Source organism: Triticum urartu, chromosome 3, assembly GCF_003073215.2.
Source record: "Triticum urartu cultivar G1812 chromosome 3, Tu2.1, whole genome shotgun sequence".
Taxonomy (NCBI): Eukaryota; Viridiplantae; Streptophyta; class Magnoliopsida; order Poales; family Poaceae; genus Triticum; species Triticum urartu.
This window is the reverse complement of record NC_053024.1, coordinates 249311074-249383162: the sequence shown is the minus strand read 5'-3', so window position 1 is coordinate 249383162 and position 72089 is coordinate 249311074.

Genomic DNA, 72089 nt, shown 5'->3' with positions numbered 1-72089 from the left:
ATTGTTACACCCACAGCCCCTACTGTTACATATACTGGACCAATTACTAGAGCTCGCGCACGCCAATTAAATTACCAGGTACTTTCGTTTCTTGGTAATGATTCTAATGTTCATGAGATTATGATGCTGCCTAAATTGGATACATTTGTTTTGCTTACAAATGAAGGTCCTAGCTTGGAGAAGGATGAACATTGGAGCAAGAACACGAATGGAGTTGATGGTATGCGCAAGGGGATCAAGAACGGAGTTACAAGTGATGATTTCAGGACTTTGAAGCCGCCATAAGGAGTGCATGAAGCCTTGGACGAAATATACAAGATGCCACTTCATAATATTCGTCCATAGGCTATTCTAGGTGCTGCGTCACCTTATTAATGGGCCAGGCCCATGTAATTTCGAAATACTTAAGTATAGGCTATTTTTAGAGTCCGTATGTGTGGGGAAACAAGAGTTAGGGTTGGTTTCGGACCCCACCCTCAAGGGCCACGAAATTCCCCTCTCTTCCTCCATATATACAGCCCTTAGGGCGTCGTTTAGACTTGGGTTTTGTTTAGATTAAAAGTTCGCCATAGCTGCAACTTCGCGTACTTCGTTTGTGTCCAACGACCAGACCAAGACGTCACAGAACCCCACCTTGATCAATAAAGCTTTCATCTTATATTCGCAATATCCAGATTGCAATCTCAGCTTCTTGCTTGTTCTTCGTTTGCTCGCAGGAAACAGGCCCTCGTGGTCAGGTTGATCGTGCTCCGGCGTGGTCAATAACCCCTCGGAAGTTGGTTTAGCGATTGCTAAGGCGCGACGTCTCGCACGTTCGTAGTCGGATCATCAAGGTCGACTCCCACAGAAAACGATAGCCACCATCTCATCGAAACATCGGGACACCTTTGCCTCTATCACGGGATGATGAAGATGGCCACCGCAGAAGGATTGCCCCCTCCGACAGGGTGCCGAAACAGGTCTAGATTGGTATTCGGTGGCTACGGAGGCTTCTGGTGGCGGAACTCCAGATCTATTGTGCTCCTCGAAGTTTTTAGGGTATATTGGTATATATGGGAGGAAGAAGTACGCTAGTGGACCTCCAGGCTGTCCACGAGGCAGGGGGCGCGCCCAGGGGGGTGGGCGCACCCCCCACCCTCATGGGCAGCCCGGGACTCTCCTGGTCCAACTCCGATACTCCGTGGGCTTCTTCTGGTCCAAAAATAAGTTCCATGAAGTTTCAGGTCAATAGGACTCCGTTTGATTTTCCTTTTCTGCGATACTCTAAAACAAGGAAAAAACAGAAACTGGCACTGGCACTGGGCTCTAGGTTAATAGGTTAGTCCCAAAAACATATAAAATAGCATATAAATGCATATAAAACATCCAAGGTTGATAATATAATAGCATGGAACAATCAAAAATTATAGATACGTTGGAGACGTATCAGGCCGCGGCCAACTCTCAATTGCTTCAATCTTGGCTTTATCAACTTCAATTCCCTATGGAGTAACAACATAGCCAAGAAAAGATACTCCGTCGGTGGAAAAGGTGCACTTTCCAAGGTTACCAAACAAACGTGCATCACGTAGAGCAATAAAAATAGAACGTAAATTTTCCAAATGTTCCTCAAAGATTTATTATAAATCAGTATATCATCAAAATAGACTACCACAAATCGTCCAATGAAAGCACATAAAACTTCGTTCATTAACCTCATGAAAGTACCAGGTGCATTAGTTAACCCAAAAGGCATGACTAACCACTCATATAATCCAAATTTAGTTTTAAATGTTGTTTTCCATTCATCTCCCAATTTCATACGACTTTGATGGTATCCACTACGCAAATCAACTTTGGAGAATATTGTAGAGCCACTCAATTCATCAAGCATGTCATCTAGCCTAGGAATAGGATGATGATAACGAATAGTAATATTATTAATGCCTCTATAATCAACACACATACGCGACGTACCATCCTTTTTTGACAGTAAAATGATAGGAACAACACAAGGACTAAGGGATTCGCGTATATAACCTTTGTCGAGCAGCTCCTGTACTTGACTCATAATCTCCTTCGTCTCCTCTGTATTGGTACGGTATGGCGCACGGTTGGGTAATGATGCACCGGGAATTAAGTCAATTTGATGCTCAATCCCTCGAATAGGTGGTAATCCCGATGGCTCGTCTTGTGGAAAGACGTCAGCGAACTCCCGCAAAATGTTAGTGACAACAGGAGGCAAAGAAGAAGGCACGTCCTCGAATGAAAATAACACCTCTTTGCACACAAAAGCATAGCAAACAGATTTGCTGAAATCTAGCTCATCAATATCAGATTTTGTGGCAAGTAAACATGCACATTTCAATTTAATTTCAGAGGCACACAAAAGCATAGCAAACAGGTTTCATTTGTTGCTCAAATTATTTGGCCACAATCTGATTTTCACTCTTATTTTTCTCCTGTTTTGCTTTATTAGCTCTTTTAATATCATCTTTCAAAATGGATTCAAGAGTCATAGGAAGCAAAGTAATATGGCTATCCTTATGAACAAGAGTATACTGATTATTTCTACCATGATGTACATAATTTTTATCAAATTGCCATGCTCTACCAAGTAATAAGGAACATGCTTGCATGGGTACCACATCACAATCAACATAATCAACATATGTAGAGATACTAAAATGCACAGAAACAGTATGCGTTACCTAAAGAGTCTAGAAAAAAATATGAGTCATTTAGGAATTATATATCGGAGAGTTTAGGAATTCTTTTTACTCCCCAGTCCCTTCATCGCTCTGGTAAGGCATCCTGATGTAGAGTTTTGACTCTTCTCTTCTCAAATTTCACTAATTTTTTTAGGATCACGCGGGTATCTTGGAATCGTTCCGATTGATTTGTGACGAGAACATTGTTCTTGGTGCCTCCTGTCATTTAGGGGTTGTGGCAGTGTCCCGGGGAGTTGAGGTCCGAGGTGTTGTCGTCACAATTTTATCGTTGCAGTTCTGGAATACCTGAGTTTAGTTCGCCAACATCGAAAATCTATTTTATGCAGTTCTTTGTGAGATAACCTCGACACCACCCAGTACTGGGGCGGGAGTTCGGGAGTATTGCCATAACTTGTATAACGGATGCTTTTTGAAGGTTGAGGTAGACGATTTCCGAAGTTTTTCTCGGTTATGTGTTGAAGGATGGATACAGCTGGATGTAGGATTTGCTAGATTTGGGTGAGATATTATGCTTCCCCTGTATCCCCAACACCTGATTGCATAACCGGAAAGGTTCGGGAGTTTCATAGGTGGGAATTCTTGTAGCTCTAGCTTTTCTTCCACGGATATTTGGTTTGAGATTGGGATTTCTTACTGAGTATTCGTTCTTGCTCCGTACTTTGTTGATTTATTCCTCTACCTAAATTCTAAGTGGCTTCTCAATTTATGGATATGTGACCATTTCTATTGGAATGCATTCGTTCATTTTATTCAGATGTGAAGACTATATGTTGCAATTCTACCCGTTGGAATCAGCTTCAATATTTGTCAATCAATGTGCTAATGGATGTCAACCTCTTCAGGATGGCTCCTCCAACGCGCACGACTCCGAATCCTGATCCGCCACCGCCTCCTCCTCCTCCGGAGGCATGGCAAGCTGTGATGGCCGCTACCAATGCAAACACGCAGTTGATCATGCAAATTCTTCAAGAGCGCAACAAAGCGAACCAAGGCAACCAAGGCAACAATCAGAATCACTTTGCTACACTCAACCAGTTCCTTGCTAACCAGCCAAAGACCTTCAGAAATTGTGTTGAGGCAACTGATGCTGACGATTGGCTTGTGGACTTATGCAAGCATTTCGAGTGCAGTAACGTCAGGCCTGAGGACTTTGTCAAGTTCGCTTCCTTCCAACTCAAAGACCAAGCTGCAGAATGGTTTCAGCAGTACAAGGATTCCAGAGGAGGCCGTGTGATTACGTGGGATGAATTCCGTCAAGACTTCAAAGCTCATCATATTCCTCAGAGCATGGTTGAAAGCAAGCGTGAGGAATTCCGCAACCTGAAGCAAGGATCTTTGTCTGTCTATGACTACAACAAGTTGTTTCAGAAGCTCGCCCGCTTTGATAAGCAGGACGTCCCTGACGAGAAGAGCATGATATACCAGTTCAGGGGTGGTCTCAGAGAAGAAATCCAGCTAGCTCTTGTTCTCTTTGAGCCCTTGAGGTACGATGAGTTCTACAACTTGGCATTGAAGCAAGAGGCTGCTCAACTGAAGTGTGATGCCTCCAAGAAGCGAGTCAGAGATGCTACTCCTTCTTCCTCTACTCAAGTGGCTAAGAAGCAGAAGTATTGGCTTCCTCCTCCTCCGTTCCGTCAGTCGTATCAACAGAAGAGCAAAGGTGGCAGTGGATCTTCCCACCCACCCAACCCTGGCTTTCAGAACAAGACTTCGTCTCAAGCTCCAAGATCGAGTGCTCCGTATCACCGTCCGCTTTCAGAGGTCACGTGCAACAAGTGCCAACAGAAGGGTCACTATGCCAACAAATGCTTCAACCAGAGGCGCCTCCCTCCTCCTCCTCCTCCTGTGAGATCGGCAAGTACAGCTGTGGTCAAGCATAACCCCAAGTACGCCAAGGTCAACATGGTGAATGCAGCTCAGGCAGAGGACTCGTCAGATGTCATCATGGGTAACCTTCCTGTTAACGATGTTCCTGCAAAAGTACTTTTTGACACTGGTGCATCGCATTGTTTCATTTCCAAACCTTTTGCATCGAAGTATGAGTGCGATTATCAGTATCTGCAAAATTCTTTGCAAATCGTGTCACCAGGCAAGCAAATGACAGCTAATTTCTGCGTCCCGGATATTTCTATCACGTTGGGCGACTACAAATTTCTAGCTTCTCCTATTGTTCTGGGTGACTCGGATATTGATCTTATTCTCGGAATGGATTGGCTTTCTAAGCACAAGGCGCATCTTGATTGTGCTGCCAGGCAGATTCAATTGACTCATTCGTCTGAGGATGTAATTGTCTTTGCCGCTCGTGATGATACCATTCGTCTGTTTTCTCTCAATGAGAAGGGTGAACTGGATGCCATCTCTCAAATTCCAGTCATTTGCGAATATCAAGACGTCTTTCCAGAAGAGCTTCCAGGAATGCCTCCGCACTAGCCAGTTGAATTCTTCATCGATCTTGAGCCTGGCACGGAACCGGTTTGCAAACGTCCTTACAAGCTCGGACCTAAAGAGTTGAAGGAGCTGAAGAAGCAACTCGATATTCAAGAACGAATGGGCCTCATCTGACCTAGTTCTTCTCCGTGGGGTTGTGGAGTTCTTTTTGTGAAGAAGAAAGATGGAACGGACCGACTTTGTGTTGACCACCGTCCATTGAACAAGAAGAGTATCAAGAACAAGTACCCACTTCCCAACATCAATGAGCTGTTCGAACAACTCAAAGTGCCCAAGTATTCTCCAAGCTTGATCTCCGTATGGGCTATCACCAGATTCGAATCCATGAGCAAGATATTCCCAAGAAGACTTTTAGAACAAGCTATGGTTCATATGAATACACTGTCATGTCTTTTGGCCTCGTCAACGCTCCTCCGACTTTCTCTCGCATGATGAACTTCATCTTCAACGCCTACACAAATGACTTCGTTTTGGTCTATCTCGACGACATTCTGGTCTTTTCGAAGAACAAGGAAGATCATGCCAAGCACTTGCATTTGGTGCTCGATAAGCTCAGGGAACATCAGTTCTACGCCAAGTTCTCAAAGTGCGAGTTTTGGCTCGATGAGGTTCTTTATCTTGGGCATATCATCTTTGCCAAGGGCATTGCGGTGAATCCTGAGAAGGTGTCTGCAATTGTGAATTGGGAACCACCTCAGAACGTGAAGCAACTCCGTAGCTTCCTCGGTCTCGCAAGCTATTGTCGAAGGTTCATGGAGAACTTTTCTAGGATTGTGAAGCCTCTTTCAAACCTTCTCCAGAAGCACGTCAAGTACGTTTGGTCTCCGGAATGTGACATCTCTTTCAACACATTGAAAGAGAAATTGGTCACTGCTCCAGTTCTGACTCCTCCTGATGAATCCAAACCGTTCGAGGTCTTCTGCGATGCCTCTCTTCAAGGTCTTGGTGCAGTGTTGATGCAAGAGAAGAAAGTTGTGGCTTATACCTCTCGCCAGTTGAAGCCCAACGAGAAGAACTACCCCACTCATGACCTCGAGTTGGCGGCAGTTGTGCATGCTCTTTTGACTTGGAGACATCTCTTATTGGGAAGAAAAGTGGACATCTTCACTGACCACAAGAGTCTCAAGTACATCTTCACTCAGCCTAATCTCAACCTCAGGCAGACTCGTTGGGTCGAAATAATTCAAGAGTATAATCCGAGTATCGAGTATACTCCAGGCAAGGCCAATGTGATTGCTGACGCTTTGAGCAGGAAGGCTTATTGCAACAGTCTGATTCTCAAGCCTTACCAACCCAAGCTTTGTGAAGCTTTCCGCAAACTCAATCTGCAAGTTGTTCCTCAAGGTTTCCTCGCCAACCTTCAAGTCTCTCCTACCTTGGAAGACCAGATTTGCGAGGCTCAACTTCTTGATGCTATGGTGAAGAAGGTGAAGATTGGGATTGTCAAGAGCCAACCCAAGTACAAGTGCTACCGCCTTGATGACAAGGATACTCTCTTCTTCGAGGATCGTAGTGTTGTGCCCAAAGGTGACCTTCGTAAAGTTATCATGAACGAGGCTCAGAATTCACTCCTCTCCATCCACCCTGGGAGTACGAAGATGTATCAGGACCTCAAGCAGGCTTATTGGTGGACTCGAATGAAGCAAGAGATTGCCCAGTTCGTGAATGAGTGTGATGTCTGTAGGAGAGTGAAGGCAGAACACCAAAGGCCAGCTGGTCTCCTCCAACCTCTTGCCATTCCAGAATGGAAGTTTGACCACATTGAGATGGACTTCGTGACTGGGTTTCCAAAGTCCAAGCGTGGCAATGATGCTATATTCGTTGTCAACGACAAACTCACTAAAGTGGCTCACTTTTTGCCTATCAAAGAGTCTATCACTACAGCTCAATTGGTGGAGCTGTATATCTCTCGGATTGTCTCTCTGCACGGTATTCCACAGGTGATCTCTTCAGTCCGTGGTAGCATCTTTACCTCCAAGTTTTGGGATTCTTTTCAGAAGGCCATGGGCACCAACATCCGCTTCAGCACAGCTTTCCATCCTCAAACTAGCGGTCAAGTTGAGCGTGTCAATCAGATTCTTGAAGATATGCTCAGGGCTTGTGTGATCTCGTTCGGCATGAAGTGGGAAGATTGTCTTCCATACGCTGAATTCTCCTACAACAACAGTTTTCAAGCAAGTTCGGGCAAGGCCCCATTCGAAATTCTGTATGGCAGGAAGTGTCGTACCCCTCTCAACTGGTCTGAAACCGGTGAGCGTCAACTTCTGGGAAATGACTTAATCACAGAGGCAGAGGAGATGTGCAAAGTCATTCGCGATAACCTCAAAGCAGCGCAATCGCACCAGAAGAGCTACTATGATAGTAAGCACCGTGATTTGGCTTTCGAGATCGGAGACCATGTTTACCTCCGCGTCTCTCCAATGAAAGGTACTCGTCGCTTCGGTATCAAAGGGAAGCTTGCCCCTAGATACGTGGGACCTTTCAAGATCGTCAGCAAGAGAGGCGGTCTCGCCTATCAACTCGAGCTTCCTTCAAACATTGCAAATGTGCATGACGTGTTCCATGTCTCTCAGCTTCGCAAGTGCTTCAAGACTCCTGACCGCACCATCAACTTCGAAGACATTGATCTCCAAGAAGATCTCTCTTATCATGAGCACCCCATTGCTATTCTTGAAGAGACTGAACGGAAGACTCGCAATAAGCCAATCAAATTCCTCAAACTCAAGTGGTCACACCATTCCGACCGTGAAGCCACCTGGGAACGCGAGGATCACCTCCGTTCTGAGTACCCGGCGTTCTTCCAGTCCTAGATCTCGGGACGAGATCGTTTCGTAGTGGTGGAGTGTTGTAACACCCCGGTTGTAATTTACTTAATATGTACTCCAACTCTTGCCGTTTCCGGTGCTAAGTTATTTTATTTCCTCGGGTTCGGGTTTTTTATCTCCGTGTGTTGTTGTCATTGTCATGCATCTCATATCATGTCATCATGTGCATTGCATTTGCATACGTGTTTGTCTCATGCATCCGAGCATTTTCCCCGTTGTCCGTTTTGCATTCCGGCGCTCCTATCTCCTCCGGTGGTCATTTCTACCTTTCTTTCGTGTGTGGGGGTTAAACATTTCCGGATTGGACCGAGACTTGCCAAGCGGCCTTGGTTTACTACCGTTAGACCGCCTGTCAAGTTTCGTACCATTTGGACTTCGTTTGATACTCCAACGGTTAACCGAAGGACCGAGAAGGCCTCGTGTGTGTTCCAGCCCAACACCTTTCCAATTTGGCCCAAAACCCACCAAAACCCTCTCCATCATCTAGAGCATTCTATCATGATCGCGTGGCCGAAAACCGCACCTCATTTGGACTCTCCTAGCTCCTCCTATGCCTATAAATAGTCCCCCTCCGAAATTCACGTCTCCTTCTTCCCCCGAAACCCTAGATCCACTCCTCCGCGCGGCCAGACACGTCCGCCACTCCACGCGGTCCAACCAGAGCTTGCCACGTGGACCGTGTGCCCCACTTCGCCGCCCAGCGCCACCGGCCCGCCCAGCCCCAAGGCGGGCCCTCTCCTCCCGCGATCCGGGCCGGCTCCTCCTGCCGTTCCTCTCCCCGCGCGCCGAGGAGCGCCGCCGCCCGAAGCTTCTTCCGCCGCCACCCGACGCGCCCCTGCGCCGGATCTCCTCGTCGGCTGCCGCCCCACGTCGCCGGGCGCCGCGGCGTGCCTCGCCCTCACCTCACCGCCCCAAGGCCCCGGCCCCGGCCTCCTCCCCAACTCCGGCGACCTTCAACTCCGGCGCCGACCTCCCCGGCGATCCTCGTCGACCGTGCGCTACAGTAACTCCGGCGAGATCCCGATCTGGATCTGAGATCCGTAATCTCGGGGTTGACTCTCCCGGAACCCTAATTATTTTGCAATGTTCATCATGCTATATCTCCGCATCCGTAGATCCGTTTCGGGTGTGTAGCATATCAAAATGTTCGTCTCAGAGAGTACATCATTTCATCTCATTGCATCATTTTCATTTGAGCTCATCTTGATGCCCTAAATGCTATTGGAAGAGTGCTATTTGAGTTAATTGTCAGATCTGCTGCACCAAATAGCTATTTGTGTTTTTTTGCCATGACTATTGTGTGCATGATATGCTCATGAGCTCTACATGTGTTTTGTTATATGCTTTGCCATCTTTCCAGATGTGCTATCCATGTATTTTTTTGATATGTGTGGTGACTAGCACAAGCTTGCAAAGTGGTGCATTCGTTAATGCTGATTTCAGGGACTTAGCAATTCCACTAAGTCCTTGATCTGTTTTTATCAATATGCCATATGTTCATGTTGTTTCCTAGTTATCCGTGCCTCTTTTGAGGATGATCAGTAAGGATGATTTGTTAATCTTGTGGTGCTCTATCCATCCATGCCTTTGTTTGCATTTATGGAGCACCGTAGCTTGAGGCAATCGAGCTCTACTTTTGCTATTTCATGAATCTGGGCAGATTGTCTACTTGTTAGCGATTTTGCCGAGGATGTTGTTGTTGATCCGTGCATGCTATGTTGTTGTTCTTGCCATGTCTAGCTTATACAATGTGTATTCTTGATGGGTGTATGCTTAGATTGTCATGCCTTGCTCTGTAGTGAGTGCATCGAGCTCGTGAACATGCCTACTCGCTAAGATATTTGCATGCTCCAGTTTTTTCTCTAAGTCTGAGATCTGATTATGTTTTTGCCATGTTCGCATGCTTGCAATTGTATTTTCTGATCCCTTTTGGCTCAAGGTCACTAAGGGACTTTTGTTAAGCTCCTTGAGTAGCTCCATGCCATGCTTTACTTTGCCATGTTAAGTTCCTGTAGCATATAGTTTTCATGCTCCAAAGTGTGCTACTTGATCTGAAATTCCAGGCTTGTGTTAATTTCACTAAGTCTGAAATCTGTTTACCAATTGCACTTTTGCCATGCTTGTTAGAACCTGTTAGTGGATGAATTGGCCGTAGCTCAGTGTTCATCTTTTGTTAAGAATTATGAGTGGATCCCTGCCATGTATTTTTTTGTCATGTTTGAGTGCCGTAGCATAATTATCTTGATGCATTTAGATGGCTACTTGCTGTTTATCGCAGACCGGTGCCATATTTGTTTTGCTTGCCATTTCCAAACCGTGCATCCGATTCCGGCGTTCTTTATATCGATTTCAACCGAAATCACCTCACCTTTCCAGTGCAACACTTGGATTTCCATGTTGAGGCCAGGTTCATTCATTCCTTGTCAAATCTTGCATATGCATCACATATCGCATCCCACATAGCATACCATGTTTGCATCATGTTGTTTGAGCTTTGCACGTGGTTGATTGTGTTCCTTGTGCTTGTTTGTCTTGTTTGGGTAGAGCCGGGAGACAGGTTCTCTAACGAGGAGCCCGTTGAGTTTTCTTTCGAGGATCCAGTCAACTCTGACAACTTTGCAGGCAAGATGATCATACCCTCGAAATCACTTCTATCTTTGCTTTGCTAGATGCTCGCTCTATTGCTATGCCTATGCTACCATGCCTACCACTTGCTTATCATGCCTCCCAAATTACCATGTCAAACCTCTAACCCACCATGTCCTAGCAAACCGTTGATTGGCTATGTTACCGCTTTGCTCAGCCCCTCTTATAGCGTTGCTAGTTGCAGGTGAAGATTGGAGACCGTTCCTTGTTGGAACATTATTTTCTTGTTGGGATATCATTATATTACCTTGTTATCTTAATGCATCTATATACTTGGTAAAGGGTGGAAGGCTTGGCCTTTTGCCTAGTGTTTTGTTCCACTCTTGCCACCCTAGTTTTCCGTCATATCGGTGTTATGTTCCCGGATTTTGCGTTCCTTACGCGGTTGGGTAATAATGGGAACCCCTTGACAGTACGCCTTGAATAAAACTCCTCTAGCAATGCCCAACCTTGGTTTTACCATTTTCCACCTAGCCTCTTTTTCCCTTGGGTTTCCGGAGCCCAAGGGTCATCTTATTTAAACCCCCCCGGGCCAGTGCTCCTCTGAGTGTTGGTCCAAACTAGAGTCCTGTGCAGCGCCCCCTCGGGGAAACTCGAGGTTTGGTTTTAGTTGTATGGAGAGCTCATCTGAGTGTGCCCTGAGAAAGAGATATGTGCAGCTCCTATCGGGATTTGTCGGCACATTCGGACGGTGTTGCTGGATTTGTTTTAACTTGTCGAAGTGTCTTGTAGAACCGGGACGCCGAGTCTGATCGGAATGTCTCGGGCGAAGGTATATCCTTCGTTGACCGTGAGAGCTTGTCATGGGCTAAGTTGGGACTCCCCTGCAGGGATTTGAACTTTCGAAAGCCGTGCCTGCGGTTATGGGCAGATGGGAATTTGTTAATGTCCGGTTGTAGATAACTTGAACCTTAACTTAATTAAAATGAATCAACTGTGTGTGTTACCGTGATGGTCTCTTCTCGGCGGAGTCCGGGAAGTGAACACGGTGATGGAGTAATGTTTGCCGTAGGTTGATTCTCTAGTTCTTCGTTCGCACTTTGCCTTCTCTTCTCGCTCTCTTTTGCGAACAGGTTAGCCACCATATATGCTAGTCGCTTGCTGCAGCTCCACATATTACCTTGCCTTGCCTATAAGCTTAAATAGTCTTGGTCGCGAGGGTGCGAGATTGCTGAGTCCCCATGGCTCACAGATTACTTCCAAACCAGATGTAGGGCCTGATGACTCCGTTCCAGATGATGCTCTTGAGCTCAAGTGGGAGTTCGACGAAGACTCACGCCATTACTATGTGTCTTTCCCTGATGATCAGTAGTGGTGCCCAGTTGGGGCGATCGGGACCGTGTCGCATGTTGGGTTGATCTTTTATTTTGGTACCATAGTCGGACCATGAGTGATTGGTTGATGTAATGCTATTTATGTACTTTGTGTGACGTGGCGAGTGTAAGCCAACTATGTACCTTTCCCTTTATTATCTATATTACATGGGATGTTGTGAAGATTACCTTACTTGCGACATTGCTTTCAATGCGGTTATGCCTCTAAGTCGTGCTTGGACACGTAGGAGATATAGCCGCATCGAGGGCATTACAGTCCTTAAATGAAAATAACGCCTCTTTGCACTCAAAAGCATAGCAAACAGATTTGCTGAAATCTAGATCATCAATATCAGATTTTGTGGCAAGTAAACATGCACTTTTCAATTTAATTTTAGAGGCAACACTAGATGGTTTATTATTAGGTTTCATTTGTTGCTCAAATTATTTTGCCACAATCTGATTTTCACTCTTATTTTTCTCCTATTTTGCTTTATTAGCTCTATTAATATCATCTTTCAAAATGGATTCAGGAGTCATAGGAAGCAAAGTAATATGGCTATCCTTATGAACAAGAGTATACTGATTATTTCTACCATGGTGTACAGAATTTTTATTAAATTGCCATGGTCTACCAAGTAATAAGGAACATGCTTGCATGGGTACCACATCACAATCAACATAATCGGCATATGTAGAGATACTAAAATGCACACGAACAGTACTTGTTACCTTAACCTTGCCGCTGTTGTTGAACCATTGGATGTAGTAAGGATGTGGATGCGGTCTTGTGGTGAGAGAGAGCTTCTCCACCATCTCCATGCTAGCCAATTTGTTGCAGCTCCCTCCATCTATGATGACACGAATAGAACGTTCCTTCACAACTCCCTTTGTATGGAACAAATTATGCCTCTGATTTTGCTTAGTTTGTGTAACCTGCACACTCAAAACACGTTGAGCAACTAAACATTCATACCGGTCAGCATCTTCAGCTGCCATGTATTGCGTCTCATGATTAGAATCATCTCCACCGTGTTCTTCATGTGTAATAAGAGCCAAAGTCGCCTCATCATAGTCACTAGCGGACTCATACCCACCATCCTTGGTAGCAATCATCACACGCTAAGATTTGCATTCTCTCGCAAAATGTCCCCTCCCCTTACAACGATGACAAATAATATCACTTTGTGTGCCCTGTTGATGCAATGGAAGAAGAAAAGCTCTATGCAGGCCCGACAGGTGTGCTCTTGGCAGATACTGGTGGTTGTGCCTGCTTTCTTGTATCATGGCTGGAGGTGGCACCTGATGGAGGTGCTGGTGCAGTGGAAGTAGAGGATGCACGTGGTGTCCATGATGAAGTTTGACTTGCAGAAAAATTAGTTCGTGCCAATGCCTGTCGATCCTGCACTTCACGTTCAGCTTTACAAGCAAGATGGAATAAACGAGGGATATTAGTATACTCCTTATACTCTAGAATGGTCTGAATCTCTCTATTTAATCCACCCATAAAACGTGCAAGCATAGCTTCATTCTCCTCAACAATACCACATCTAATCATGCCAGTTTGTAATTCCTGATAATATTCTTCTACATAATTTTTTCCTTGTCTTAAACACTGTAATTTTTGAAGTAATTCATGTTGATAATATGGTGGAACCCAACGAGTACGCATAGCAGTTTTCAAAGCACTTGATAGAGGCGAAGGTGTCCCGATGTTTCTATGAGATGGTGGCTATCGTTTTCAGTGGGAGTCGACCTTGACGATCCGACTATGAACGTGTGAGACGTCGCGCCTTAGCAATCGCTAAACCAACTTCCGAGGGGTTATTGACCACGCCGGAGCACGATCAACCTGACCACGAGGGTCTATTTCCTGCGAGCAAACGAAGAACAAAAAGAAACTGAGATTGCAATCTGGATATTGCGAATATAAGATGAAAGCTTTATTGATCAAGGTGGGGTTCTATGACGTCTTGGTCTGGTTGTTGAACACAAACGAAGTACGCGAAGTTGCAGCTATGACGAACTTTTGATCTAAACAAAACCCAAAGTCTAAATGACACCCTAAGGGCTGTATATATGGAGGAAGAGGGGGGATTTCGTGCCCCTTGGAGGAGGGGTCCGAAACCAACCCTAACTCTTGTTTCCCCACACATACGGACTCTAAAAACAACCTATACTTAAGTATTTCAAAAATACATGGGCCTGGCCCAATAATAAGGTGACGCAACACCTAGAATAGCCTCTGGACGAAATTTATGAAGTGACATCTTGTATATTTCGTCCAAGGCTTCATGCACTCCTTATGGTGGCTTCAAAGTCCTGAAATAATCACTTGTAACTCTATTCTTGATCCCTTGCGCATGCCATCATCTCCATGCTTGAACTTGTTCGAAGGTTCATGTTTCTTGTCCAAGCTAGGCCCTTCATTTGTAAGCAAAACAAATGTATCCAATTTAGGCAGCATCATATTCTCATGAACATTAGAATCATTACCAAGAAACGGAAGTACCTGATAATTCAATTGGCGTGCGCGAGCTCTAGTAATTGGTCCAGTATGTATAGTAGAAGGGGCTGTGGGTGTAACAATGGTATTGATACCAAGAAACGAAAGTACCTTCTCTTTGTTCGGAGCACAGAATTCTGGTTTGTAGGTCAGCGATGTTTTTCAAGTCAAGGTTGTACAGTGCGAGCTTTTCTTTGTCCCCTTGGATGGCTGCCCCACAGAAGTATATGTCCTCCCGAGACATGAAATCGGGGAGCTCACCTGGTATGGAGGGCGCATGTATGATGTGATACACCAAAACTTCATCTTTGAGGCACAGCTGAAGGACGGAGGTGCGTTGGATCTTCCCAGTGGCACGCTCCGTGTACTCTGCATCAAGACCGACTACCTTCATCTCCACCTTTTGGAGGGAGTTGGATACATTGTTGATCCACTCCCTAACAACCCTTGGCTGGTCGGTGACAGTGGCAACCATGCTCAACGAGCCTTCGACGAGGACATGTTTGTCGCTAAAAACCTGCATAGGGATCTCTTTTGCCATCTGGAACCATTGGACCGGAGGGCTATGGTTTGGAGAATTGGGATTAAGATGGCTAGTTTAACTAAAGAAGATGATTATTTAAAGGGGCTTCGGAATTAATCAAGGAGGATGTGAATCCAGTGGGGTTTGAATGCAAATGAAGGAGAGGTGAAGAAGCCGAGGAAAATCGGTTCCCGATGGAGAAGTAAATGGGAGAAGTGGCATGCAGGCAGTTGATTAGATGGCTAGGTAGACCAACCTGCAAAACGAAAAGGCTATGCGGGTAGCGTACTAAGGAGTGGTCAGTGTTCGTGTACGTGCCCATCCTTCTATTGCTACATGTGCCACTGGTTAGTTGAGGTCACTCTTTCGAATCACTATGGCAAAACATTTTATGATTTCTTTATATTTCTGCACCCCTCCTGATAGGTGGGATCTATGCAAAACCCACTTGGGTGGACGAACAAATATACAAACATATCCATCTGTCGTAGCTAGTCCGGATTTTTATTTGCGCGTGCCTGCGACACACAACCTTTTCTGGTCAAGGAATATATGCGGTTATCCTAAAAAAGAAAAATCCCTTCTTCGCGCTTCCACATGCATGATAATTTGGTTCTGCTCGCAATATGGATGCTACCTGGAGGATGAAGTGAATCTAGAGGAATGCTTAGCATGGGAGACTTATTTCCGCTATACTACAGTACTACTCCATATGTTACTACTACTAGTAGTATAACTTTGGTACACTTGATGGTCAAAATATTATTCATCCGGTCCTCACAGTGAAGTGACAAGACCTTGCGCCGGAGGTGAAACTAGTCCAGGTGGAGTGTTGGGTTACCAAAGTCAGCCTCACCTTGTGCACTGTGCAGTCACTATCACTGCCATTGTATAGCATGCCTCGCCTCGCCTCGCCTCCCTCTCCCCTAGCACCACTACATCTCCATCTTCGTCTTGCCGGAGATCCTGAGGTCACTCTTCATCATCTCACTGTGCCCCCGCGTACCCTCACCTTGCTCGCCTCCCCCAGTACCACTATTCCCTCGCTAGCCGCTCCAGCACCGAGAGCCTTCTCCCCCATAAATCAAGCCCCCCAAAACCCCACCTTCCAAACTCCACCATGGCCGAACGCGAACAACGCAACATCCATATGAGCCGCGACTGGAGAAATCTCCCCTGTGACATCCTCGACCTCTTTTGTTCGTGTATGGATATGTTGAGCACTGTGCGGCTGGCTGCATGCTCGAGGGACATGCACGCGGCCATCATCGAAGCTCATCATGATACGGAGGCGTACATGATGCCCCTCGACTTCAATCCGACCTCCAATAGCTGAAACTTCTTTGCATGTATGTAGTGGGTCATCGTACATCATTTCCCTCGACTTCGATCCGATCACCATCACCCGAAACTTCTTGGCAGGTATGTACTGGGTCGGCATGAACTCCCACTGGATGGATACCATCAGAGAAGACGGGAAAAAGTTGGTGCTCATGAACTTCCAGACCTCCCATGAGATTATCCTTCCTCCGTTGGAATATGTAGGGTACCTTCGTGGTCCAAGTCAGCTAGATTACCACGTCAGTTGGACGGACCTTGTTCTGCAGAAGATTGTAATCTCCGAAGTGCCCACATGACATGCAAATTACACAGACTTCAAGCTAATTTCCTTGTTCGACCGCGAACTCGCCTATCTTTTCACCGGTGCCTTCTTTAGTTGGAGACGAATCAACTCGCAGTGGATCGTCAAAGCTGATACACACTTCTGTGATGCTATTGAACACAATGGCATCATCTACACGATCGACAAAGCAGATGGCACCATGTAGTGCTGGGACGGCCCGTGTAAGTTGTTTTCCTTTGATTTTAATGATAATGCCATGACACTATTTGAACTTTTTGTGATGATTAGCATATCTCTATTTGAGCAGAATTTGAGTAGAACTATGGCAATGTATTAGAGACGCCGTAAATCAGCTATATTTGGAATGAGTTAATTTATGCAATTGTGACCATGTCATTACATCCAATTTGTACCCTTGAATAATCAAACGGTTAGGAAGATATGGATATTCTCCTTACTTTATTGTAATCTATATACTACTAAATATGAGTGTGTATCAATAGCCATGTTAGTTTCCTCATTTTCATGATGTAGAAACATGCATCACACTATTGGTTTCATCTAACCATACATTAGGGAAGTAAATGTGCATATGGAGAACTCTGTATTTGGAAGTAGTGAAATCATGTAATGCTTACCATGTGTACATACCTATATTCGTTTTTCAGCAATCAATGGCTAGAATATATCCTCACAAATTTTTTCCCATAGAACATGAGTATATAACAATGCATGGTCTGTTAGTTTCCTTGAAGAATTTGTTTGTGAGGACATAACATGATTACATAACATGCATGACATGGTAGTTTCCAGTGAAGAATCGATTGCGAGATAACATGAGTATAACCATGCATGGCACTTCTATATTTTCGAACCCAGTATACATTTCCCTGTATTTTCCTCTCAGTTCCAACGGGGACAGACCAATGCTATTTCTTGCACTATCCTACTCAATGCCTGTACATTAACAATGCCTGTACTTTTTGATATGATGCAATGTCCCTATAGTAACTACCCTTTGTAATCACACCACCTTTGCCAAAAACAGGGAAGCACAACTGGTTTCTTGCTCGATTAGATGGCGGCAAAAGACTGATGATCATTCACACACATGAGTCGGAAAAGCTATATTGCAAAAACCCCACGGTGTACAAGCACCGTGAAATACGTGAGTATCCGGACATTGGCTGTTACGTCTATGAGTAGGATACTAGCTTGTTGGGGCCTTCAGGATTTTTGAGTTGAAGGCTGGTAAACATCCTTGGTTCACTGATAGAGGCAAATGTGTCCTGTCTTTCCATGAGATGGTGGCTATCGTTTTTGATGGAGTAGACTTTGACGATCTGACTACGAACGTGCGAGGACGTCGCGCCTTAGCAATTGCTAAACCAACTCCGAGAGGTTATTGACCACGCCGAAGCACGATCAACCTGACCACGCCGAAGCACGATCAACCTGACCACGAAGGTCTATTTCCTGGAAGCAAATGAAGAACATGTAGCGATCCGACCTTAGGCGGTCAAATCTCTGTGTATAAGTGTCATCCCTAGATCGGTAATGCTGACACACACAATACATGAAGGATTTATAACAGAGTGGCAATCACACACTTATTACATCGAATGTCTCAAAGAGAACTTATTACAAGAATATGGCTTAAGGCCATCTAAATACGATAACAATGGAAGACTTGGAAGATAAAGTGGGTCCATCAACTCCAACGGCATAACTGAGTGCACGACAATGACCTAGCACACCTTACTCTTCGTATGAAAAGTCTGCAACATGATACGTTGCAGCCCGAAATGGGTCAGCACATGGAATATGTTGGCAATGTAACACAGTAGAGTATTGAACAGAATAAATGCTATCACTACATGCATATATGGCTGGTCGAGGCTCTGGAGTTATAATGTTTTGCGAAAAGCCAATTTTTCCCTACAACAAAGGAATATATTTTATTTAACTATCATGGTAGTTGAAAACATTGAGAATGGTAAATCCCCATCTCAATCCCAATTAAGCAAGTAATTATCAACCCAAAAAATTAATTTAGAGTGATGAGATCAACATCATAATCCAAGAACAAGATACTCAAGATTGTCCATAACCGGGGACACGACTAACCATGATTAGTTTGTACACTCTGTAGAGGTTTGCACACTTTTCCCCACAAGACTCGATCTCCTCCGTTAGATTTCTCGCACTACATGGTGTTTAAGAAACAGATGACCGAGACACAGTCTTTCAGAAGCACTAACTCTTTACTCTGGGTGGACAGTTACACCAACTTTACCCTACATCTGCTAGCCCACCATTGAAATAGGTCATGCAACATACTCAACTATGCTAGAGCCCATAATAGCTTGTGGCTGCACACATAAGTTTCTAGCATGAATAATCTTATGATCCCTTTGAGCCTGGGTGGCGAACCAAAAAGGACAGCACCGGTATATCCCCAGGTGCCCGCAACCAATCCACCCAGATGATAGAGGCAAAGGTGTCCCGATGTTTCGATGAGATGGTGGCTATCGTTTTCTGTGGGAGTCGACCTTGACGATCCGACTACGAACGTGCGAGACGTCGCGCCTTAGCAATCGCTAAACCAACTTCCGAGGGGTTATTGACCACGCCGGAGCACGATCAACCTGACCACGAGGGCCTGTTTCCTGCGAGCAAACGAAGAACAAGCAAGAAGCTGAGATTGCAATCTGGATATTGCGAATATAAGATGAAAGCTTTATTGATCAAGGTGGGGTTCTGTGACGTCTTGGTCTGGTCGTTGGACACAAACGAAGTACGCGAAGTTGCAGCTATGGCGAACTTTTAATCTAAACAAAAACCCAAGTCTAAACGACGCCCTAAGGGCTGTATATATGGAGGAAGAGAGGGGAATTTCGTGGCCCTTAAGGGTGGGGTCCGAAACCAACCCTAACTCTTGTTTCCCCACACATACGGACTCTAAAAATAGCCTATACTTAAGTATTTCGAAATTACATGGGCCTGGCCCATTAATAAGGTGACGCAGCACCTAGAATAGCCTATGGACGAATATTATGAAGTGGCATCTTGTATATTTCGTCCATGGCTTCATGCATTCCTTATGGCGGCTTCAAAGTCCTGAAATCATCACTTGTAACTCCGTTCTTGATCCCCTTGCGCATGCCATCAACTTCATGCGTGTTCTTCCTCCAATGCTCATCCTTCTCCAAGCTAGGCCCTTCATTTGAAAGCAAAACAAATGTATCCAATTTAGGCAGCATCATAATCTCATGAACATTAGAATCATTACCAAGAAACGAAAGTACCTGGTAATTTAATTGGCGTGCGCGAGCTCTAGTAATTGGTCCAGTATATGTAACAGTAGGGGCTGTGGGTGTAACAATGGTATTCATGTCCTCATCATCCTCCCCTTCTTGAAATGAAGTCGTCCTCGACGGAAGCTCATCTTCCTCACCCAAATAAGGCTTCAAATCTGCAATATTAAAAGTGGGACTAACCCCAAAATCTGCAGGTAGCTCAAGTTTATATGCATTATCATTTATTTTCTCTAAAACCTTAAAAGGACCATCAGCACGTGGCATTAGCTTTGATTTGCGCAGATTAGGAAATCTATCTTTACGCAAATGTAACCAAACAAGATCTCCAGGTGCAAACACAACATGTTTTCTGCCCTTATCTCTAGCAAGTTTATATTTAGCATTCATACGCTCAATGTTTTCCTTAGTTAACTCATGCATTTTTAAAATCAATTCAGAACGTTCTTTAGCATCAAAATTAACCTTCTCCGAAGATGGAAGAGGCAACAAATCAATAGGTGCACGAGGTAGGAAACCATACACAATTTCAAAAGGGCACATCTTAGTAGTAGAATGCAATGAACGATTATAAGCAAATTCAATATGAGGCAAGCATTCTTCCCACATTTTCTTGTTATTCTTCAAAACAGCCCTAAGCATAGTAGACAATGTTCTATTGACTACTTCAGTTTGTCCATCAGTTTGGGGGTGACAAGTAGTACTAAAAAGCAGCTTAGTCCCCAACTTAGCCCATAAACATTTCCAAAAGTGGCTAAGAAATTTAGTATCACGATCTGAAACAATAGTATTTGGCACACCATGTAAGCGAATAATTTCACGAAAGAACAAATCAGCAACATTAACATCATCATCGCTTTTATGACATGGTATAAAGTGTGCCATTTCCGAGAACCTATCCACGACAAAAAATATGCTATCCCTCCCCTTCTTTGTTCGAGGTAAACCTAAAACAAAGTCCATAGATATATCCTCCCAAGGAACACTAGGTACAGGCAAAGGCATATATAAACCATGAGGATTGAGTCATGACTTAGCTCTTTGACATGTAGTGCAGCGAGCAACAAAACGCTCAACATCCCGTCTCATCTTTGGCCAAAAGAAATGTGTAGCAAGTATATCCTCCGTCTTCTTGACGCCAAAGTGTCCCATTAATCCTCCTCCATGCGCCTCCTGCAACAACAAAAGACAAACGGAGCTAGCTGGAATGCATAGCTTATTAGCACGAAACACAAGTCCATCGTTAAGAACGAACTTGTTCCAAGTTCTCCCTTCCTTACAATTCTGCAATACATCTTTAAATTCAGCATCATGAACATATTGATCTTTGATGGTCTCCAAACCAAATATTTTAAAGTCAAGTTGTGAAAGCATAGTATAACGACGAGACAAGGCATCAGCAATAACATTTTCTTTACCCTTCTTGTGTTTAATGACATAAGGGAAAGTCTCAATGAATTCAACCCATTTAGCATGTCTACGGTTCAGTTTTGCTTGACTTTTAATGTGTTTCAAAGATTCATGATCAGAATGTATAACAAATTCCTTGGGCCATAAATAATGTTGCCATGTTTCTAAGGTCCGAACAAGAGCATATAATTCTTTATCATAAGTAGAATAGTTCAGACTAGGCCCACTCAATTTTTCAGAAAAGTATGCAACAGGTTTTCCATCTTGTAATAAAACACCTCCTAATCCAATTCCACTAGCATCACATTCAAGCTCAAAAGTCTTATTGAAATTAGGAAGTTGGAGTAAAGGAGCATGTGTCAACTTATCTTTCAATACCGTGAAGGCTTCTTCCTGTGCGGTACCCCAAACAAAAGGCACATCCTTCTTTGTAAGCTCGTTGAGAGGTGCAGCAATGGTGCTGAAATCTCTCACAAAACGCCTATAGAAACCAGCGAGGCCAAGGAAACTCCTCACTTGTGTGACCGTTTTGGGCTGCGGCCAGCTCTCAATAGCTTCAATCTTGTCTTTATCAACTTCAATTCCCTGTGGAGTAACAACATAGCCAAGAAAAGATACTCGGTCGGTGCAAAAGGTGCACTTTCCAAGGTTTCCAAACAAACGTGCATCACATAAAGCAATAAAAACAGCACGTAAATGTTCCAAATGTTCCTCCAAAGATTTGCTATAAATCAATATGTCATCAAAGTAAACTACCACAAATCGTCCAATGAAAGCACGTAAAACTTCGTTCATTAACCTCATGAAAGTACTAGGTGCATTAGTTAACCCAAAAGGCATGACTAACCACTCATATAATCCAAACTTAGTTTTAAATGCTGTTTTCCATTCATCTCCCAATTTCATACGAATTTGATGGTATCCACTACGCAAATCAACTTTGGAGAATATTGTAGAGCCACTCAATTCATCAAGCATATCATCTAACCTAGGAATAGGATGACGATAATGAATAGTAATATTATTAATGCCTCTACAATCAACGCACATACGCGACGTACCATCCTTTTTCGGCACTAAAATGATAGGAACATCACAAGGACTAAGGGATTCGCGTATATAACCTTTGTCGAGCAGTTCTTGTACTTGACGCATAATCTCCTTCGTCTCCTCTGGATTGGTACGGTATGGTGCACGGTTGGGTAGCGAAGCACCGGGAATTAAGTCAATTTGATGCTCAATCCCTCGAATAGGTGGTAATCCCGGTGGCACGTCTTGTGGAAAGACGTCAGCGAACTCCTGCAAAATGTCAGTGACAGCAGGGGGCAAAGAGGAAGGCACGTCCTCGAATGAAAATAATGCCTCTTTGCACACAAAAGCATAGCAAACAGATTTGCTAAAATCTAGCTCATCAATATCAGATTTGGTGGCAAGTAAACATGCACTTTTCAATTTAATTTCAAGAACAACAGTAGATGGTTTATTATTAGGCTTCAGTTGGTGCTCAAATTCTTTTGCCACAATCTGATTTTCACTCTTATTTGTCTCCTGTTTTGCTTTATTAGCTCTATTAATATCATCCTTCAAAAAGGAATCAGGAGTCATAGGAAGCAAAGTAATATTTTTATCGTTATGAACAAGAGTATACTGATTGTTTCTACCATGGTGTACAGAATTTTTATCAAATTGCCATGGTCTACCAAGTAATAAGGAACATGCTTGCATAGGTACCACATCACAATCAACATAATCAGCATATGTAGAGATACTAAAATGCACACGAACAGTACGTGTTACCTTAATCTTGCCGTTGTTGTTGAACCATTGGATGTAGTAAGGATGTGGATGTGGTCTTGTGGTGAGAGATAGCTTCTCCACCATCTCCATGCTAGCCAAGTTATTGCAGCTCCCTCCATCTATGATCACGCGGACAGAACGTTCCTTCACAACTCCCTTTGTATGGAACAAATTATGCCTCTGATTTTGCTCAACTTGTGTAACCTGCACACTCAAAACACGTTGAGCAACTAAACATTCATACATGTCAGCATCTTCAGGAGCCATGTATTGCGTCTCATGATCAGAATCGTCTCCACCGTGTTCGTCACGTGTAATAAGAGCCAAAGTCTCCTCATCATAGTCACTAGCGGACTCATACCCACCATCCTCAGTAACAATCATCACACGCTTAGATGGGCATTCTCTCGCATAATGACCTCCACCCTTGCAACGTCGACAAATAATATCATGTGTTTGCCCTGTTGATGCCATGGATGAAGAAGAGCTCTTTGCAGGCCCAGAAGGTGTGCTCTTGGCAGATAGTGGTGATTGTGCCTGCTTTATTGTATCACGGTTGGAGGTGGCAGCCGACGGAGGCGCCGGTGTAGCAGAACGTGTGGAAGTAGATGATGCACGTGGTGTCCATGATGAAGGTCGACCTGCAGAAAAGTTAGTCCGCGCCAATGCCTGTCGATCCTGCACTTCACGTTCAGCTTTACAAGCAAGATGGAATAAACGAGTGATATTAGTATACTCCTTATACTCTAGAATCGTTTGAATCTCTCTATTTAATCCACCCATAAAACGTGCAAGCATAGCTTCATTCTCCTCAACAATACCACATCTAATCATGCCAGTTTGTAATTCCTGATAATATTCTTCTACAGAATTTTTCCCCTGTCTTAAGCGCTGCAATTTTTGAAGTAATTCACGTTGATAATATGGTGGAACCCAACGAGTACGCATAGCAGTTTTCAAAGCAGCCCAAGTAGCCGGAATAGGATATAATCTACAATGCTCAGACCACCAAAAACGTGCAAAACTAGTAAAAGCACAAACAGCAGCAGGAACACGTCTCTCCTCGGGATATTGTAAACGTGTAAATCGTTGTTCAGTTTCTAACTCCCAAGTAAGATATATATCAGGAACATATCTACCCTCAAATGGTGGAATATTCAATTTTAGTTTAGGGAGATGGTCATGATCTCGTACCTGAGGGTGAGCCCTACCATTGCCATTATTTGCATGTGGACGACCTGGTGGTTGCTGTGCTGTTGGTGGCACGTAGTTCTGATTTTGATCAACCTCATCCTCATAATCTCCCACATAAGCATCCTCCTCCACATCAGCAGTAGGAGCCACAGAAGTATCAACAGCAGCACCAGCAGTTTGGCCCGACTGAAGAGGGACACGGCTCGCTCGGCGGAGGGCTGTTTCCCGACGTGGAGGTAGTCGGTGTTGTTGCTGTTGTTGCAAAGGTGCGGCAGGAGCAACCGGTGGTGGTGGTGGAAAACGCGACAGCAATTCAGCAAACTTGTTATCGAGCTTTGTTTCAAACGTCTTCTCCATGACATCTATCTTCTCCATGGCCTCTTCAAATCTGTTTATCACATCTTGCACCTGTCCATTCATCATTTGCTGAAACGTATCATGAAGCTCCTTGTTCGTCAAGTTCTCCCAGTCAGTCTCGTCGGCTTGTGATCCTGGCATGGTTAGCAGCAATAGAAACACACAAGAATATGATCCTACAGACTACTAACAAGTGGTGGTGGTGGCGGGTGTCACAAATCCGTCAAGCAAATCTCAAATTCTTACCAGTTCTTACCCAGCAGCAGGCAGTGATCGGCAACCGTTGTAGTCAAAAACTCTCAAAAGCTTGGATAGAGCGATTGCCAGGGAGAGTCAAACGCACGATGTAGATGTATGTGGAGCTGGGAAGGCTTATAGTATGGTAGCAAAAAGGGTCAGCAATAATCAATTCAGAGATGCAAAGTTGAATAAACGCTCAACGACTGTACTGTGCTGGTCCTAGGCTAGACCGTGCTAGAGACGCGATCCTAGAACACTAACAAAATCACGGCGCCGCACGTAAATAAGGGAAAAGCACACTCTGGAACTTTTTTTTTCGCTCCTTTTTTCTTTGCGCTCCTTTTTTTTGCGCTCTTTTTTTTTTCGAAAAATCACTATAATGGCGAGTGTCTCAAAACTCTTCCCTCGTCAAACTGATAGGATGGGCACGAAATTTTTTTTTCACTTTTTTTTCGGAAATCAGGGCAGCGACGACGAAAAAGTGCGACAAAAAATCACTATGATGGCACGTGGCTCAAAAGACTCAGAAAAGCCTAAAAATAGGATAGGGAAAAAAAAATTTTGCCCGTGAAATTTTTGGCCTAAAAACTGCCCGGGGGTCTCCAGACTCTTTTTTTCGAGACCTACGCAGGCAAGGAAACACGAATCGGAATTTAGATTGATCTCAAGAACAAACCTAATATGAGAAGAACTCGGATTGGTGGTGGATATATGGTTGTGGTATATGGCAGCGGTGGTTGTAGATGGTAGCGGTGGTGGTATATGGATAGAGATTGATGGTGGTATATGGATACGGATTGGTGGTGGTATATGGATATGGATTCAGAGCGGTGGTGGATAAGCAAAAGTGGTAGATTGGCGATGATGATGGTGCGGCGTCGGCGTGACAACTTGTGACCAGAACTCGAAACTCTAAAAGACTAGACTCTAAGACCAGCAACTTGACACGACGATGCAACCGCAAATTCAACAAAGCAAAAACCCTAAAAAGATTATGCAAAGGCTCAGATTGGTTCGGATATGATGAACTAACCCTAATTTTTTTTGGCTTTTTCGTGGATTGTAGGTATGAAGAATAGACTCGATCTAATCTACGAAAAACTGTAAAATCTCACCGAGCAACCTGGAAATCTGATACCACTTGATAGAGGCTAAGGTGTCCCGATGTTTCGATGAGATGGTGGCTATCGTTTTCTGTGGGAGTTGACCTTGACGATCCGACTACGAACGTGCGAGACGTCGCGCCTTAGCAATCGCTAAACCAACTTCCGAGGGTTATTGACCACGCCGGAGCACGATCAACCTGACCACGAGGGTCTGTTTCCTGCGAGCAAACGAAGAACAAGCAAGAAACTGAGATTGCAATCTGGATATTGCGAATATAAGATGAAAGCTTTATTGATCAAGGTGGGGTTCTGTGATGTCTTGGTCTGGTCGTTGGACACAAACGAAGTACGCGAAGTTGCAGCTATGGCGAACTTTTAATCTAAACAAAACCCAAAGTCTAAACGATGCCCTAAGGGCTGTATATATGGAGGAAGAGGGGGGAATTTCGTGGCCCTTGAGGGTGGGGTCCGAAACCAACCCTAACTCTTGTTTCCCCACACATACGGACTCTAAAAATAGCCTATACTTAAGTATTTCGAAATTACATGGGCCTGGCCCATTAATAAGGTGACGCAGCACCTAGAATAGCCTATGGACGAATATTATGAAGTGGCATCTTGTATATTTCGTCCAAGGCTTCATGCACTCCTTATGGCGGCTTCAAAGTCCTGAAATCATCACTTGTAACTCCGTTCTTGATCCCCTTGCGCATGCCATCAACTCCATGTGTGTTCTTGCTCCAATGTTCATCCTTCTCCAAGCTAGGCCCTTCATTTGTAAGCAAAACAAATGTATCCAATTTAGGCAGCATCATAATCTCATGAACATTAGAATCATTACCAAGAAACGAAAGTACCTGGTAATTTAATTGGCGTGCGCGAGCTCTAGTAATTGGTCCAGTATATGTAACAATAGGGGCTGTGGGTGTAACAATGGTATTGATGTCCTCATCAGGTGCAAAGGAAACAATTAGTGGTCTGTAACGGTGGATGACACAGAAGCCAACAAAAAGAAGCATCTACCTTATCTAACTGGGAAAGAAAGCAAGACAGTAGCATTTCTCAAACGGTGGCATTGATTAATATTAACATAGAGATTATATTAACAATAAAATTCATTAAACATGTAATTTGCTTTTAACTATGGCATTGCATCAATTTTCCAGCGGCATTATTAGAGGGTGTTTGTTTACAGGGACATTTTGGTGTAGGGACTAAAAAAACTCCGTGTCAGTCCCATCTAAACCAAACAGGAGGGACTTTTAGGGACTAAAAGTGGGCATTTGGGACTAAAGAAAGAAGACCCCGAGGGAGTCTTTTTGGGACTTTTTCCAACAGTTGCCCCTGCCACGCATCGCACCTTGTCTCTATTAGTTCATTACTAGGGGTAACATGGTCTTTTAGCATGTCATTTAATAACCTCTAGTCCATGTTTAGTCCCTGGAACCAAGCAGGTAGGGACTAGGAAGTTTTTAAACAAACAGGGCCTTAGATTAACAACAACTAATGAGTTGCACGGGACAGTGGACGCACCAGCACCATGTGCATCTACCAATGTACAACAAAGAACAAACAACCAAGGAGCATATTTGTGTTGGTCCCAGTTTTGTTATCTTTAGACACCTTTCCCTATGTGAGCGCAGCAAATCTAGTCCTGCTCAAACTCTACAGCCTTGTCCCTTCCTTTCCTTTTTGAACTAGTACTTTCGCCCCTTCCTTTCCTCTTTGAACCACGTCCTAGATTTATGCGATACAACTTTCCCCCATTCCTTTCCTCTTTGAACCACGTCCTAGATTCATGCTATACAACTTTCCCCCTTCATTTCCTCTTTGAACCACGTCCTAGATTCATGCTATATACAACTTTTCCCACTACTTTCCCCCACTCCTTTCCTCTTTGAACCACGTCCTAGATTCATGGTATACATGCAGCTAGAGAAATGCATGTGGAGTAAGTAAATTATACCTTAAGGTTCTTGGGGCGTGGTTCGGTGGGCGATGGGACGGCGGCGAAGAAGAAGGGGTCGGAGGACCTCCCGCACCGCCGTTGGGTGGAAAGTGAACAGCTGCGCCGGTAGTCCCTCGCCAACGGCGACCTCATTAAGCCTCCTTCCCTTCCCGACGGACGGATCCTGCTGGCTCTTTGAGGAGCAGTGAGGGGAGAGAGAGGCCAACGAAGTCTTGTTTAGATATGGAGAGGGCGAGAGAGTGTGAAGAGAGCAACTACAAGCGCTGAGGCTCTAGCGTGTACATATATACTGGAGAGAGAGTGTGAAGCGTGCAAACCCTAGAAAACATTTTGACCAGTCAAAGAATCCTCCTGGCACAAATTATGCTCAAGTGTAATTGTCGAACCCGAGACCTCAAGTTTGATGAGCGAACAGGCTAACCAGATACACAACCCTCTCGTTATGTTCAACGGGAGGGAAATAACCTTTTATACATTCCTGCATTCGTGTGACAAGCATGCCGTGTTTTTTTGTGTGTGTGGGAGTCATTGGGATTTCAATCATAATCATGTCATGTGGCTTTGGTGGTAAGACTATCCACAGTGGTGCAGAAATAATGCAGCCTTAGTCACCTTACCTCTCTCCACGTAGTACGTTGGGTCCCACCAATCAGAGGGTGAAACAAACAAATTAATAAGAAAAATTAAAAGCGTCAGCGGTGTTTCTTACCTCACACATCTCGCTACTGCTCGGGAACACTGTCCAATTGATCCCTCTGTTCGCTCACGTACTACTTTAAGTGAATCCTTATTATAACATGCACACAAATTTTGGGCACTTGTATTCGACTTAAGTCAGTGTACCACCGTATCTTGTATACTTACTACTCCCTCCATCTAGGTGTAATAAGTCACGTTAGAAGGTGCAACGGGACCAAGGTGCGTGCGTGCGTGTGTTTGTGTGTTTGTGTGTGTGTGTGTTTAACATCATGTGTGTGTTAGAGAGAGCGACAGATTGACCTAATCCTACAGAGAGATGTTGTGTAGTGTACGATTTTAGCCGCGAGAGTTGGTGCATCCTCTCGTTTCCGGGCGTGTCCGGTAGGGACATGCGGACAGCTGCCACGCCCGCTCCTGACCAGCCTGGCCCACCCAAAGCCCCTCCATCGCCCGCGTGCACTTCCCGCCCGAAACGGATAGCGCCACTCCAAAGAATCGGTGCCGCATTCATGCCCGGGCAGAGCGGACGCGACCTCTCACTGGCGCAAGAGTGATGGTTGCTTCGTCCGTCCAACTTACTGCTGGGTCTATGTGATTTGACGGCTCATTGGTCTTTATTACAGAGGTGGTAGGACTGCTGGATGTCCCACGCTTTCGGCGAAAGGAGGTACTACTACTAGATTACAATTTTCTCCATTCTTACAGCGGAGGCGTGCAAGAGCAGTGAAAACACGCATGCTCAGTGATTACATGGCTCACCTCACACTATCACCATGCGGCACCTAACTCTTTACATAGTACTCCCTCCGTTCCTAAATATTACTAGATGAGTCCCCGCGCGTTGCCGCGGAGCAACAGTATATCTCTTTGCGCAAAATTATCGATTTCATAGAACTAAAAAAATACTCTATAACCGCATGACAAATGTGGTAGCCGAACTAAATAAACTCCCATCACCATTTAGATCATCCCACGTAAGGAAAAAAGGTTAGCCAACTCCTACTGCATAATGAGATTATATTTTTCTTTTTGACATGTTAATGGGACTTAAAAGCTCACTTACATCCATGCTATCGGTGCATGCTTGCATGCAGACATGTTGATGTGATTTAAAACCCACTCACATGCATGTGCCACGGTATTTCTGCATGCTTGCATGTGGCTTAGTGCGGAGCCTCTTAATGTCTATATCAGACGGCTATTATGGGCTGATTTACTTCATCTAACGGCTACATCAATTTTGATGATGTGGCTCAAGGAGAGGATAGATAATTTCTAGTAGTGGGGGCTAGCTATTACTAGCAGATAAGTCTTTGTAGAGATTCCACTACATACGGAACAAAATGAATGAATCTACACTTAAAATGCATCTATATACATCCGCATGTGGTTCATGGTGAAATCTCTACAAAGATTTATATTTAGGAACGGGGGAGATGACGTACTAAGCAAGCTTCTCCTCGTTCTGCGAGTTGACGGGACACATCAAAAGTACTCCAGTGTATAGAGCCTTGCCTCTAAGGTAGGCCCACATGGTCTGCCTCTTTTTTTTTAACATAACACGTCAAGTCACAATTTGTTTGTTCACCCGTGGTAGACGATCCTCCCTCCACCAAGTGGACAACCAGTACACGTGCCAAATTACCATGTGGGCTGCCTTTTTCATACATAAATGAGCTCCACCGTGTACCCGCGCGGGTGTGGTTGGGAAAGAGACGGGAGTACATGCGCCGTGCATGCACCTCTTCTCTTCGTGCATGTCCCCCACCTACGTGGGTGTGTGTGAGAGATACAAACCATGTTCATGATTGTTTTTTGTTTTGGGGTGGGGGGTGGGGTGGGGGTTGATTTCGTGAATTATTTGTGGGAATATGTGTCGATGACATCTCAAACAAAATTTTGCATGCAATGTGTGTGAAATGGAGGCCTATCCATATCATCCATAAAGGGTCGGGCAATTCACGAGAAGAGAGGGAGGGGTCATAGCTATTGATAGAGTCGAAGAGAGAATCAAGTGGGTGGGTGCGAGATCGATGAAGAGAGCCATCGAAATTGTGTGTGTGTGCAAGTCAAAGATATAGGGCGACTGGCCTACCGGAACGTTAGAGGGCACATGTCAAGTTTGTGTGTGGTAGGGAGACATGACTAGAGCGCTCGAGGTATCGGTGTGTGTGGGGGGGAGGGGGTGGGGGGAGGGGTAGGCAGAGTCCTAACTATAGAGGTAGAACGACTCGTATATGTGTTGAGAAGGAGAATCCCAGCTATGTCTTGAGGGAGATCGGTCGACATCCATACATAAATGAAGGACGGGAAATATGATGGGACAGAGAGAGAGAGAGAGGAGAGAGAGAGAAGGAGGGAGAGGGAGGGAGAGGGGTAGAGTGCTGGATGGGTGATGGAGTTGCTTCTCGAAGATGGTGGGAGAGGCCTACTAGACAAACTGAGGGTGGAACTGCAATGTTATCAATAAGAGTGGGGATGTGTTTCTGTGTGTGCCCGTGCGTGATAGATCTGTCGGGACGCATCCATGGATGATGAAGGGGAACCATGTGTTTGGTAAGCAAACCTAACTAGATCGGTAGATCAATTGTTGTTTGTCGGAGGAAGGGAGAGACACAACTAATGAGGTAGATCGATTGACGTGTGGGTAAAAACGAGTTATAAGGACCTAGCTAACTATATGTATAGCGAGAGATCGGTCGGTGCACGTCCATTTGTTAGAGGCAAATAAGGCCCAGCGAGACGGATAGACAGAGAGAATGGAGCTAGGAGGTGGTGCGAGAGGCCCAACTACTAGCTAGATAGGGGGAGGAGTGTGCGGTTGTGAGATCGATGAAAAGAGGGGCGAGAGTTTACACGTGTGTCTGACCGTATGAGAGACACGAGGCAAGGACACATAAAGGAGGAGATTGAAGGTGTGTGTGTATGTTGTAGACAGGCATCGCTGGAGAGGTTTATTGATCGGTGTGTGTCGGAAAGGAGTTGTGGAGACTCTGGGAGAACGACCGAAAGAAAAAAATGAATGTGCCCGGTGGATAGAATGCCGAGGGAGGGGGAGGGCGAGGAGGGCGTGTGTAAGAGACTAACAAAGATCATAATTAGAGGATTAGAGGATATGTAAGCATGCACGAGAGAAAGTTAGAGGATTTTGTGGGTGTAAGAGACTAACAAAGATCATAATTTGATATGAAAGAGGATTCATATATTTGAATAGGAGATCATAGTGTTTTAAACATTGCATGCATGAATATAGCGGTGATACACGTGCTGTGCACATGTTATACCATAATGTGATAATGCATGGCGTTTGCAACTCACAGCTAAATGTCGAACAATGTAAACCATACTATACATCAAACAATCTCACATTTTATTTGAATTTGTGATAATGTGTGGCGTTTGCAGCTTACAACTAAATATCAAACAATCTGAACAATACTATATATCGAACATCCTCACATTTTATTTGAATTTGTGGTAATGTGTGGTGTTTGCAACTCACATCTAAATACTTGTAGGTGTAGGGGGCGGGGCACCATACATAATGTGATAAACACATTATACATATGAGACATGGTTTAGATTATGAAGATCTAGCTAGAGCTAGAAATGTAATGTGATTTGAAATCAAAATAAAGTGGATTCGAAAAATCTAGTTCGAGTTCATATAGTACACATAGTTCGTATGTAACTCGAGACTAATCATGTGGTGTGCTGTGAAGATACTACACAAACGATGGTTTAACTTGACAATAATGATGATTGTAGATCTTATTAAAACAGAGAAACGAATTCAAATGCTTTGACTTCACAACAATCATTACTGTAGATCTTAGTCAAATATAGAAACGAATTCAAATTTAGTTCATATTGAAGCGGTAGTCTATACGTTTGGAATGCACTAAAACGTTCATTTGAGTAGTAGGTTGCATGCATTATACACGTAGCGAAATATTTTAATTGAACATAACATGAATTCAAAGTTTTGAATGACATTTGTAGTGCGCATTGATTTGGTACAGTACACGTTAGGCTTGTCCGGAAATTTCAACCCGCGCCTTGTTAGCCCGAAATATTTAAGATATATCTTTGTCTCGTTGTGCTCTGACAACTCCCTCCATCTCAACCCGCGCCTTGCTATTCCGAAATTACAACGCGTGCGAAAACTCCCACCTCCTGTGAAATCCCGACACGCGAAATGCCCGTGGTACCCCTGAACCGAAAGAACCGCCTCAAATCGGTGGGGGTACTTTTGTAACTTACCCCACATTTCAGACAAGCGCGTCTCTAAGCCATGGTTCCCCACTGCCATCCCATCCGCCCACCCATTCGTACACCGAGGCCGTGAAAACCCGCGACGAAACCCCACACCCTGCTCCATCCGCCACCCAACCGGAGCCTCTTCCTCGAGGACGTCGTCCACAGCAACACCTCGACGTCCCCCATCCACCATACCGGATGAGGATCCATCGTCGATCTCATCGTCCTGCCGGTTCAGCCACCCCGTCCTCCACCTCCAAGGAGCTGCCCTGACATTCCCCTCGTTTTTCGCGCCACCTCCATTCCCACACCGCCGTCTTCACCTGCACCACCGGAAGAGCGTCATCATCACCGTTTCCTTGGATGAAGCTGCGGCCTAATCGGCGCCACCAAAGAGGTTGTACACTAATCGCCGCATTTTCTTCTTGATTCGATCTCACGGTGCTGCCGGTGCTCGGTCCCGAGCCGACACGGCGCGGCTCCATCGACGACGGCGTCACCGGCCACTTCCTCCACGACGTCGCTCCCTCAGCGGCGACGTCCACATCAGTAGGAGCTGCTGCTGCTTTAGCTCTTGCTCGCACAGATGCTCTACTCTTGCTCTCGGTCCCCTACCTGGTCTGCTCTTGCTATTACTCTTGCTCGCGCTGCTGCTCTCGCTCTTGATCTTGCTTGCGATGCTGCTCCGATTTAGCTACACTTCAGTCGACTGAATCGACTTTTGGGTCAGTCAATTTTCGGGGGGGGGGGCTCGCCGGGGTGAAGGAAGAACCAGCCGCACTGGGGAGGGGGCTCGCCAGAGAGGTACCCCACTATCTATCTTAGGGTTCAGGATGTGGGCGGTGGTCGCCGGCGGTGGCGGGGTGTTGGCGTGGGGATCGCTGGAGAAAAAGCTCGGCATGGGGGGGGGGGCTAGAGGGACGGCCGGGGCGGCGGCGGACCGGCGGGGGGGAGGGTTTTCGGGGCGGGCGGGGCGGCGCATCGCCGGCCGCAGGCGGCGGGGGGGCAGCTGTTTGGCCGGTGGTGGCTGGCGGCTCAGGGGGGTGGAGGTTGAACATGAACCGCAGGCCCTTGATTTCGTATCCAACGGCTGCAAAATCGACTGACCAAAGATGAAAAAGTCAGCCGACCGACGTGTAGCCTCACCTTGCTAGTGCGTTCAGTTTCGACAGCAAAATTCAGTTTCGACAGCAAAATTCAGTTTTGACAGTTAAGTTAAGTTTCGACAGTTAAGTTCAGTTTCGACAGTTAAGTTCAGTTTCGATAGTTAAGTTTAGTTTCGACAGTTAAGTTCAGAGATGAGCGGCTGATGTATTTTACACCTAGCACTTTGTGGTTATGTATTTTACGTCATGTATTGGAGATGTTATTAGAATTCCACTCAGGTTAACGTTGTTCGTTGTCTCTCTTGTCCTGCTTCAGCCTCGGCGTCGTACAACTCACCGGAGCTGCTCCAACGATGAAACCCTCCATCACAGCGGAGCAGTACCTCGGGCTCCATCTCCAGACGCCTAAGATCTTCTTCCCCTCCCCCGACAGCAAAGTCAGCCGGAGCATCCTCACCGGCTAACCCAATCATGTTGAGATCGACATGGCTTCACCAAAGAGGTTGTACACTTGTTGCATCTCTTTTTTACGCTACATGTTATATATATTGTCCGCTGAGCACACAAATTTGTTTCTTTAGTGTCTCTTGAAAGAAAAAACATAGGAATTTTAATTTTCACTTGTCCTCCTTTTCAAATTCCTATTCATGAAGCACAAAACTAAGAGATAGTAGCATAATAGCATTATAACCGTACATTTTCTTGTGGTTTGACTTAATCTCACCATGCTTCTTTGCATCTTGTGATCTTCCAATTGTTGTAAATCAAACACCCAGATTGGAAGAAATCCTGTGTTTTTAAATTCTCTGTTTTGCATGTGCATTCCTATCCTATTCCTGTCTATTTCCTATCCCTACATTGTTGGAATCCTCCAATTCAAACGAGCCCTTACAGAATTACTTATCTTACAGATAGTTGTCAAAGAAAACCTTGCGTGGTTTGTCCCGCTCCTGCTGCGCCGTCGTCCACCCCAGCTCAGCTGCTCCAACGACAGAAGGGTCCAGCACAGTAGGGATCCGGCCTCCAGACTGTCTTTCGCCGCCTCAGATCTTCTTCCCCGTCGCTGGCAGCCATGAAAACTGCATTACCATCATCAACCGAGCAGATGACCTCGAGGACTACACGGTTCCGCAAGAGAGGTCGCACTCTTTCGTGTCTGCTTACGTTATGCATCGCTTAATATTACATGCTACTTTATTGTCCTATTCACCAATTAGACTCTGAGTCAGCTCCAAACTAATGGTTAAATTTGAGGTTTTAAATGGTTGTGGGGTACATATCGGGGCCGCTATCAATAGTATCTATCTACTATCTGGTTAATCTCCGGTGTCTACTATGAGTTTCATGTTGGGTGGGAAACAAACAGTAAAGAAGCCATTATCTGTATTTTTAACTGAAGCCATTATCTGCCTGCTATTATTGGTTTTGGGCGTATCCACAGGTTGCTACCATCACTCTGGATTTCTGCATGCACTCCTTACATAATCTCACTATGTTTTATTCCTATGCATGATAGTTTTTGTAAACAATGGAACTGAACATGTAGAGCAAAAGAGACGAGCCTTGCGTGGCAATAAAATTTCATGCAGACGTCGCTCCATGGTAGGTGCAAAGGCAGCCCCCTCCACGCATTTTGGATTGTAATCGAGAGGAAGATATCTGTTCTGAGGGGGATTCAGAAGGAGAAGACAACTCCTATTTACCCCCTGAGGTGTTCTCTCTAACTTGGCATGCTGATTTTGGTTATATCATGCATATGGTGTCTTGCATTGCTTACTTATACATCAAATATGTCATCTGCTTAGTTTAGACATCCTTTGTGCGAATGCCATCTGTTTAGTTTATTCATCGTTTATGTGAATTATGCAACGCCATCTTGTTTAGCTAGGCATCATATATGTGAATTTTGCAATGCCATCCTGCTTAGCCAGTCATCTTATATGTAAATTATATCAGGCCGTCCTTTTTTCGTTACATATTACATTTGTCAACAATGCTAGTACATTCAACTGCTCTTCGTGTGCATCAGCCATTTGACACGGTGATGGCAAATTCTGGAGTGAAAACAAGGTCTTTAGAGCAGACTATGCTATCTGACGAAGCGCATATCTCGCTAGTTACGGATAGCTCCTCAGAGGAGGATTTAGTGACAGATGACCAGTCCGATTCCCCCCCCCCCAAAGGTGTATGCTCTAACTTGGCAGGGTTATGTTGCTCATATCGTGTGTATGGTGTCTCGCATTGCTATGTCATTTGATTAGTTTAGACATGCTTTGTGTGAATGCCACCTGTTCAGTGTCTAATTACCATCTATGTGAATTATGCATTGCCATCTTTTTGCAATACATTATATATGTGAATTATACAATGCTATCTTGTTGCAAAGGCATTATATATGTGAATTATGCAATGCCATGCTGTTTAGCCAATCATCATGTATGTGAATTATATCATGCTATCATTTTTTTTTGTATTACGTGTTCCATTTGTCGACAACATTTGTATATTCAACATTTGTATATTCAACTACTCTTCTTGTGCATCAGCCTCCCAACAAGCGCTATCGTTTAACGCCCCTAGCTAGGCATGACGATTTCAATGATGCTCACATAAAAGATAACAATTGAAAGATAAAGAGAGCATCATGAAGAATATGACTAGAACATTTAAGTCTAACCCTCTTCCTATGCATAGGGATTTTGTGAGCAAACAACTTATGGGAACAATAATCAACTAGCATAGGAGGGCAAAACAAGCATAACCTCAAAACTATAAGCACATAGAGGGGAAACTTGATATTATTGCAATTCCTACAAGTATATATATTCCTCCCTCATAATAATTTTCAGTAGCATCATGAATGAATTCAACAATATAACCATCACATAAAGCATTATTTTCATGATCTACAAGCATAGAAATTTTATTACTCTCCACATAAGCAAAATTCTTCTCATTCAGAATAGTAGTGGGAGCAAACTCAACAAAATAACTATCATGTGAGGCATAATCCAATTGAAAGTTAAAATCATGATGACAAGTTTCATGGATATCATTAATCTTTCTAGCATACAAGTCATCACAATAATCATCATAAATAGGGGGCATGCTCTCATCATAATAAATTTGCTCATCAAAGCTTGGGGGACAAAAAATATCATCTTCATCAAACATAGCTTCCCCAAGCTTGCGGCTTTGCATATCATTAGCATCATGGATATCCAAGGAGTTCATACTAACAACACTGCAATCATGCTCATCATTCAAAGATTTAGTGCCAAACATTTTATAGACTTCTTATTCTAGCACTTGAGCACAATTTTCCTTTCCATCATACTCACGAAAGATATTAAAAAGATGAAGCGTATGAGGCAAACTCAATTCCATATTTTTTTGTAGTTTTCTTTTATAAACTAAACTAGTGCTAAAACAAGAAACAAAAAGATTCGATTACAAGATCTAAAGATATACCTTAAAGCACTAACCTCCCCGGCAACGGCGCCAGAAAAGAGCTTGATGTCTACTACACAACCTTCTTTTTGTAGACGTTGTTGGGCCTCTAAGTGCAGAGGTTTGTAGGACAGTAGCAAAGTTCCCTCAAGTGGATGACCTAAGGATTATCAATCCGTAGGAGGCGTAGGATGAAGATGGTCTCTCTCAAGCAACCCTGCAACCAAATAACAAAGAGTCTCTTGTGTCCCCAACACACCCAATACAATGGTAAATTGTATAGGTGCACTAGCTCGACGAAGAGATGGTGATACAAGTGGTATATGGATGGTACATAAAGGTTTTTGTAATCTGAAAAATATAAAAACAATGAGGTAACTAATGATAAAAGTGAGCACAAATGGTATTGCAATTTGTTGAAACAAGGCCTAGGGTTCATACTTTCACTAGTGCAAGTCCTCCCAACAATAATGACATAATTGGATCATATAACTATCCCTCAACATGCAACAAAGAGTCACTCCAAAGTCACTAATAGCGGAGAACAAACGAAGAGATTATGGTACGGTATGAAACCACCTCAAAGTTATCCTTTCTAATCGATCGATTCAAGAGTCCGTAGTAAAATAACATGAAGCTATTCTTTCCGTTCAATCTATCATAGAGTTCGTACTAGAATAACGCCTTAAGACACAAATCAACCAAAACCCTAATGTCACCTAGATACTCCAATGTCACCTCAAGTATCCGTGGGTATGATTATACAATATGCATCACACAATCTCAGATTCATCTATTCAACCAACACAAAGTACTTCAAAGAGTGCCCCAAAGATTCTACCGGAGAGTCAAGACAAAAACGTGTGCCAACCCCTATGCATAGGTTCATGGGCGGAACCCGCAAGTTGATCACCAAAACATACATCAAGTGGATCACGTGATATCCCATTGTCACCACAGATAAGCACATGCAAGACATACATCAAGTGTTCTCAAATCCTTAAAGAATCAATCCGATAAGATAACTTCAAAGGGAAAACTCAATCCATTACAAGAGAGTAGAGGGGGAGAAACATCATAGGATCCAAATATAATAGCAAAGCTCGCGATACATCAAGATCATAACACCTCAAGAACACGAGAGAGAGAGAGATCAAACACAGAGGCTACTAGTACATACCCTCAGCCCTGAGGGAGAACTACTCCCTCCTCGTCATGGAGAGCTCCGGGATGATGAACGTGGCCACCGGAGAGGGATTGCCCCCTCCGGCAGGGTGCTGAAACGGGTCTAGATTGGTTTTCGGTGGCTGCGGAGGCTTCTGGTGGCGGAACTCCCGATCTATGTTGCGTTCTGGAAGTTTTAGGTCACGTGGGTATATATGGGTGCAGGAGGTACGTCAGGGGAGCCACGAGGGTCCCACGAGACAGGGGGGCGCCCTAGGGGGGGGCACCCTCGTGAGCACCTCGTTCCTTCCTTGACGTGGGGTCCAAGTCCATCAGGTGTGTTTCCTTCCAAAAATAACTTCTCCAGTTGATTTCGTTCCGTTTCGACTCCGTCTGATATTCCTTTTCTTCAAAACACTGAAATAGTCATAAAACAACAAATCTGGGCTGGGCCCCTGGTTAATAGGTTAGTCCCAAAAACAATATAAAAGTGGAAAATAAAGCCCAATATTGCCCAAAACAATAGATAATATAGCATGGAACAATAAAAAATTATAGATACGTTGGAGACGTATCACCTGCCTGCCTACATGGCACCTCACGCATCCCTGGCCGAGGCGCATGTCGAAGCGAGGAGGAGCGGCGACGGACGGGACGGCCTCGCCCCCGTCCCCGATAAAGCAAGAGGACACCTAAGCGATGCATTAAATGCACCTTGTCCTGTAATACGAGGGATAACCTCGTGCCACTGTAGACCTTTCCACCTCCTGTGTGCCACTGTGGCAACCCCTTTTTCCTATAAAAGGAGGCCCGAGGCGACGAGGAGAGGGATTCGGCTCTTTCGAACCACACGCTGACCACAGCTAGTTCGAGAGCTCAAGAACTCTCAGAAATACACCCACCAAAGCAGGACTAGGGTTTTACGCATCCTCGCGGCCCGAACCTGGGTAAACGATCCTTGTGCTGTCTACTAGCCCTGCTCTCCTCGCAACCCTGCGCCCCGGCAACCGTAGTAGGGATTCTTGTGATCCCATAGGTGTCGTTCCACACCGACATCCTTGGCGCGCCAGGTAGGGGGCGCAATTGTGAGAATCTGGTCTGGTAGTTAGCCTAGCGGTTCTTCATCGCTTTCGGTTTCTGAGAAGAAGGCTGGAGGAACGACGCCGTCTCGGCGACAGAAAAGCTAAGTCATTCAGAGCCTTGGATTATTTCCTCTTATGCTTAAGGTTATCGTCCTTGGAGATGTGGCCTATGTATGGAAACCTGCACGCAAGCCCCCCCCCCCACGATTTGCAACGCCTTTGTTCTGTTTCGAGTCCGCTCAACAGCTCAAAGCTACCGCATCGAGAGTGGCGGGGTAGCCTTCCGCACCTGGCAACGCTCCTGACTCTGACTCGAGTCAAACTCGACAGTTCGGGCGGCCGCGCTATGGGTGGTAAGGTGGTTTGCCCGGCAGCAAGCACACCCGGCAGGCCAATGGGGATCCGTCCCCACGACGCCGCCCTGGGTTTACGCGTCGGCAAACCTACCTAGATACGTAGGGTGGACATACAAGGAAAAATCAAATAGGAAAATAACATGCATGATACTAAAAAGTCCTGCAGAGTTATGTTACATCAAATTGTTGCTGCGGTTCTAACTAGATATAGCAATTGTCTTGGTTGTGAACCTGCAACGGCGATTAAAAAACGGGATGCCTAATCCCGGCGCTGGCCCTCCACCCTCAGAATTCCGCCGACTCAGCTGATGATGGGCTTGATGTGCTCCCTGACCGGTGCAAGGTCGGTTCCCTCCGGCAAGCTCTCCAGCGCGATGTCGAAGTCGAGGTCAGGGTACCAGTGCGCCACCTTGGTGAGAACCTTGGTCATGGCACCCTGGCAAAACCTCCGGGACTCGTCGGCTAGTGAGGCCGCCCGGTTGGTGTGGAGCCGCTCTAGAGCGCCGACGACCTTCTCGAAGAACATGGTCAGGCTGCAATTGGCGCTCACGCCCCACTCCGGGACATACCTCACGTTCGGCATCCCCATGAGGGCCAGCTGCACGTCAGCCTGGTTGGCGACGGTGGCAAGGCGATCGAGCCAACAGTTCTCGCCCTCCACGTGGTCCGCGATGTTGAGGCCCTTGTTCTTCCGCAACAGCTTCTCGGCCTCCAGCTTCTTGGCGAGGGTCCCCTCTCGGGTTGTGGCCTCCGACAGCACCTTCTCGAGACCCTCCAGCTTCAGCTTGAGGTCTTTGCTGGAGTTGTTGGCCTCGGAGAGCTCCCCAGCCTTGCGGATGACCGCGCCCTGTGCCTCTGTCAGGGCACTGTTGAGCGTGTCATGCTCCTGGGACAGCTTCAGGGCCTGCTCCTTCAGCCTATCGCGCTCTGCATGTAAGTGCATCTAGTGCCACCCCTAGTTGGTTTTGGAGTATTGATGACAAACCTAGTTGAGGGACTAATGTGTTTGTGAGAATTGCAGGATAACACAGGTAGAAGTCCCTCATTGATTCGGTTTTACTACCACAGATGACCCCTAAAAATGTACAAAGACATTGAAGTCAATGCTGGTATATGAAGATATTCACATTGAAGACTATGACAAGAGAAGACACCACGTGAAGCCTATGGAACTCGAAGACTTAGATCTTTCGTAGTTCTTTTTCATTTGTGTTGAGTCATAGGAACCACCGTACTGTTAAGTGGGGTCCAAGAGAACCAGTCAGAACGACTGAAGTGATGCCTAATTCAAAACCTATGTCTTCAAGTGAAGACTATGAGAGCAAATCTTGTCCAGAGTCAGACAAGTCAGCTTTGCTTGTAGCCCAAGTAAAGTTGTCGTGTGAGTTTGAAATCTGACCGTTGGAACACGTGTCAGTTCCTTAGTGACCCAGGGTCATTTCGGACAAATCAGGTCGGGTTGCCCAGTGGCTATAAATAGTCCACCCCCTACAACCATAAACGGTTGGCTGCTCAGATTTCAATGCACGGCTTTTGTCGTTTGAGAGCAACCCACCTCGAAGCCTTTGAGAGAAAATTCCTAGCAAGGAGAAAAGCCCTAACCACCCAGAGCCAGAGAGAATTGGGCATCACTTAAGTCTTCTTGTCTGAGTGATCTGAAGACTTATTACACTTGAGGATTGTGCATCCTCCAGCCGGTTAGGCGTCGCGTTCTGAGCATCCAAGAGACATTGTGGATTGCCGGCGAATGAAGTCTGTGAAGGTTAGGGAGTTTACCTTGAAGACTTACCAGAGTGATTGGGCGAGGTCTGTGTGACCTTAGCTCAAGGAGAATACGGTGAGGACTGGGTGTCCTGAGCTGCGTGTTCAGGACTGGGTGTCCGGGACTGTGTGTCCTTTGGTTTAAATACCTAGCCGCTCCAACCAGACGTATAGTTGTCACAGCAACTGGAACTGGTCCAACAAATCATTGTCTTCAACGAGTCACTGGTTTCATCTTCACTTCCTTTTACTTACTGTTACTCATTGTGAAGTCATTGCATGCTTGCTATATCTTCTGTCTTCACAACGTGACTGTATGATCTGTTTGGCTTCATAACTTCTTCCTACCTGATCCTTATTACACTACAGCTATTTGTCATTGTGCTTTCACTCTATTGAATACTTGACCATGGCTTGCCTAGTGTAATCTAACTTCCGCTGCATAGTGATAGGCATATCTCTACTGTTTGTCTTCATAACTTCCACGTTTTGAAGACTTTTATAAAAAATCGCCTATTCACCCCCCCTCTAGTCGATATAACGCACTTTCAATTGGTATCAGAGCAAGGTGCTCCGTTGTTCTGTGTGATTCGGTTTAACCACCTGGAGTTTTAGCTATGTCGACTGCAAGGATAATCAAAGTCTCCGCTGCGTGCCCCGTCTTCGATGGAACTGAATATCCCTATTGGAAGAATAAGATGCGCATGCATCTTGAAGCCATTGATGTCGACCTATGGTATGTCGTCGAGAACGACGTTCCCAATGCTGGAGAAGGTGTCACTGCTGCTGATGTCAAGAAGTTCACTCAACTGGACTCTACTGCCAAGAATATCATCTGTGGTCATCTGACCAAAGGACAGTATGGCCGTGTGAGTGCCTTGAAGACATCCAAGCTCGTCTGGGACTGGCTCTCCAAGGTCAATGAAGGCATCTCAACCCAGAGAGATCAAAGAATCAGTGTTCTTCGCAACCTCTTCAACCGCTTCAAGCGAAATGACAATGAGAATGTCCAGCACACATTTGACCGGCTCACTGACATCACAAATGAGCTTCAAGCCCTCGGCGCCACTGAGATCACCAAACATGAAATCGTCAAGACGCTGCTGAGATCACTTGATAGTTCATTTGACATTCTAGCCCTGATGATTCAAGAACGTCCTGGTTTCAAGACACTCGATCCGTCTGACATACTTGAGAGGCTCAACACACATGAGTTTCAGCTTTCTGAGAAAAGAGATATCTACGGTCCAAACTATGGGCGAACTCATGCCTTGAAGGCAAAAGCTGTTTCCTCATCTGAAGAAGAATCTGACAGCAGTTCTGATGATCCTGAAGACATTGGAAGGGAACTTGCAATGCTAGTGAAGAAGTTCCAAAAATTCACCAAGAAGAAAGGCTTCAGAAAGTCTTCACGATCAAGCTCAAGGAATGATGAAGCTTCTGCTCATGACTACAAGAAGAAAACATGTCACAAGTGCAAGAAAATCGGACACTTCATCTCTGAGTGTCCACAGTGGGACAATGAGAACAGAAAGAAGAAGAAGAGCAAGGAATATGACTCTGACGACAAGAAAAAGAAGAAATACTCAAAGTATTCTTCCAAGTCTTCCTCAAAGTCTTCATCACACAAGAAGAGCTCATCTGGCAAGGCACGTGCGTTTGTTGGCAAGGAAATGGATTCAGAGGAGGAGTCCGCTTCTGAGGAGGCAGAGGTGGAATCTGAGGAGGAGTCTGATTCTGGCATTGCAAGTCTGGCTACAGCTTACGTCGCCAAGTCCATCTTCAACACTGAAGACAATGACTTCATCACCGATGCAAATGACAAGGACGACTCCACTCCTACCTACTGATTCATGGCACGCGGTGCCAAGGTAAACACACGCACTACTCACTATCAAACATCTAGTGACGATGACTCTGATTGTGATTCAAAACCCAGCTATAAAACACTTGCTAAAATTGCAACTGAACAACAGAAAGCCATGGAACATATTCAAAAACTGTTAGACAGAAGCGATGATCTGTTGGGTGCTGAAATGACTCGATCTGAATCCTTAATTGAAGACATAAAAAATCTTCACGTTAAGTATCAGGAACTTGAAGATTGTCATGATACTCTCTCAACAACTCATGAAAAGCTTTCCTATGATTATCTTCAAAGGAAGCAAGATCTTGAGAAATTGAGAGCGGCTCATGAAGACCTTCAAAAGGAAAACGAGTCACTTCGCGCCGAACAGATCAGTTCCGCTCAGGAAGGATTTGAACCACCATGCCTTAAATGCATTGAGCGTGATACTGCTACTTCTGTTGCTGAATGTTCCACTGCTACTGCTGTTGCAATATCTTCAACTGTTGATGTGGTAACTAACCCCTCTGCTGAGGATACCACTGCTATTGCTGATGAGAATGCTAGGTTGAAGACACTGCTTGAAACAGGGATGTACAAAAGTCTTAAAGGGCATCAGACATTATGTGATGTCCTCAAGAAGCAGATTCTGAACCGAAACCCTAGGAAAGAGGGTGTTGGGTTCGTAAGGAAAATAAATGCAGATGGCTCTTACTGGAAACCTGAGCAGTACCCCAAAACCACATGGGTTGCTGCAAAGGAATCTTCAGCAGATCCATCCAATCTATCTGGCTTCACTTGTGCTAACCCCATTATCATTGATGAATTGTTTGATGCAAACTATAAACTGTTTAAGAATTAGAATGGTGAAGTGTTTGGCAGGTACATTGGTACTAACTGCAGGAATGGACCGCCTATGAAGAAGATCTGGGTTCTGAAAACGTGTCTGGAAAATCTTCCTGTGAATGTCTTCATGACACCTCACATGAAGAAGACAAACCTCAAACCAAAGGCCTCATACGGTCCAAAGGCTTCATACAGACAGAGGACTCACTTGAGTCGCACTAACGCAAATGCTTTGCAGGGAAACCATACTCAGGCATATGAATATGAGAGCGGTTCTTCAAACCGTCATGTTCATATGACCAAGAACTATTCTGCTTATTCTTATGAGTACTATTGTCCGCCTGCTAGACTGTTTGCTAGGGCTCCAAAGCCAAAATTCTCAGATGCTGCACTTAGACTTATTGCTTCTAAGCCACCCTTGAAGATGTGGGTGGTTAAGAAAGCTTAACTCTCTTTTGCAGGGAAAGGTCTCCAGCAGAAAACCAAAATCTTCTGACGCTATTGCTGGGGACCTTAAAAATCTTGTTGGGCGCAAGATCAATTGCCCGAATGGCATCACTATGTATTTCGTTCCTGAATCGCATGCCACTCTCCCTATTAGTCCTAATCTGGATCAAAGTTTTCATAACCCACTGGTTCGTCAAATGTTTTTGCTTCACAATTCTCTTCGTGAAGCCTATCCCCCTAACTGGACTGTAGGGTACGACACCAGCGTCTTCAGAATGGATTATTGACAGTGGGTGTACAAATCACATGACTGGCAAAAGAAGCCTTCTCATGGACTCAACCTTACGTCCATCCAACAAGAGCCACATCACATTTGCTGACACTGGTAAAAGTAAGGTATTGGGTCTAGGTAGAGTTGCAATCTCAAAGGATCAACACATGGATAAAGTCATGCTTGTTGAATCCCTTAGCTTCAACTTAATGTCTGTCTCAATGCTTTGCGATTTGAACATGATCGTAATATTTGGAAAATATCGTTGCCTGGTACTAATGGAATTTGACAAGTCTCTAGTGTTTGAAGGGTATCGGAAAGATGATTTGTATGTGGTAGATTTCTCAGCAGGAGCACAGCTTGCAGTATGTCTTCTGGCAAAGGCTTCAGAATGCTGGCTTTGGCATCGGAGGCTTGGGCATGCTGGCATGAGGAACCTCCACACCCTTGCAAAGAAGAAGCATGTCATAGGCATTGAAGGCGTCAAGTTCAAGAAAGATCACTTATGCGGTGCCTGTGAAGCAGGGAAGATGACGAGGGCAAAACATCCCTCGAAGACAATCATGACCACTACTCGACCCTTCAAACTGCTTCACATGGAACTGTTTGGTCCCACTCACTACTCAACTTTTTCCACTACTGCTTGCCTCTATGGCTTTGTCATTGTTGATGATTACTCTAGATATACTTGGGTGCACATAATCCTTTACAAGACTGAAGTGCAGGATGTCTTCAGACGCTTCGCCAATCGAGCTATGAACAATTATGGCGCCAAGATAAAGCACATCAGAAGTGACAATGGCACTGAATTCAAGAACACTGGCCTCGATACATATCTTGATACTTTGGGAATCACACATGAATTCTCAGCTCCGTACACGCCACAGCAAAATGGCGTCGTCGAACGCAAGAACAGAACACTCATTGAGATGGCCAGAACGATGCTAGATGAATACAAGACTCCCAGAAAATTCTGGCCTGAAGCCATTGACACTGCATGCCATACAATCAATCGTTTATATCTTCACAAGCTTCTGAACAAAACATCTTATGAACTCCTAACTGGCAAGAAGCCAAATGTCAGTTACTTTAGAGTATTTGGCGCAAGATGCTGGATCAAGGACCCACACCACACCTCAAAGTTTGCACCAAAAGCACATGAGGGTTTTATGCTTGGATATGGAAAGGATTCGCACTCCTACAGAGTCTTCAATCTCTTTCACTACAAAGTGGTTGAAACAGTGGATGTGCGGTTCGATGAAACCAATGGTTCACAAAGAGAGCAACTGCCAAATGTACTAGATGAAGTTCCAGCTAGTGAATCAATCAAGCTAATGGCAACTGGAGAGATTATACCTTCTGAAGCTCATCCTGAAGAAGAACTTATCATCTCAGCACCTGATTCAAATGAAGACAATGCTCAGCCTGAAGACATTCCTCCCAACAACAACATAGATCAGCAAGAGCAAAGTCTTCGCCCTGTACATCCTCGTGTTGCCAATGAAGTGCAGATTGACAGAATAATTGACAGCATCAATGCACCCGGTCCACTCACTCGTTCAAGGGCAACTCAACTGGCAAATTTCTGTGGGCACTTTGCATTTGTCTCAATTTCAGAACCCAAGAAAGTTGAAGAAGCCTTTATGGAACCTGAATGGATTCAAGCAATGCAAGAAGAGCTTCAACAGTTTGAGCTGAACAATGTATGGGAACTGGTTATGCGTCCTGATCCACGGAAGCACAACATAATAGGCACCAAATGGATATACCGCAACAAGCAAGATGAGCATGGTCAAATTGTCAGAAACAAAGCTCGCCTTGTTGCTCAAGGATATACTCAAGTGGAAGGCATTGACTTCGATGAAACATTTGCTCCTGTGGCTAGACTTGAAGCCATACGTATACTGCTGGCCTATGCAAATCATCATAACATACTTTTATATCAAATGGATGTGAAGAGTGCCTTTCTCAATGGCAAGATTGAAGAAGAAGTGTATGTTGCACAACCGCCTGGGTTTGAAGATCCAAAACATCCTGACATGGTATACAAGCTCAATAAGGCAGTGTATGGCCTCAAACAAGCCCCTCGGGCCTGGTATGACACACTCAAATACTTCCTGAAGAGCAAAGGCTTCATACCTGGTTCCCTAGATCCCACTCTCTTCACGAAGACATATGATGGTGAACTGCTTGTGTGCCAAATATATGTGGAAGACATTATCTTCGGCTGCACCAATCAGAAATACAGTGAAGAGTTTGGCTATATGATGCAAGAGCAATATCAGATGTCTATGATGGGGGAGCTGAAGTTCTTCCTCGGTCTTCAAATACGACAACAACGCAACGGCATTTTCATATCTCAAGAGAAGTATCTCAAAGAGTGCCTGAAGAAGTTTGGTATGCAAGACTGCAAAGGCTTCACAACACCAATGCCAGCCAAACATCATCTGGGTCCTGACGACAATGGTAAAGAGTTCGATCAAAAGGTATACCGCTCCATGATTGGCTCTTTGCTTTATTTATGTGCATCTAGGCCAGATATTATGCTTAGTGTTTGCATGTGTGCTCGGTTTCAAGCGGCACCAAAGGAGTCGCATCACTTAGCTGTGAAGCGAATTCTTCGATATTTGGCTCACACCCCAACTCTAGGATTATGGTATCCAAAGGGCTTAGAGTTTGATCTGGTAGGATTCTCGGATGCTGATTATGCTGGTGACAAGGTTGATCGGAAGTCTACATCAGGCACATGCCACTTTCTGGGACGATCACTTGTATGTTGGTCTTCAAAGAAGCAGAACTGTGTATCCCTCTCCACTGCTGAATCTGAATACATTGCTGCTGGATCTTGCTGCGCTCAGCTTCTATGGATGAAGCAAACTCTCAAGGACTATGGCATTCATCTGAAGCAAGTGCCACTTTACTGCGACAATGAAAGCGCCATCAAGATTGCCAACAACCCAGTTCAGCACTCGAAGACAAAGCACATAGAAATTCGTCATCACTTTCTCAGAGATCATGTTGTGAAAGAAGACATTGATATCATACACGTCAACACTGAAGAGCAATTGGCAGATATCTTCACCAAGCCCTTGGATGAGAAGAGATTTTGCAAGTTACGGTGTGAGCTAAATATCCTGGAATCCTCAAATGTCCTGTGATCAGGCACACATCCTAACACTTATGCATATTGATGACTTAGATGTGCAACACACGAGGTAACGTATATCTTCAATCAAATGAAGACATACACTCTAAGTGTGAATACATTAATATGGAAATTGACTTCGGAGCGCCACAATAATTGTGCGCCGTGTCTGGGTCTAATACTTCCTATACGGTGGGTAACGCCACCACCAAACATTCTATTTTGAAGTGTTTCACTCATGGCGTTACCTTGCGATGTCTTCACATTTGGTTTGGCTTCAATCTCAACATGTCTTCATGATGATCTTCACTACATTGATTATATAGATATATACATATACTAGTGTTCTGTCCTTTATAGCATTCACTTATAGCTATGTCTTCTTGTTTGAATCTTTTGAACTAAGTGAATGTGATCGGACCCCAACCTCTCTATGCTTTCTATCTCAAATTCTATCTTTAAAAGTCATATCCATTCTATTGAAACTGTCGAATGTCTTCTCTACGTCCTTGTCAGCAGAAGACACAGAGACAACCTTTACGTCCGTTTTCAATGCTCATTTATCCACATGAAATCCGGAGAAGTAGGAACGACCACCCGACAATCCAGGCGTGCGTGGGACATGGAACTGCCCCCGAAATACCGCATGATGGCCATGTGCTACTCAGATGCGAATCGCCAGGGGCACCTGTGTAATAGCGCAGTGCCGCCCCTGTAACTATAAATACACACTCACCGCAGTCATTATCTCCTTCTTCCTCCCTCGCACGAACCCTAGCGCCACTGCTAGCTCTCGACGACGCCGGCGACGAAGCGCTTCGCTGCCGCAACATCTCCAATGCCGTCTTCATGCCGATCGCGGACATCGTCCTCTCCGCCGTCGCCGTAGGTGTCTTCCATCGCCAAGTTAGGGCACGGAAGATTGAACTGCTCGGCCTCATCTCCCACTCCGTCTAGCAGTTCCAAGTGTGGTAAATAAAACTTCTTTTTACAGCCCCTTTTGATCCTATGATTCTGTCACTTTCTACCATAAGAAGTTTCTATTCACACAAGTTAGATCTCTCTCAATCTGCATCTCATAACATGCCTAGTATATTCACTTGTGCTTCATGAAGTAGTTAGATTCCTCACTTGTACTGATCTGTGGGTTCGTACAAATCTGGAACCAACTTCTTATCTATGAGTGAATGTCTTCGCACGATGAGATCAATGTCTTCTAAACTGATTTATCTTCAAAATCTTCTAAGAATGCATATGACCTCTTCCCCTTCCCTCGCACCTTAATGCTGTCACAGGTACATGTCCGTGGGAGAATCCTTTGGTTCTCATAGTCTGCATTCATTTGCAGAATTCTTACAGCATCACATAAATTCTCCTGAAGCCAGTTCCTGTTGGTCCAGCAAAAGGAAGCCTTTGAAGCCTTTGAACTTCTTGAAGCCTTCCAAGTTAAGGTTTATGGCTTCAGAGACAGCAGCAAGGAAGGGGGGCAGACAGCGCCGTGGCGAAACATCCAAAGATCTGCCTGATGAACTGGCAGAGATGTACAAAACAGATCCTAAAGAGAATTATGGTCAGCGCAAGACCCGAATCCAATGGATTCGACGCTACTGGGCAGAACAATGGTTTCAATACCGCTTCGTAACCCAGGAGTATGCTGAGAAGAACGCCATCAAGAGATCGTGGGGAGACATCCTATACAAAAATCTCGTACCCAGGTCCAGAGATGAAGCAATTGCTCAAGGCTTCTATCCATGCATGGTCCGAGGACCACAGCCTGCTGATGCACATCCATCGTCACTACTTTGGTGTCGTGACGACAATCTATTCAAGCGCAACTTCCAGTTTGCCCAGAACTCAGCGAAGCAGAACAAGAAGAAGCTGGGGTTAGACTTCAACCCTGGTCCCTCCGCACCAAGGGCAGATGGCACACGCGACGCAGAACCCAATATCATCGGTCCGTATGCCAATCTTGAGGGCCTCATCACCCGCATCTTAGTCCAAGGGACTGCCGTGAATGACCCTCCAGCTGACTCTGAGTCTGATGAAGCGCCTGCTGTACCGAAGCCAAAGCAGTCGAAGAAGCCAAAAGCTTCAAAGCCGGCCCCTTCACCCAAAATCTCAAGGGCGAAGCCATTGGCAACTGCACCTCCTGAAGACAGTGTGCAGTCTGAAGACTTATCACGCGTCTCCAAGCCCCAGAAGGCCAAGATGCCTCAGCCACACACCGGCAAAGAGCTCATAGCTGCTGCCATTCTGCGCAGTGAAACCATTGATCTGTCAAGTGATGAAGATCTTGGAGATGACGCTCTTGAGCAACTCATCAAGAGTAAAGAAGAAGCTGAAATCTTCAACAATTTGCCTCTCTTTGATGTCGCCATCATCCACAACTTCATTGACGAGTGGTTTGCCACACCAAACATCAGTTTTGAAGATCTACAGCTACCTGTTGGCCTCAGCGTCGCCTTCCAAGGCGCTATTGCTTCAGAACTTGCTATTGCCCAGTGCATTGTTGAACTGAAGCAGAAAATTGACTTTGAAAAGGCTCAGTTCAAGAAGAATATGGCCAAGCTCAGCGTGCAAGAAGTGAAGAGCTTCAAGATCATGTTGCACGAACTAAAGGAAAACTTTCTGAAGAAGCGTGCAGAAGCTCAGGGCTCGCGTGAGCGGATGAAGACTCTGCCTGATAGATGTGTGCAAGCCTACAACGAGGCTGAGAAGCGCAAGGCGCTTGGGCGTCCTGGCATCGACCCCAAGATGGCCGCGATGAAGAAGAAGAAGCCTGCTATGGCTGAACCAGAGGCACCAAGGCTGGAAGCAGTTCCAATTGTCTTCCCAACTGCAATGACTGGCTCGAAGCCAAAGAGCTGGTCAACCGCTTCTGAGCTCAAGAAGACACGAACTGCAGAGGCTGAAGCCAGGAAGAGGAAACACTCTGAAGCCTCTCCTTCTGCCCCCACCCAGAAAAAGCGAAGGATCAAGAAAGCTCGGGCTGCTCCCACAGAGCCCTTGATGGTTGAACCCCTCTCTGTAGTCTACCCCGACATAGAACGTCAACTGACAGTTCATGAGCCTGCTCCCACAGAGGCTCCTGAAGCTGAAGACATTCCAGCAGCCGACCCCATCGCTGCTGAAGACATTGGTCATCATGACAATGTACAGGATGATGCAGCCCTTCCTCAGTATGAAAACAACGAACTCATCAGCATTGGTCGTCATCTAACGCCAATTGCACAGGATGCGTCATGGGCGGATCGCCCACAAGTGGAAGAAGAATCTGAGGTCCAGCCCACTCCAACTCCACAAGCGTCGTCTGCATTCCGCAGGCTTCGCAAAGGTCCACGGCCTCAAACCTCTGCTGACGACATTCCGGCTGCATCAGCCGAAGAAAATGAAGAAGTACCACAAGATCCCACTCCCCTGCTCCACCAAGAAGCAGTTCTCCAGGAGAACGTGCCTGAGTCTGACCCTCCAGCTAGTCGAGTGGAGGCTGAAAATATTGAGGCTGCCACAACCAACATTGAAGCTAATGTGGAGTCCTCCCCACCGAAGGCATCAGAAGACAGTGAAGCCACTGACCCTAATACTTCTGTTCCTGAGTCTGCTACCGGTCCCCAATTTGATTACCATGTTGGGCACAGGCCTCAGGTACAGAAGCCGATCCCAAGACTGCCAAGGTTCCCAGGTCCTGCATCAGCACCTGGCTCCTTCAACGTCAATGGCTTCAAGGCAGACAATACCTTCTTCAACAGCTCCAAGAACCCCTATTCAAGGGAAAGGATTTCATCAGAGAGGTTCTGGAGCTATCCTCAGCGCAGCTACTACTCGTGCATCCTATACAACCAAGGTCGCATCTTCCCACACAAGCGCCTTGATGTTGAAGCTGTTGCTGGTCTGCCCTGTCTCGAAGAAGCGTTGGACTGCTTCAAGCAAGAGGGTCTGCTGCAGTTTATTACTGATGAAGAGCATTGGAATGAAGAGCTCTTGCTACAATTCTATGCCACCCTCCACATCAAAGGCTACAACAGAGATCCAAAGACTTGGGTCCTGGAGTGGATGACCAGCAATGTTCATCACGAAGCCAATGCATTTGATATCATTGAGCTCACCGGCCTGCCCACTCCTGGCGAATTCTTCGAGGAAGGCTGTCAGCTACACACTGAAGCTATTGAGAGCATATTTCAGAGGCCTAAACTCAATATGAGTCAGATGCTCTCCATGATGAAGCCATTGCCCCACGATGCTCCTTATCCAACAGAGTTCTTCGTTGAAGACCTTGAGTACCTGCCTAGAACCATCTATCACATCATCCGACGGACTCTCTTGCCCATTAAAGGACACTCTCCACATGCCAAGATTGAGGGTGCAATGAAGACTCTGATATTCTGTATCCTTCATGGCAAATGCTTCAATGCACAGGACTTCTTCATACGCCAACTAGCTGCATCAGGCTCAGATCTGTTTGGTTTAAAGTTCTATGCTCCTTGGGTAATGAGGCTGATCAAGCTTCACTCTGCGATCTCATATCAGCCCTCAGCCCGCAACCATCGGATCTTCTTGCCAGATGTGGATACCTCTGCTGAAGCCATCTATCCCGAACCTGCCAAGCAACCTCTGTGTCATCAGAATGCAGAACACCAGAGCTTTACTCAGAAAGTTGAAGGTGTTGAAGCCATCTCCAGGGTGTATCCGTTGGCTGGCACTACACGTGCACCATGCCCTGCCTCTACTGAAGCCACTGACAGCATAACTGCTCCAAGACCCAAGAAGCGCGCTCGTGCTCTTACTGACATAGAGCTTCTTGTGGCCCTTCATCAAAAGCAGGATATGCATCATGACTGGCTGAAGCGTCAGATGAAGAGCATCATGGTGGATGTAAATCTCATTAGAAATCTTGCCACCAAGAATGCATTCGTTGCACATGAAACCTGTCGCCGCACCTAGAAAGGACTCACGATGCTGTGTCCTGAAGCTGATCTTCAAGAGGATGGCTTCACAGAGCGCTTCAAATTTGACTCCACGCCTCCTCGAAGGGCTGTGCTGCGCCGAACTCCATCCCTTGAAGATTCTGAGTTCTCTTCATCTGCTGCCATAGTGACTGCCAGAATCATCGACGAAGAAGACGATGCTACATCACCGCCACCTTCTTCAGCACGTGTCGACTCTGCACCAAGCTCTTCTGCACCACCAAACACCTCCAACGACCCTGCTGCTCATGGGAACGAGTAGAAAACTCTATGTCTTCAAACCTTTTTGGTCCTCACTGACAAAAGGGGGAGAAGCATATGATGTTTATAGTCTTCAAGCGGGTCAATATGGGCGGGTGCCTTTTATTTTATTTTTTGCTATATTTTGCTTCGTGCTTACAACTCCCGTTTTGCTACATTTGCTTCCTTGAGTTGTAACACTTAAACTCGATGGTCGTCTGCTACTTGTTTGCCACTTTGTTTTGCGAAGATAAATTCCACATGTGCGACGATAAATTCCGCACTTAGATCATTCTGCAGACGTCCATTTTTCTTTATGCATGTCATTATCTTCATATACTTTTACATGCATAGTGGATTGTCATCATAAGTTGAAGTGGATCTTCACAAGTACAACCTGCCATGTGCATTTGCATTCCAAAAGCAAATTACTTATATGCACATCTTCAGGGGGAGCCCTTGCAGCTTACGAAGACAATTCCTTTACAATTTCACAAATGATATTCCCCGTTGAAAACATCAACTAGTTTGTCATCAATCACCAAAAAGGGGGAGATTGTAAGTGCATCTAGTGCCACCCCTAGTTGGTTTTGGAGTATTGATGACAAACCTAGTTGAGGGACTAATGTGTTTGTGAGAATTGCAGGATAACACAGGTAGAAGTCCCTCATTGATTCGGTTTTACTACCAGAGACGACCCCTAAAAATGTACGAAGACATTGAAGTCAATGCCGGTATATGAAGATATTCACATTGAAGACTATGACAAGAGAAGACACCACGTGAAGCCTATGGAACTCGAAGACTTAGATCTTTCGTAGTTCTTTTTTCAATTGTGTTGAGTCATAGGAACCACCGTACTATTAAGTGGGGTCCAAGAGAACCAGTCAGAACGACTGAAGTGATGCCTAATTCAAAACCTATGTCTTCGAGTGAAGACTATGAGAGCAAATCTTGTCCAGAGTCGGACAAGTCAGCTTTGCTTGTAGCCCAAGTAAAGTTGCCGTGTGAGTTTGAAATCTGACCGTTGGAACACGTGTCAGTTCCTTAGTGACCCAGGGTCATTTCGGACAAATCAGGTCGGGTTGCCCAGTGGCTATAAATAGTCCACCCCCTACAACCATAAACGGTTAGCTGCTCAGATTTCAGTGCACGACTTTTGTCGTTTGAGAGCAACCCACCTCGAAGCCTTTGAGAGAAAATTCCTAGCAAGGAGAAAAGCCCTAACCACCCAGAGCCAGAGAGAATTGGGCATCACTTAAGTCTTCTTGTCTGAGTGATCTGAAGACTTATTACACTTGAGGACTGTGCATCCTCCAGCCGGTTAGGCGTCGCGTTCTGAGCATCCAAGAGACATTGTGGATTGCCAGTGAACGAAGTCTGTGAAGGTTTGGGAGTCTACCTTGAAGACTTACCAGAGTGATTGGGCGAGGTCTGTGTGACCTTAGCTCAAGGAGAATACGGTGAGGACTGGGTGTCCTGAGCTGCGTGTTCAGGACTGGGTGTCCGAGACTGTGTGTCCTTTGGTTTAAATACCTAGCCGCTCCAACCAGACGTACAGTTGTCACAGCAACTGGAACTGGTCCAACAAATCATTGTCTTCAACGATTCACTGGTTTCATCTTCACTTCCTTTTACTTACTGTTACTCATTGTGAAGTCATTGCATGCTTGCTATATCTTCTGTCTTCACAACGTGACTGTATGATCTGTTTGGCTTCATAACTTCTTCCTACCTGATCCTTATTACACTGCAGCTATTTGTCATTGTGCTTTCACTCTATTGAATACTTGACCATGGCTTGCCTAGTGTAATCTAACTTCTGCTGCATAGTGATAGGCATATCTCTACTGTTTGTCTTCATAACTTCCATGTTTTGAAGACTTCCATAAAAATCGCCTATTCACCTCCCTGTAGTCGATATAACGCACTTTCAGTAGAACAACACTCCGAGGAGGTGCTCTTGCCGGAGTGGGTGCGAGATGTCTTGCCGGGCTCCTTTTTCCCTCTCGGGCCGTCAGCGGCAGGAGTAGGTGCCTTGACGGCAGCTGCTGCAACTGCTTCCCGGTAGAGTTGGTCGGCACAGATCAGCGTGTCCTTCTTGTAAGATGGGACGGAGATGATGGTCAACGGCCGGGCATCTTCAGCATGTTGTAGGTGTAGTGTGACGCCGCCATGAACTTGGCTAATGCCAGGCGGCCGAGCATCCTGTTGTTGGGCAAGGGGATCTCGGCCACGTCGAAGACGATCCTCTCCGTCGTGTAGTTCAACTCTCCTCCAAATGTCACAGGCAGTGTGACCTTTCCCTTCGGCTGGCTCCTCCCCGGATTGACCCCTTGAAACGTGCCCGTTTCCTCGAGGTCTCCATCAGGGATTTGCAACCTTTTGATCACGGCAGGCAAGATCAGGTTCAGGCCGGCCCCGCCGTCAACCAACATCTTGTTCACCTTGAGGTTGCGTATTGTTGGCGAGACCAACAATGGCAAACACCCGACCACGGTATTGCGGTCAGGGTGGTCCTCGGCGTCAAAGATGAGGGGCATGCTAGACCACTTCAGCAGCTCCTGAGCGTCGAACGACGGCTCTGCTGCTGTAATCTCACGCGCCCACTGCTTGAGTCGGCGGTGAGAGGTATGCAGCGAGGCGCCGCCATCGACGCACATGGCCTCCATAGCCTTCTGGAACCCTTGCTCACCAGACTCGTCGTCCTCGCCGTGACCGCCGTCCTCTTGTTTCTTGTCGCGGCCCCGGGCGGGCCTCTCTTGTTGGTTGTCCTTGCCCGGGCGGCCTCCTTGGCCGCCACGCTTCTTGCCGGATCCCTCAGCACCGTCCTGGTCCTTCTCCTTGTGCCGCCTTTCGTACTCAGCCTTTTGCTTCTCAGCAAGTAGCTCGACTTGTTGGTAGTTCTGGAGGTCGTGGCCCTTGGTGCGGTGGATCTTGCAGTATTGCTTGCCGGAGCTTCCTGGCTTGTCGGTAGCCGCCAGGGCCCAGCAGGCGGCGCACCCGGCAATCTCCTTGCCGGGGGCGTTTGCCTTGACCTTCTTGCCGGCACCGGTATCGTCAGATCCCTCAACGGCAAGCACGGCCTTGCCTTTGTGTTTCCTGTTGCGACACCGGCTCATCTTCGTTGGGGTGGCAGCATCTTCATCAGTAGAGTCGGTTTCCGTGCCGGCGTCTTCGCCGGGGTGATTCCTTCCCTCTTCAGCCCGGGCGCACCTATCGGCCAGAACGTAGAGCTCGGCCACATCTTTAACCTTGGTCATCGCCAGCTCCTTGCGCATCTTGCGATTGTGTACGTTCTGGTGGAACACGCTAATCACAACGGCGGGATGAACGTCGGGGATGTTGTACTGCACCCAGCTGAATCTCTGGATGTACTTGTGCAGGGTCTCCCCTTCCTTCTGGGGAATGATATGCAGATCACTGGCCTGGCCATGATCTTGGTGGCCTCCTATGAAGGCACCAACGAACTCATGGCACATATCTGACCAGGAAGAAATGGAATCCGCAGGCAAGTGCATCAACCAAGACATCACATTGGGCTTGAGCGCCAGGGGGAAATAGTTGGCAAGCACCTTGTCGTCATGAGCCCCAGCGGCCTGCATCGCGATGGTGTAGATGCTGAGGAACTCGGACGGATGGGTCTTGCCGGTGTACTTCTCGCCGACGTTGGGCTTGAACATGCGGTGGGACGGCCACTGGAACTGCCTCAGCTCACGGGTAAAAGTCGGGCAGCCCACCTCGTAAGGTAGGCCGCCGGGCCCCCCGGTGCCGGGTGGTCCATAGCGGGTCCCGCCCGCTTGTCCGACTGGCAACGCGTTTCACACCGGCGCTCGACGGTGGCTCGAGCATCTTCGTGAGCTCGCTCCCGAAGGACCTGGCGCTGGTCGCGGAGGGTCCGCGGGTCGGACGACGCTATGGAGATGTTGTCACAAGCGTCGTCGCGACGCGCCGACGCCCGCGGCGGCCGGCGAGGAGGAGGAGAGTGCACCGTGGCCGCAGCTCCCTGGTCCTCCCAGCGCAAGCATGTAGTGGCTCGGTGGAGCGCCGGCCCGAGGGCCCTGCTGGTCACGGATCGTCTTTGTTTGCGACAGCGACGAGGCTCCGGATGGTGGCACTCCACTCGTCGAGCTTCTCCGCAGCAGGAGGGAAGTTGAGGAGCAGTTGTGCGCATGCCAAAGCTTCCGCTGGCGTGGGCGGCGGTGACAGCTGCGTGGATCGCGGCGCGCTCCGAGTTTTGACTACATTAGAAGGAGCCCCGTCACGACCCAGCGGCTGCGCGCCATTTTCGCCAATGCTTCGGCGAGCGTGCTGAACCCCCTCATCTTGCCGATGACACACATCGCTCTTCCCACGGCGGTTCCCAGGGTCACATCGTGGTGACGCTGCTCGGCATGCACACCATGGGAAGAATGCGCGGTGGTCGCCGGTGTAGGTGTCCTGGAGGTCGCGCGCCGCCCGGAGTTGGTACAACGACGCCCCTGGAGGGCCCTGCGCCGCCTGCGGGGGCCCCAGCTCTGTCCTTGGATCCGGCGACATGTAGCCGGTCATCTGGCACGCGAACGACGCCGCTCGCCAGGCTCCGACTGCCTGGGCGATGCTGGTGCTCGCGGCCGTGACCCAGGTCCTGTCTGCGACCCGTCCGCTGCTCGTCCGCACCAGCACGGGTCATTCGGCTCCCAACGAATCGACCACCGCGTTCGTCTTCTTCTTAGGGGCCATGGTGACGAAGAACTGCTAGGCTACCTACTAGACCAGATTCTCACAATTGCGTCCCCTACCTGGTGCGCCAAGGATGTCGGTGTGGAACGACACCTATGGGATCACAAGAATCCCTACTATGGTTGCCAGGGCACATGGTTGCGAGGAGAGCAGGGCTAGTAGACAGCACAAGGATCATTTACCGAGGTTCGGGCCGCGAGGATGCATAAAACCCTAGTCCTGCTTTGGTTGGTGTATTTCTGAGAGTTCTTGAGCTCTCGAACTAGCTGTGGTCAGCGTGTGGTTCCAAAGAGCCGAATCCCTCTCCTCGTTGCCTCGGGCCTCCTTTTATAGGAAAAAGGGGCTGCCACAGTGGCACACAGGAGGTGGAAAGGTCTACAGTGGCACGAGGTTATCCCTCGTATTACAGGACAAGGTGCATTTAGTGCATCGCTTAGGTGTCCTCTTACTTTATCGGGGACGGGGGCGAGGCCCGTCCCGTCCGTCGCCGATTCGACAGGCGCCTCGGCCGAGGATGCATGCGGTGCCATGTAGGCAGGCAGGTAGCTGAGTTGGCGCGGTGGTGGAGCCTTCATGAAGATCTGCATGCCGCCACGCAGGCACTTGATGAGTTGGCCTAGGAGCTGCATGTTGCCACGCAGGTGCCCGCCCAGCTGGTTGGGCTGGCAGCTGCATGTGAATGGCGGTAGAAGCTTGGTTGACGTGGGCTTGGCGGTGGCCTTGCCGGCGTCTTTGGCGAGGGCCTTGCCGGGTGGCCCAGCAAGGGTCTCGCCGTGGCGTGTTGTCGTCCCCGGCAAGGATCTTGCCGGGGGTCTGGTGGCCTTCCTTGGCAAGGATCTTGCCGAAAATCGTCGTCTTCTGATCTGATCTTGAATATGTCTTCACAAAGATCTATATGCCACCACAGGGGTGCCTTCCCGAGTCCTGGCCCCATGCTGATGATGGCACTGGGGGGCATGGGCTCAAGGTTGGCTCGCTCTATTGGTGCGGGGCGAGCTGTCCTGGCAAGAGTCTTGCCGGGGCCGCTGAGGCCACCCGGCAAGGGTCTCGCTGGGGGAACTTGCTTCGTCCCTCTGCTCTTTGTGGTCTTGGCCTTGGCATTGCTTTGGTTATCTTGGGCTTCGATCTTACCTTGGCTCACCTCCCTCGTTCTACTTGGTGTGGCCGTGGGCGCGGCTTTGACTGCCCGTGCACAGAAAAAGGGGTACAAAGATGCGCCCCTATTTTTGTACACCGACATAGTCTGTAGCGACCCCCAGGGCGGCGATGCGATCTAGGAGCTCGTTTAAATATGAAAGCTCCGCTAGATCCATCTGCTTGGAGTGTTCAGAGTTGATACGAAGGGGATTTTCGATGACCCAGGAGGTCATCGTCGGCTTGCCGACCGAACGGGCGGTCATGGTAAAGCCGCCCATTCGGAGGGTTTGGCCTAGGGCCAGTGCTCCTCCGGCAGTGATATTGTCCTTGAGAACAAGGTGAGCCATCGATCCTATCGTCGACGTCATAGTGGAACTCTCAATGAAAGCACCAATGTCGGTGTCAAAACCGGTGGATCTCGGGTAGGAGATCCCGAACTATGCGTATAAGGTCGATGGTAACAGGAGATAGGGGACACGATGTTTACCCAGGTTCGGGACCTCTCTGTGGAGGTAATACCCTACTTCCTGCTTGATTGATCTTGATGAATATGAGTATTACAAGAGTTTATCTACCACAAGATCGAGATGGCTAAACCCTAAAAGCCTAGCCTGTATGACTATGGTAATGAATCTCCTTCCTCCGAACTAAGTCCTCCGATTTATATAGACACCGGGAGGATCTAGGGTTACACAAGGTCGGTTACAAAGAAAGGAATCTACATATTTGATTGCCAAGATTGCCTTCCAAGCCAAGGAGAGTCACATCCGGACACGGGTGCAGTCTTTGGTCTTCATATCTTCACAGCCCATCAGTCCGGCCCATGGCTAACAGGTCGGATGCCCGTGGACCCTTAGTCCAGGACTCCCTCACCAAGAGCTTTGACAAGGTTGCTTGGTGAGATGGGAGGTCGGCCGCCGTTGATGGTTACCATCAACACTTTGCGGGCAAACTCGTCGTCAAGCGCCGCCATGCCACTGTTGAGCGATAGTACATAGCACCTAAAGGCAGGACGGACCTCAGGATCTCCAGCTCGAAGATCCGCGTTGATCGGTGACATGATAGTGCGCTTAAGTACATGGAGTACAAGAGGGGGATTTGTGAGAACTGGAGTAGGAATCGATATTCCAAAGGTGGGGGAGGGGCGGGAGGTTGGGGATGAAAAGGTAGCATGAATTTCGAACACGCGCCAATATGCTCTCGGCGCGCAAGCGCACGAAAACACCGGTGGCGCCCACATGTCGGTCTAACATCCCTTTTTCTTTCTTTTTTGGGAGCCCGGCCTGAGAGTCATAATTGACATGTTTGGCATTTCGTTTCTACTCGACCCATATTCAACGACACCTCACTGGCCCAAACAAGTGTATATCATCTAAAAGACACTGAGCTCTAACTATAACTTGAAAGCAGTAGATATATTCTGAACACTAGAGAATGGTGATGCCCTCATTTAGCCCACCAGCAGCTCGAGACAATAAATAGTTCGAAACACGATATATACAACATTCAAACTCTAACTAGTGACTACTACTGACATAAACCGCAAGACATGATAGTTCATAAGAAGTCTTGCTACACCACCAAAATGCTCCCATCTGTAGCGCTCAGATTCTCGTGATCCAGACGAGAATGACATTCTAAATAGAGGCAGCTATTACATAGTAAGAGTGACATAGACGAGGATGACCAAATGACAAGGAATATGCATAACAAAAGAAAGAACTACCCATCCAAAACAAGCAGCAAAGACAACAAGTCATTCAAAGAGGGATGATCCAACACCATCATAATTTGTAGCCCCGCTTCAGGCACCAGTGATTCGAAGACACCAATACTCCACCCTTTTGAAGCAACAGCCCAATTACCTATCAACCTAAAGGCTTGAACCACATCACTGCCTGTCGGGCTAGAGACATACAAGGTTCAAGTTAATCCAGATGCCTTTGTCATTCTCACCTTCTTTTAGCCGCAGGTTGTATCGTTGACAATCAGGGGAGTCTGCTCCCGAAGTCCTAGGGCTCGCCGTGTAGACACAGTTTTCCCTAGCAAACGGAGCCTCTCTGCCATCAAGGTCCTTGCCAACGGTGGTCTCTTGGTTACTCGAATAATTGAATCCAAGAAACATAGAGTGTGAATGATGAGGACATCAATACCATTGTTACACCCATAGCCCCTGCTGCTATACATACTTGACCAATTACTACAGCTTGCGCATGCCAATTGAATTACTAGGTACTTTCATTTCTTGGTAACGATTTTAATGCTCATGAGAATATGATGCTGCCTAAATTGGATACATTTGTTTTGCATACAAATGAAGGTCCTAGCTTGGACAAGAAAGATGAACCTTGGAGCAAGTTCAAGCATGGAGATGATGGCACGCGCAAGGGGAACAAGAACGGAGTTACAAGTAATGATTCCAGGACTTTGAAGCCACCATAATGAGGGCATGAAGCCTTGGACAAAATATACAAGATGCCACTTCATAAATTTCGCCCAGAGGCTATTCTAGGTGCTGCGTCACCTTATTATTGGGGCAGGGCCATGTAACTTCAAAATACTTTATTATAGGATATTTTTAGAGTCCGTATGTGTGGGGAAACAAGAGTTAGGATTGGTTTGGCACCCCTCCTCCAGAGGCCACAAAATCCCCCCCCTTCCTCCATATATACAACCCTTAGGGAATCGTTTAGACTTAGGGTTTTGTTTAGATTAAAAGTTCTCCATAGCTGCAACTTCGCGTACTTCGTTTGTGTTCAACGACTAGACCAAGACGTCACAGAACCCCACTTGATCAATAAAGCTTTCCGCTTTTATTCACAATATCCAGATTGCAATTTCAGTTTCTTGCTTATTCTTCGTTTGCTTGTAGGAAATAGACCTTCGTGGTCAGGTTGATCGTGATTCGGCATGGTCAATAACCTCTCGGAGTTGGTTTAGCGATTGCTAAGGCGTGACATCCTCGCATGTTCGTAGTCAAATCGTGAAAGTCTACTCCATCAAAAATGATAGCCACCATCTCATCAAAAGACGGGACACCTTTGCCTCTATCAAGTGGTATCAGATTTCCAGTTTGCTTGGTGAGATTTTATAGTTTTTTATAGTTTAGATCGAGTCTGTTCTTCATACCTATAGTCCACGAAATAGCCACAAAAAATATTAGGGTTAGTTCATCATATCTGAACCAATCTGATCCTTTGCATAATATTTTTAGGGTTTTGCTTTGTTGAATTTGCGGTTTCACCGTCGTGTCTAGTTGTTGTTCTTAGTTTCTAGTCCTTTAGAGTTTCGAGTTCTGTCACAATTTATCACGCCGCCGCCGCACCATCTTCGTCGCTGCTGCCATATACAACCTCCGCTGCCATGTCCAACCACCGCTGCCATATCCTATCACCGCTGCCATATCCCACCACCGCTGCCATATCCTACCACCATATATCCACTACCAATCCGAGTTCTTTTCATATTAGGTTTGTTTTCAAGATCCATGTCTTTTCTGTTTCTTGTTTCCTTGCCTGAGTAGGTTTCGAAAAAAAAGAGTCTGGAGACCCCCGGGCAGTTTTTAGGCCAAAATTTTGGCTGGTGAAAATATTTTTTTCCTATCTTGTTTTTAGGTCCCAGGGAGCATTTTGAGACACTCGCCATCATAGTGATTTTTTGTCGCACTTTTTCGTCGTCGCTGTCCTGATTTCAGAGAAAAAATTACTCAAAAAAATTCTTTCCTATCCTGTCAATTTGACTTGGGAAGAGTTTTGAGACACTCGCCATTATAGTGATTTTTCGCAAAAAAAGCAAAAAAAATTCCCAGTGTGCTTTTCCCTTGTTTACGTGCCACGCCGTGATTTTGTTAGTGTTCGAGGCTCACGTCTCTAGTACGGTCTAGCCTAGGACCAGCACAGCACTGTCATTGAGCGTTTATTCAGCTTTGCATCTCTGAATTGATTATTGCTGACCCTTGTTGCTACCATATTATAAGCCTTCCTAGCTCCACATACATCTACGTCGTGCGTTGGACTATCCCTGGTAATCGCTCTATCCAAGCTTTGAGAGTTTTGGCTACAACGGTTGCCAATCACCACCTGCTGCTGGGTAAGAACTGGTAAGAATTTGAGATTTCTTCAAGGATTTGTGACACACCGCCACTTTCTAGTAGTTTGTAGGATCATATTCCTGTGTGTTTCTATTGCTGCTAACCATGGCAGGACCACAAGCCGACGAGATTGACTGGGAGAACATGATGAAGGAGCTTCATGATAAATTTCAGCAAATGTTGAGTCAACAGGTGGAAGACGTCATGGCCAGCTTTGGAAAGGCACTGGAGAGGATTGATGACATTGAGAACACAGTTGATACCAAGTTGGATGCCAAGCTTGATGAAGTACTCGCGCGTCTTCCACAACCACCTCCACATGGCGAAACAGCCCTCCGCCGAGCGGGCCGTGTTCCTCTTGAGCTAGGACAAAATTCTGGTGCCACTGCTACTGCTATTGATGCTTATGTAGCTCCAGCTGCTACTGGAGAGGTGGAGGACTATTACGAGGATGAGGTTGATCAAAATCAGAACTACATGCAACCACCAGCACCAGGTCGACCTCATGCATATAATCGCAGCGGTAGGGCTGCAGTACCACCTCAGGTACGAGATTATGACCAAATTCCTAAACAAAAATAGAATATTCCACCGTTTGAGGGTATATACATTCCTGATGTATATCTTACTTCGGAGTTAGAAACTGAACAACGTTTCACATGCTTATAGTATCCTATGGATAGACGTGTTGTTGCTGCTGTTTGTGAATTCACTAGTTTTGCTTTTGTTTGGTGGTCTGAACATTGTAGATTATATCATGATAATATCCCTACTACTTGGACTGCTCTGAAAACTGCTATGCGTACTCGTTGGGTTCCACCATATTATCAATGTGAATTACTTCAAAAACTGCAATGTTTGAGACAAGGAAAAAATCCTGTAGAGGAGTATTATCAGGAATTGCAAACTATCATGATCAGATGTGGTATTCTTGAGGATAATGAATCTATGCTTGCATGTTTTATGGGTGGATTAAATAAAGAGATTCATACCATTCTAGAGTATAAGGAGTATAATAGTATCACTCGTTTATTCCATCTTGCTTGCAAAGCTGAACATGAAGTGTAGGATCGACACGCATTGGCGCGAACTATTTTTTCTGCAGGTCGACCTTCATCATGGACACCGTGTGCATCTTCTACTTCCACACGTTCTGTTACATCGGCACCTCCGTCAGCTGCTACCTCCAGCCGTGATAGAAGAAAGCAGGCACTACCACCACTATCTGCCAAGAGCACACCTACCGGGACTACACAAAGCTCTTCTTCAATCATGGCACCAATAGGGCGCACAAGTGATATTATTTGTCGTCGTTGTAGGGAATAGGTCATTATGCGAGAGAATGCCAATCTCTGCGTGTTATGATTGCTACTGAGGATGGTGGGTATGAGTCCGCTAGTGACTATGATGAGGGGACTTTGGCTCTTATTACAAGTGAAGAACAAGGTGGAGATGATTCTAATCATGAGACTCAATACATGGCTGCTGAAGATGCTGACAGGTATGAAAGTTTAGTTGCTCAACGTGTTTTGAGTGCGCAGGTCACACAAGCTGAACAAAATCAGAGCCATAATGTGTTCCATATGAAGGGAGTTGTGAAGGAACGTTCTATTCGCGTCATCATAGATGGAGGGAGCTGCAACAACTTGGCTAGCATGGAGATGGCGGAGAAGCTATCTCTCACCACAAGACGACATCAACATCCTTACTACATCCAATGGTTCCACAACAGCGGCAATGTTAAGGTAACACATACTATTTGTGTGCATTTTAGTATCTCTAAATATGTTGATTATGTTGATTGTGATGTGGTACCCATGCAAGCATGTTCCTAATTACTTGGCAGACCATGGAAATTTGACAAAAAATCAGTACACCATGGTAGAAACAATCAGTATACTCTTGTTCATAAGGATAAACATATTACTTTGCTTCTTATGTCTCCTGATTCCATTTTGAAAGATGATATTAATAGAGCTAATAAAGAAAAATAGGAGAAAAATAAGAGTGAAAATCAGATTGTGGCAAAACAATTTGAGCAACAAAAGAAGCCTAATAATAAACCATCTAGTGTTGCTTCTGAAATTAAATTGAAAAGTGCATGTTTACTTGCCACCAAATCTAGTATTGGTGAGCTAGATTTCAGCAAATCTATTTGCTAAGCTTTTGTGTGCAAAGAGGCATTATTTTCATTCGAGGATGTGCCTTCTTCTTTGCATCCTACTGTCACTAACAATTTGCAGGAGTTCGCTCACGTCTTTCCACAAGATGTACCACCGAGATTACCACCTATTCGAGGGACTGAGCATCAAATTGACTTAATTCCTGATGCATCACTACCCAACCATGCACCATACCATACCAATCCAGAGGAGACGAAGGAGATTATGCGTCAAGTCCAGGAGCTGCTTGATAAAGTTATATATGTGAATCCGTTAGTCCTTGTGATGTTTCTATTATTCTAGTACCTAGAAAGGATGGTACATCACGTATGTGTGTTGATTGAAGAGGCATTAACAATATTACTATTCGTTATCGTCATCCTATTCCTAGGCTAGATGATATGCTTGATGAATTGAGTGGTTCTACAACATTCTCCAAAGTTGATTTGCATAGTGGATACCATCAAATTCGTATGAAATTGGGGGATGAATGGAAAATAACATTTAAAACTAAGTTTGGATTATATGAGTGGTTAGTCATGCCTTTTAGGTTAACTAATGCACCTAGTACTTTCATGATATTAATGAACGAAGTTTAGCGTGCTTTCATTGGATGATTTGTGGTAGTCTATTTTGATGATATACTGATTTATAACAGATCTTTGGAGGAACATTTGGAACATTTACGTGCTATTTTTATTGCTCTACGTGACGCACATTTGTTTGGTAACCTTGGGAAGTGCACCTTTTGCGCCGACCGAGTATCTTTTCTTGTCTATGTTGTTACTCCACGGGGAATTGAAGTTGATAAAGCCCAGATTGAAGCTATTAAGAGTTGGTCGAAGCCCAAAACGGTCACACAAATGAGGAGTTTTCTTGCACTCGCTGGTTTATAAGGCATTTTGTGAAAGATTTCAGCACCATTGCTGCACCTCTCAATGAGCTTACAAAGAAGTATCTGCCTTTTGTTTGGGGTACCGCCCAGGAAGAAGCCTTCACGGTATTAAAAGATAAGTTGACACATGTTCCTTCACTCCAACTTCCTGATTTTAATAAGACTTTTGAGCTTGAATGTGATGCTAGTGGAATTGGATTAGGAGGTGTGTTATTACAAGATGGCAAACCTATTGCATACTTTTCTGAAAAATTGAGTGGGCCTAGTCTGAACTATTCTACTTATGATAAAGAATTATATGCCTTGTTCGGACTTTAGAAACATGGCAACATTACTTAGGGCCTAAAGAATTTGTTATACATTCTGATCATGAATCTTTGAAACATATTAAAAGTCAATCCACACTGAATCATAGACATGCTAAATGGGTTGACTTCATAGAGACTTTTCCTTATGTTGTTAAACACAAGAAGGGTGAAGAAAATGTTATTGCTGATGCACTGTCTTGTCGCTATACTATGATTTCACAACTTGACTTTATAATATTTGGTTTGGAGACCATCAAAGATCAATATGTGCATGATGCGGATTTTAGACATGTAATGCAGAATCGTAAAGAAGGAAGAACATGGAACAAGTTTGTCGTTAATGATGGATTTGTGTTCCGTGCTAACAAGCTACACATTCTAGCTAGCTCCGTTCACCTTTTGTTGTTGCAGGAGGCGCATGGAGGAGGATTAATGGGACATTTTGGCGTGAACAAAAGGGAGGATATACTTGCTACACATTTCTTTTGGCCAAAGATGAGACGGGATGTTGAGTGTTTTGTTGCTCGCTGCACTACATGTCAAAAAGCTAAGTCACGAATCAATCCTCATGGTTTATATATGCCTTTGCATGTACCTAGTGTTCCTTGGAGGATATATATATATATATATATATATATATATGGATTTTGTTTTAGGATTATCTCGAACAAAGAAGGGGAGGGATAGCATATTTGTTGTAGTGGATAGATTTTGAAAAATGGCACACTTCATACCATGTCATAAAAGCGATGATGCTGCTAATGTTGCTGATTTATTCTTTCATGAAATTATTCGCTTGCGTGGTGTACCAAATACTATTGTTTCAGATTGTTATACTAAATTTCTTAGCCACTTCTGGAGATGTTTATGGGCTAAGTTGGGACTAAACTGCTTTTTAGTACTTGATGAGAACATGACTACCTTGGATACGACCAAAAATATTGCATACATGCATATTTGTCAGGTGATTTCTAATGCAAACTATTCAATAATCTATTTATGTTATCCAGAACAAAAATACTTCACACACTTTTGTGTTTTGTCTAATTGCAGGTGTATGGGACATTTGTACAATCCACATATGAAGATAAGGGAAAAGGAGAAGTTTATGTTGTGTTCAAAAAGTCCTCTCACGTCACTTTTGGGCCAAGAGAAGATAGAGTCCAAGTCTTTCACGTTCTGGATTCAGATTCGGACTGCACAGACATACCTGACTCAAAACGCCAACAACTTTTTCATACGGACTCCGAATTGGGTGATTCTTTTTTTGTTGGAAACTAGATTTCGTGCTCTTTACAAACCAATTGGATTCACCTTCAAATTCGTCCGGAGCGTTGAGTTACGGACGAAACAATCTGACGTTGCAGCAGAATCCGAGTCAAACTACAAGCCCAAAGGTGTTGCATCACCTCCACTTGGGCCCATGAGCCTTGTACGACCTAGGGTTAGTTTTAGGCTGCCTTGGGACGTCCTCCCACCTCCTTGGCCGCCACCCCTTGCTCCTATATAAGTAGATCCATCTAGTAACTTTTTCCTTGAGATTTGTTTAGTTAAAAGTTAGCCATTGCAACTTCGTGTACTTCGTTTGTGTCCAACGACCAGACCAAGACCGCTTACGGATCCCCACCATTATCAATACCTCATATATATTTGAAATATTCAGATTGCCTTATCATATTCTTGCTCGTTCTTCGATTGCTTGCAGGAATAGACCTTCGTGGTCAGGCTGACCGTGCTTCCGGCATCGTCAGTAACCTCAGGAGATTGGTTTAGCGATTGCTAAGGCGCAACGTCGTGCACGTTTGTAGTCAGATCGTCAAAGTCGTCTCCACCAAATCGATAGTTATCATCTCATCGAAAGATCGGGACACCCTCGTCACTATCAAGTGGTATCAGTTTTCAGGTTGCTCGGTGAGAATTTCCAGTTTTCCTAGATTAGATTTATTTTCTTACCTATTGTCCAAGAAAAAGCCACAAAAAAGAGTTAGATCTATTCATCCTTGGTCCAAGCCAGTCTGAGCCTTTGCAATTTTCTTTTCATTGCTTGCATAGTTGAATTATCGGTTGCATCGTCGTGTCGAGTTGCTGGTCTTAGTGTCTAGTTCGTTTAGAGTTTCGAGTTCTGTTCACATTAGTCACGCCACCGCTGCATCATTATCTCTTCCGCTGTCCACCATCCATCCATCAATTTCCACCACGTGCTACCCACCATTCATTGTCATAATAATAGTTGAGATCGTTCACATCTTCACTTGATCCAATCTGCATCTTATCTAGTTTGTTTTGGAAAGAGGGAGAAAAAAAGAGAGAAAAAAAAAGAGAGAAAAAAAAGAGAAAAAAAAAGTCAGAGAAAAAAAAGGAGAGAAAGAAAAAAAAGTGTGAGGAAAAAAAAGAGAGAAGAAAAAAAAACAAAATTCGAATCTTTTTAGACTCAATCTCGTAGTTGAATTCGGATTGGAATCTGTTTTGTGCACTGTTCAGTAAAACAGGCATAACTTCCTCATACGAAGTCCATTTTGCCTCCGCGAGTACTCAAACGAAAGCTAGCGACGAGCAGCATCTAAATAGTTGAAGAAGCTAGTTCAATATTTGGCACCTCAAAATCGGCTTCTAAATAGGTCTTTTTGCCCTCCGAAGTTCATGAACACAGCTTATTCCAGTTTTTCAGGACAGTTTTCGAATTTTTTGACTCCTCATATCATCTCGGAATTGAGTGATTCCTTTTGTGTTTGAAAGCTTGAGTCAATACCATTCTTGAAAAAAAATCAGCACAAACTTTTTCAGAGGAAAGTTGGAGATAAAGTTGTTGATATATCCTGCTTGGCTGTTGTTTCACATCATTATCTTTACTGCCGTTGTGATCTTCACTTATATCTTGCTGTCCAGAGCTACTTAGTATCCTTCATTGATGCTAGTTGTGCTACGACGTGACCTCATTAGTGTTCTAGGCTCGCGTCTCTAGTTCAGTCTAGCCTAGGACCAGCATAGTACCGTCGTTGAGCGTTTATTCAACATTGCATCTCTGAATTGATTATTGCTAATCTTTTGCTACCATATATAGCCAACCCAGCTCCACATATTTCTACACCGTGTATACGCATGTTCCCCTGGCAATCGCTTTACACAATCTTCGGAGTTATTTGACACCGCTAGTTGCCTCTCACCACCTGCTGCATGGTAAGAACTTGTAAGATATTGATATTTGCTTTACTGTGAGCACTTTACAACCACATCCTAGTAGTTCATAGGAACATTATTCTCGAATTTTGGTTCTTGTTTCTACTAATCATGACAGGTTCCAGAGATAGAAGTTCTTGGACGACGGACACATCTTCACCATCACGAGAGTTGGGACAACACACACAAGCATATGGTCAGGTTATCTCTTTACCATCATTTGAGGGTAGATTTAATCCTGCTATTTATCTAGCTTGGGAGCTTGAAGTAGAACAAGTTTTTAGTCACCATGATTTTTCTGAACTTGAGAGAGTACGAGCTACCATTAGAGCATTTACTGGTTTTGCTTCTATTTGGTGGAGTGTACATTGTAAGAAAAACATTGATAACCAACCCACAACTTGGAAAGTTTTGAAAGTTGTAATGAGACAACAATTTTTTCCTCCTTACTATCATCGTGAATTGCGTCGCAAATTGGAGCAATTAAAACAAGGCAGTAACACTGTTCATGCTTACTACCAAGAGTTCAAATCTTATATGCATCATTGTGACATAGAAGAATCTGAGGATGATACAATGAATAGATTTTTTGGTGGTTTGAACCATGATATTCAGGCAAGATTTCAGTATATTCCTCGTTGCATTACTGGTATGTATGTCCGTGCTTGTACCTTTGAGAGACAGATAAAGGAGGATGCATTAGGTGACTACAACAACTACTATTCCAGTTCATGCTCGCCACCGCCGGTGGGTTCCTCCATCATTGCACCTCGGATTATGAGCGCGGCATCATCTCAAGGGTATGGTACATTGTCAACGTCTGTACCTACATCAGCTACATCTTTGCTACAAGGTAACAGTAAAGGTATTGATGATATAACTTCACATGAGAATGATGCATGCCTAGTTAACTTGAATGCGTCATGTATTGAGTTACCTGTTGATTTGAGCACACCACCTATTTTAGAGAATCTTGTTACTGTCATGAATGCGTCATGTGATCAAACAACTGAAATATCAATAATTTTGAGTGCACCCATTGAATTAACTGTTGATGCAAAAGAACTAATGTTTAATCATTTTGATATGGCCTCCAATCTTGGTGGTGATTCTGTGTCCAATGACTTATTGCATGTTTGCTTATTTAAGCATGTTGTAGCATGTAAATTTGATGCAAGTAAGGTTTATTCACCAAAGTTGGGATGGTTTAATGATGAACATTGCGAATCTTTTGAAATGAATAAGAGCTTCACTTATATGTGCAAACTGAGTTCTAATATTTTCATGCCTTCTACTTCTTGTGATAATTTTTTGGCTTTAGTTTTTATGAACTATGAAAGTTACTCATGTATACATGTGTGATACATGCAAAAATCAAGGGAAGTTAAACTGGATGACATATACATATACAACATGTACACCTTGTCTCTTTTGTTAGCCACATTTCAGATTAAGCAACGCCGAGGACGGCTTTGTTTTCAAAAAGGGGAGGATGATGAGAACATGACTACCTTGCATACGACCAAAAATATTGCATGAATGCATATTTGTCAGGTGATTTCTAATGCAAACTATTCAATAATCTATTTATGTTATCCAGAACAAAAATACTTCACACACTTTTGTGTTTTGTCTAATTGCAGGTGTATGGGACATTTGTACAATCCACATATGAAGATAAGGGAGAAGGAGAAGTTTATGTTGTGTTCAAAAAGTCCTCTCACGTCACTTTTGGGCCAAGAGAAGATAGAGTCCAAGTCTTTCACGTTCTGGATTCAGATTCGGACTGCACAGACATACCTGACTCAAAACGCCAACAACTTTTTCATACGGACTCCGAATTGGGTGATTCTTTTTTTGTTGGAAACTAGATTTCGTGCTCTTTACAAACCAATTGGATTCACCTTCAAATTCGTCCGGAGCGTTGAGTTACGGACGAAACAATCTGACGTTGCAGCAGAATCCGAGTCAAACT